This window comes from Calliphora vicina, chromosome 5 (genome assembly GCF_958450345.1).
Source record: "Calliphora vicina chromosome 5, idCalVici1.1, whole genome shotgun sequence".
NCBI classification, from domain to species: Eukaryota; Metazoa; Arthropoda; class Insecta; order Diptera; family Calliphoridae; genus Calliphora; species Calliphora vicina.
In genome coordinates, this window is record NC_088784.1 from 61904293 (window position 1) to 61970712 (window position 66420).

The 66420-nt window shown below is 27.1% G+C and overlaps 3 protein-coding genes across 3 annotated transcripts; all 3 read right to left on the minus strand.

Moving 5' to 3' along the window:
* Window positions 1-12581: 12581 nt before the first annotated feature.
* LOC135961298 (uncharacterized) lies at window positions 12582-13162 on the minus strand. The gene is made up of 3 exons (XM_065512790.1): window positions 13104-13162; window positions 12957-13038; window positions 12582-12884 (listed from the first exon to the last, which is right to left on the minus strand). Exons 1-3 carry the CDS (start codon window positions 13160-13162, stop codon window positions 12582-12584), a joined length of 444 nt encoding a protein of 147 aa, XP_065368862.1.
* Window positions 13163-31755: 18593 nt separating this feature from the next.
* LOC135961300 (uncharacterized) lies at window positions 31756-32336 on the minus strand. The gene is made up of 3 exons (XM_065512791.1): window positions 32278-32336; window positions 32131-32212; window positions 31756-32058 (listed from the first exon to the last, which is right to left on the minus strand). Exons 1-3 carry the CDS (start codon window positions 32334-32336, stop codon window positions 31756-31758), a joined length of 444 nt encoding a protein of 147 aa, XP_065368863.1.
* Window positions 32337-55141: 22805 nt separating this feature from the next.
* LOC135961301 (uncharacterized) lies at window positions 55142-55722 on the minus strand. Its single transcript, XM_065512792.1, has 3 exons — window positions 55664-55722; window positions 55517-55598; window positions 55142-55444 (listed from the first exon to the last, which is right to left on the minus strand). The coding sequence occupies exons 1-3, from the start codon at window positions 55720-55722 to the stop codon at window positions 55142-55144; spliced, it is 444 nt and encodes a 147-aa protein (XP_065368864.1).
* Between the last annotated feature and the right edge of the window lie 10698 nt (window positions 55723-66420).

Genomic DNA, 66420 nt, shown 5'->3' on the forward strand with positions numbered 1-66420 from the left:
AAAAAAAGAAACCAATGTATTTAAGGCAAATGGGATATTATATTTATGAATTCATCTTAAGGCCGGGGGATATACAATGTTTCTTGTTTTTTTATTTGGAGCAAAAATATATAAATACAACTGACTGTGTGAAAAACATGAATTTTCCAAATGTAAACTAGCAATAGTCAACGATTGGCCTTGTGCTTAATCATAGGCAAGGCGAAACGGGAACTAGAGCCGCTTGAATTCAAATGGTAAGGCGTTGGAAATCATCGGTATGAGTGAAATCATCAAATCTGCCACCGATGCACAAGCGGCCAAAAATCAATATCTCCAAAACTAAAAAATATTAACAACTGTAGCCACAGTAGCCATTTGACCTTCTAAGGGGTAATTTTCTTATACATAGATTTATTTAAAGAATATTTGAAATAAAGTTTTTCAATATGAAAATTCTTTTGTTCAGGGACATAACTTTATAACCAATATTGGAAAAAATCCTGAAATAATTGTTTATCAAGAATTTTTGAAAAATGGTCTTTTGGTCTTTGATAACCATTATAAACTATTTTTATTTTATTTGGTCTTCAATAACCATTATAAAAGATTTTTATTTTTTTAGGTCTTTGATAACTATTACACTCTGCTACAAAATGACACTTTTTGTCAGAACTTGAAAAGCCACCTAGTGGAGGTTGTAGGCCTAGGTGAGGACATACTAAAACCGTTTTCAAAGATTTTGAAACACCCTCAAAATTTTTAGTTATTTTGAAAAAACTGTTTTAGGGTAGGTCGTAGTACTTTAATACCTCTAACTAACACATTTTTAGACCGATTTCAAAATTTTAAACAATTATAGTTAGGTAAAGAATTAAGCTTTCATAAAATGTATGTACAAGATCTATATTCCTAGAAATTGTTTAAGTTTTTATAAATAGTTTGGCTTTATTTTTTATTTTTTTCCTAATTTTTCAAATTCAACAATAGTTATTTTAAATTTTGTCTATGAAACACTATTTTCTTTGCACAGTAAATCTGTAAATTATGTCCCGATATATTAACAACTTGTATTTAGCAGTCACAAAAAAAATTGTGATATTAGTTGAAGTGAAAATTTCGCAGAGTTAAGATCGTGATATTTTCGCAGTGCAAAGAATAAAGAATGAAAATTAATTTTGTAATTGAAACTGGGTTCAGAATGACTTTTTTTTAGTTCAGAATGTCAAAAAGTTGGTATTCAATAGTACACGTAAATACAGGAATAAAACTTGCAAGGCAAGAGTAAGTGTGCTAACAGCTGGTAACTGCTTACTTGCAATTATGTTGAGTACAACCACAAGAACGAAGAAGAATTGTATTAGGAGTTAGAGGTTCTTAATATAATTAAGGACGAATGCGAAGATCTTGCAGGAATGTTATGAGGCGATAAAATGTATGTACAAGATCTATATTCCTAGAAATTGTTTAAGTTTTTATAAATAGTTTGGCTTTCTTTTTTATTTTTTTCCTAATTTTTCAAATTCAACAATAGTTATTTTAAATTTTGTCTATGAAACACTATTTTCTTTGCACAGTAATTTATAGACAATTTTATGTATACAAAAACGAGATATTAGTTGTTAAAATCGGTTTATACTTGCAAAAGTTATTAAACTTTTTCGAAAAAAGTTCCACAAAATTTACCTTGTAAATTAAAAATTGTAGACATTTTTTTTTATAGTTTTTTGTTTTTTTTTTATTCATATGGGCTGGGGGCGAAAATACTAAAAAATGTGTTAATGAAAAGTTGAATAACTTTTACAATTTTCATCCGATTTGAATTATTAAAACGATGGTTTGTTTCCTTAATACATTGGTATAAATTTGTATAAGCTTCCATATAAAAATAAGCAACGAAAAGCGATTAAAATCAAAAAAGTTGATAAATTTTGTTTTTATTTTAGATATTCTTAACAAAAACAATACTTATAACCAGGGCAACCAAAAATATGCTCTAAAAAAAGTGTTTTATGCGCATAAAATATGCACTTAAAAACGAAAAATATGCTCTTAAAATATAAAAAATATGCACTTAAAAATAGTTGGTTATTGTTTGATTTCAAAATTTCATTAAAAAAATATATATGAAGTAAATAAAATAAAAATTAAAATTGGTTATTACCAGGGAAATATGCAGTAAAAACTTTAAAATATGCTCTTAAAATTTAAAAATTATGCACTTATAAAAAAAAAAACTTTTACATAATTTTAAACAAAAAAATATACTTTTATTTAAAAAAATCAATACAACTCATTTCTAAAAAGGTAAACTAACATAAAATATACAAAAATAACAAAAACTAAAACAAGTATAACAAAAAATAAATACAACATAAAAACAATAGGAATTTAAGTTATGAAAAGGCCGCGAGAGGTATTTTTTGATGATATTTTATTATTGCAATAAATTACAAAATGCTGACTTAAATTTTCAAATAAAAATCGTTGTCTATTGGATCTGAAAACATTTTTATACATAGAAAATGTTCTTTCGACATCAATTGATGTTAAAGGAGCAAATTTAAAAGATAATATTTCTTTAACACTTAGAACGGTTAAGTTTGAATTAGAACTAAAATTTGATATTTAGATGGCGCTATTATTAAAATAGTGCTTATTTTATATTAAAAAAAAGCAAACAAAGGAAGTAAAACAACAGCGAAAAATAAGTAAGACAAAATTTGTTTTTGATAAAGTCAAAATATGCTATTAAACAGTAAAATATGCTCAAAATCGCAAAAATATGACATAAATATGCTCTTAAAGCAAATATATGCAAAAATATGAATTTAAGGGTAAAATATGCAAAAATATGCTCTAACAAATCGATGCCAAAATTCTTAAATAGTTCTGAATCGTGTAAATATATTATCCATGTGCCATTAGACTCACCAGAAAAAACATGCATTTGCATATTTTAGTTTCCCTGGTTATTACTATATAGGATTAAATATCGATTTTAGGGAATTTGGCACTACATGAAAATTGTTATATTCAATTCATTTTATTATATTTAGAAATAAATTACTATGTGTTTACTTAAGTTCTAAAATTTTTTAACTAAATCTTTGTTTTAGATTTCCGAATTTCTTAGACAATCATAATCAATTGATTTGTCTCATCTTTTAAACTGCTTAATACTTCAAACTTTTTTTAGTAATTAGTGGCATAATATTTTACATTCTCAATCCATGTGTCCCAATGTTTATAGGATCCCTACTGAGGATGTACCCAATAAGTTTCTCCAAATGTTTAAAAGCTTTATCATTTGAATAATGTTTCAAAAACTCTGTGAATAGCGTGTAATTTTTTGGTAAAAAATTGCAAAGGATTTTGGAGCATTCATCATGTATCTAGATTAACATCTGAATTCGGCTTCTAAAATTTAAATAGAATTATAAAAGAGCCTTACAATAGTGGAATGATTAGTTCTATTTAAGACTGCGGCAATTAAAAAAATCTTTTTGTTCAAATTTTATCACTGGGACTCAAAATACCGTGACATTTCCTATGTTTCTTCCTTTCTCATCCATTGTATCGTTTATCGATATCCACGTATATTCTTTATTAACGATTTCTTAATAAATTTTTTTACAAGTTGTGTAAATATATCAACGGGTTTTGAACTCGAGATTTTCGATAGATCTTAATATTCTGAACGTCTGTTGAATACTTGTTTAATTTTACATTAGTGGTAAACTATTAATGCCCAAACAGTCTCAATCTCAAGCTGACTAAAATTCCTTCTTTTAAATGTATCCAACATAATAGCATACAATTTTGGAATTTTCTTTTAATTTTTTACGTATTTTTACTATTTGTTAAATTTTAATATTTGTGTGTATATTTTTAATTTAATTGAAATATATGAAAACTAAGCTCTCTTAAATCAACGAAAACTCTGTGAATATAAGCGATTATGGGTACTCTATTTTTTATTTAAGTAACTTAGGCCAATTATCATTGGACCTTAACAAAATAGTAAAATATAGAAATGAAAAATTACAATACAAACAATAAAATTATATAAGGAAAATAAAATAATGAAAAATAAAAGAAAATATCCAACAAAAATATGCAGTTATGAGTTAAATATGCTATAAAACGCAAAATATGCAGTAAAGGGCAAAATATGCAAAAATATGCGCTAACAAATCGATGCCAAAATTCTTAAAATTGTCTGAAACGGATAAATACTAACTCATATGTTTATACGACGCACAGCAAAAAATATGATATTGCATATTTTTGGTTGCCCAGCTTATAACTAACAAATGTATAAAAAAAATGCACGACATTTTAAAGTGTAATCAGTTTTCTTTTTAAGCCCGTTAAAAAATTTAAAGTCGGACAGAGACTGACTGAGTTACAGATCGATAAGTTCACGGACATAACTGAAAACGGTTTTTCAGAATAACTTCTGAATTTGAGGGTGTTTTTCCAAGTTTTTTTTCCATCGTAGCACCGTGTTATTAAAGATTTTTATTTTTTTTGGTCTTCCGTAAACATTATGAGTACTAACAAAGTTTTTTGGTCGCATGGACCTGGTTTTCTTGTATTTTAAAATAGACAGAATATTTTAAAATCAAGAATATTTATGATTATAAACAGTTTTCTTTTAAAATGTGCAATATGTGGGAGCTATGACGAATTATGGACCAATCGGCATAAAATTAAGTGACATGTCTTCTGTATATATGAAACTTATTTGTGTTAAATTTTATTTGAATACCAACTTTTTTAAGAAATCTATATTCGTTAAAATGGTTTTTCGGAAGTGGGCCTTGTATGGGAGCTATGACTAATTATGGACCAATCGTCACAAAATTTAGTAGTGAGAGTTATATTATAAAACTTATTTGTGCTGAATTTGGTTTGGATATCTATATAACTAAGATATTTATGAGGGATTATCTATTTTCAGATAGGACAATCGTATGGGGGCTAGGACAAATAATAGACCGATTCTAACCAAATTCAATAGACTTCGTCCTTGGGGCACTATACGCTATATCACTATGGTGGTTTGGGTATAAATATTTGTAATGGCTGTAGTCTATCAAAGACCAAAAAACTAAAAAAAATTTATAATGGTTACAAAGACCAAAAAAATAAAAATCATTCATAATGGTTATTGAACACCAAATAAAATAAAAATCTTTCATAATGGTTATCAAAGACCTAAAAAAATTAAAATTTTTCATAATGGTTATCATAGACTAAAATTTGTTTGAGTTATTTATAATTGTTATTACGGGACCTATTTTTTTGCAGTTAGTTTTTCTATAACCAATTGCTTATTCAAAAAAAAAAAAATATTTCGGGTCCCTGGTTTTGTTTTAAAAAATTTTTGTAAATTTTGTATTCCATTTTAATTCATTTAAAACGTACAAGAAAAAAACTAAATTAAAAAGTTATATAATGCAGTATGAGGTATTAAGTAATATATATAAAACGCCATAAACCTCCCTATATAATTACTTATTTTATGTAGAGATTTTTATATTTTCTAGATAGATTTTTATAAAGACCTATGAAGGGAATAACGGAATAAGTATTGGTCATGTGGATAGTCCTAATGGAGCAACATTTTATGTTTCCTGATATTCACTACAATTTCCTACTCTTCAGTTACATATGGGCAATTCCACGAGAATCGCTACCACGACTGAAAAAACAAAAACCCTTGAAATGAAATGAAAATGAAACTTTTTTTCAAGATGATTTGAATAGAAGAAAATAATAAAAAGTTATTATGTGAAAGTATTTATGTAGATCATATTACGACATTTTAAAGACAAAAATAATATTTTAAACTGATTATATTTAATTTTTTTAATGTTTTAGGTATGTTTCAGGCTAAAATTGCGGCGAAAACTAGGCTCCCAATTAGCTTGTAGTATGAAATGAATTTGACTCTGATTATTTTTTTGCTTTTGTCAAATTGTTTATTGAAACCGAATGTATATTTTCTATTCACTTTTTTAGTTTTATATGTACATACTAGCTGATCCGGCAAACGTTTTTCTGCCATACAAATTATTTCTAGTGAATATTTTGGTTGTTAAATAAAAAATAGCGAATGTATTCTAAGTGAAGTTGGCATTATAGGTATTTTTTGGAGAAATACAAACAAAATTTTTTGGCGAAAAATATTTTAAAAAATGGGTGGATAGGGACATCCTAATGTCCTAGCGGTATGATATATTATATTCTCGTACCTACCAAAAATATATACAAAATTTCATAAAAATTGTTAAATATTGATATTTGGATATTGCTCATACAAAGTACTAAAATCTCGGCTAAAAAACGGGTGGGTGAGGGTCTGTTGATGAAAATTTGGGGTTATAGGAATTTTATAATGCCAAATAAATAAAATGCAAAAAAAAAAGCGTTCAGCCAAAAAATGGTAAAAATAAATTCTGGATAGGGTCACCCTAATGACCTAGCGGTATGAAATATACTTTACGACCTATTATCATACCTACCAAACATACACACAAAATTTCATAAAAATCGGTTGAGCCGTTTCGGAGGAGTTCAAACACTATCATTGTGACACGAGATTTTTATATATTAGATATTTACAGAATATATATTGTTTTATAATAAGAGAAAAATCTGTCACGTACGGTATGTCACGTACGATATTAAATTTTATTTATTATAAAATCATCCAAAGATTGTTTTTATTTAAATATGACGGATTGTAAAGAAAAAATATTTCGTTTAGTGTAAGAAATTAAAAGAAAACATAACGCCTCTAACGATTCGAATATTTTCGCATATTTCTACATGTACCTCAAAATTAGTTCCCTTTTATCTCACGTACGATATACCTTTATTTCGCTCAATATTTGGACAAGAATATTTCGAAAGAACTTTTTATTATTTTAAAATATATTACCCTCTGAATGGAACATAAAGACCAAATTATTTTTAAAATACTCTTATGTTTGCAAAATCTATTACACTTTATAAGCGAACAAATGTCACTCACGTACGATGATACATATATAACTTTTAAGTTCCCAGTAATGACACATAAAATCTATTAGTAGTACCACATGTTAAGGGTGACTATTTGAACTGATTACGTGGTTTTAGTAACTTGCACTAATCTAAACATCATGTAGATAAGGTATTAATTAGGGTATTCGAATTATTCGATTTTTCTCTTGTTCGAATAAAACGAATAATTCGAATAAGATAATCGGATAATTCGATCACACGTTTAAAATTAATCAAATTATTCGAACAATTCAAATTTTTTTAAAAAAGTAAAGAATGAAGTTTTGAAGTCGGTTTTTTTATATTTTATTGTTAAAGAAAAACAAAAAATAACGTTAAAGTTAACAATTCAAGTATTGATCATGTTAAAAAACATTCAAAAACAAAGTCCATCATTAAATTTTCAACAGAAATATTCTGATCAGATTTACTCCCGAACAATCTACAAAACAATTGACTAGCAAACACCTTAGATTCCGTTTTGGATCTATGCTTTAAAAAATATGAGCTAGTTATACATGATCCTGAATTCAAATACAATTTAAACGTATTAAGAACATATTTATGTCGTTCATTAATTCGGGTTTTAAATTGAGTAACTAATTCTTTAGTAAATTAATTATTCACTTTTTCTAAACTATTTATAACAAATTGTATTATATATCAAGCTGAATTTTTGCCGAATTTTTGCTTAATAAAGTGGTCTTGGGGAATTACACAATAAAGGGAATCTGTCCAAAGTTTGATATCATTGTCAGTGAACGTGGCTAATTTGAAGTCAGGCAGTGCATGATTGACGCATTTACAAATACGCAAAAAGTTTATTACCATTTTAGACAAAGATGTTCAACGATGATCAAAATCATGTATGAGACGAACTCCATGCTTTTCTTGCAACAAAACGTTAGTTAGCAATATTTGTATTTATCATTCGATTTATTAAATAATTTGCAACACTTACGTACGCGGTTAATAACATCACGTAAATATATTTTAAGATCATGGCCTTCATCTATTTCAATGTAATCATTCATGTAATAAATGTCATCCTCAATATCACTTTCGACGACCATTTCAAAATCACATTCAACTCCACTTTAATCTAAGTTAAAATTTTGATTATTAATTGTGATTCTTCTAATACTTCGCCAGCTAAATAATAAATATTTTATTCCGTACCTTTTATTTTCATTGGTTCAAGTTAAAAATTTTGAAAGATTTGTTTTTAGAATTGTAACTTCTGCTGTAATATTTATATATTTATAGAAGGAGCTATCGGAACACTCATCTACAGTTATCGAAAGTCCCTTTGTTTTTAGTTATTTGTCGAATTTCATAAACAATAAAATGTTTGTGAGTCATTATTACTTATTTAAATTTGAAATTATGAAAAATTTTAAGCAATTTAATAAATTTAAATATATAAGAACATTTATTCGTTTTATTCGATTATTCTACATAAAATTGTTCGAATTATTCGTTATTCGAAAATGGCCATTTTTAAGTTGTTCGAATAATTATTCGTAAGAAATTATTCGATTAATCGAACGATCATTAGTCGAATGAATACCCTATGAATACTCAAAGAAAATATTTCATAACTTCAACACATTTGTGTACTGAAAAATTCATACATACATACATATATTTTAAAGGAAATTGATGTTTGATGTATTACTCTTATATTTTCCAATTTTTGACCATATGATAATTATATGTCAGACTTCCATTCCCCAAGAAAAATTTAACAATTGAAAGTTTATAAGATGTTTAAAATTTCGATATTTGATGAAACACACTTGTGAATGAAATTAAAAATGGTATCTATTGTTCTTTTAATGAAGACACAATCAAATATTGAGTCCTCATGTAAAAAATAGCCTCTATTGGAGTGCTTTCTGATTGCAAGCTGTTCACCGAAAACACCTACATACATTTGAGACAAATAGTTTGGAGAGGAAATATTAATTTCCGTACTTCTTTTTTAATATTTAACATTCCTGTATCAGTATCATACTTAATTTGTTTTGAAAGCAATAACTCTCTCGATTTTGATTTTAATAATCAACTTCTTATTTTCTTCCTGTCACCTTAAAGATCTATACTTTCCCTTGAAGATTATAATCTTTTCCATAATTTAAAATGAAAATATCGTATTAATGAACTTCAGCGGATTATAAGATTATATTTTCACGGGAAAATATAGATAGAGAAGATATTATTGAATCTCCAAATGAAATGATGGTTCAAGACTCAATTGTAAAGAGCATGTTTTGTGAAAAATTTAATTCTTCTACAGTAGAAAAGTATTCAAAATATGCCATTCTTTATCCTAGAAATGATGGCATTTGTCAAATCATCGGGGAGGTGTTAAACCTTTTAGAGGGCGAGCAGGTGACCAAACTTTCGACAAACCTCATATGTGCAAATATCCTGACAGGCACTGAAGAAGGAAGACCCGCATTTATCGTTTTGTTCCCCATAAGGCTGGCATTTTCCATAACAATAAATAAAGCACAAGGTCAGACGTTGGAAAAGGTGGGGAGCTATCTGTTTAAATCAGTTTTTAGAAATGGCCAAGTGTATGTTGCATTTTTTAGAGGAAGATCCCTACATGATGTTAGTGCGAAAGTGATTCATGAAGATGGGAAGCAGGGTATGCTTCGTTAGGGTAGTTCCACAGTATTCTCATAGAATATTGTCTATAAAGAAATTTTTTGGTTCATTATTCATATTTGGTTTAAATCGAAGTAACTAAAGAAAATGTAAGTCAATCTTAATTATTTCTTTATTATTGCCGTTAAAAAAATTAAATTTGTTTGGTTATACCTGCGAATAGGTTAATTTTGATTTTGTTCCTACATTTCTTGTTCTAGTGGCCTGAAAAATGTTAATGGCCTGGCGATTTTTTTAATAACTTTAAAATTTTTTAACCAATTTTTGTGTTTTATATCTTATTATAACGAAAATTACGTACACATTTCGATTCTTTTAAATTAAATTGCAAAAGTAATTATTTAATGGCAAAATGTTTAGAAAAACTGAAAAAATGCATTTTTTCCCCTTGTAAATGACCCTTAAAACTAAATCGCTAAATCGGCACAGGTTGCGCTTCTTAGAACAAGTTAAACAATTTTTTGGTGGTGTTTTAGCTCAATACGAAAGTTTTCAGCGGGAATGCGTCAAAAAATAAACGATATCGAAAAATAAGTTCGTGCAAAAAAAACGCGATCACTAGAGTTGTCAAATATTCGACATATTCTAAAACCCGGTTTTCGAATAATTTGAAAAAGCGTAATTTTTAAAAACCGGTTTTCGGTTTTTTTCTATCAAAAACCGGTTCGAATAACCGGTTTTTAGCCTTTTTTGTCAATTTAAGAATTGAGGTATATTAAATTATTTTTTTATTAAAACAAATTAAAAAGTTGTTCAGTCAAATTACACAGAATTTTAAATCAAAAGAAAGGATGCAATTTAATTTAATGTTAATAGATACTTTTATATAATACTAATAGTTAATTATATTTTGTTCTTTAAATTATTTTTTATTAAAGAAGAGACATTAACTGTGGATTAACTGTTAAAATTGCATTGTTTAAAATATTTAATTCGATATTTCTGAAATTTTGTCCAAAAAAATAAAAAAAAAATTAAAATTTGTTCGTTCTGTCAATATTAGTTCTTTTGTGTAGATTTTGAACTTGTTTTATTGCTAAACTGAGCTGAGCTTCTAAATTTTGCGAGTCACTTTCAATATATTCTAAGTCAGAGCTTGATGAACTTTCATTTAGTTCTGAACAAAAAGACATATTTCAAAGTGTTACTGCATACGGTATAACAAGGCGAATTTATTACAGGTGACGTTAAAAAGCCATCTGATTATTTTTTGCTCGATATGTTTTCTGACTTCTATCTGTTAAATTTTGCTTACATTTGTCGAGACAAAAAAACCGGTTTGTCGAATAACTCGAAAACCGTCCTTTTGTAAAAACCTGTTTTAAAAAACCGGAAAATTGGTGTCATCAGTTTTTGGCCAGCAGCAAATGCAGACATGGTGATACCGCTTAACTTTATATGGCAATAACATAGCTAAGATACCGTTCATTGAACGAACAAGATACGTGAATAGTAAATTACTGGTAAAGGATTTACAAATAAAAACATATTGTAAAATTAATGGTACACAGAAAAAATAAATCCATAATTGGAATAAATTTTGTAATAAATATTATTAATCGAACATCAGTTTTTCTTCCCAAACTTTCTTCATTCAGAATAAGAACTTGTTCATCTATCTATATATATAAATCTATCTATCTTCTATATATATAAAAATGGATGTTTGTATGTGTGTATGTATGTATGTATGTATGTTCCGAATGAACTCAAAAACGGCTGGACCGATTTTGATGAAATTTTCAGGGAATCTTCAGAATAGTCTAGCGGGTAACACTGTAAGGTCAGATTTTTGATTTTCGGTCTGTGGGCGGAGGGGCGTGGCATTATCAAATTTTTACATTATACCGCTAATGCCATCTATATATATAAAAAACGGCTCCACCGATTTTGATGAAATTTTCAGGGAATCTTCAGAATATCCCAGCGGTTAACACTGTATAGTCAGATTTTTGATATTCGGTCTGTGGGCGGAGGGGTGTGTAAAAATCTAATTTTTACATTATACCGCTAATGCCCTATATTTCATAAAAATGGATGTGTGTATATATGTTCCGTATGGACTCAAAAATGGCTGGACCTATTTTGATGATATTTTCACGGTGTCTTCAGAAAAGCCTATTAGGTAACAGTGTAAAGTCAGATTTTAATTTTCTGTCTGTAATAAACAATTTGGTTTGCTTATAGGGTCATGAATAAGATATTTCCATACTGAATTTTTGAATTCATTAGAACCAGCCGAAATGCGACTACATGTATTAACATTGAAGGTTGATTCACCGACACTGTATATTAAAATCGAGATCGATATGCAATATAAAACAGATGGTTTCTAAAGGCCAGCAACGCGGACCGGGTTCAGCTAGTAAATATTATAAAATTGTACATGACGGAAATTTTTGCTTTTTTTACATAAATTGTAAAATATATTTTTTAAAAATTGCGTTATAATTCTATTATCTAATGAATTAGTTAAAACAATTTTGCATTATTGCCATATATTGGCCAATATTTTAAGATGAATTAACAATATCTGAAACTTAAAAAAATGTTATTAATCATAATAAAACATCCATAAACATTAAAGCAGTCATTCTCCTTACAAAATTTAGTTAATTTCGCGCATATTTTCTCATTTTGTAGCTGAAAATCATAAAAAAATAAAAAAATTTCAAAAGAAAATTTCAAACATTTTTGAACAACATAAAAATACTCTGGTTTAATTAAAAACATGTTTATATATATTTTGCATAACTACCACAAGCAATTATGATTATTTATTATGTTTTTTATACTAATTATACATAAGGAATCACAATTTTCAAATATTACAGACTAAATTACAAGCTAAGTTTTATCTGAAGGTGTAATTAGTTACAACCAGTCATTTCCATCAGCCAGCCCTTAACGGATTCCACAATTTCAAACTCATTGTTGAAACAGCAGCGGCAAATATGTGCAGTTAAAGAAAGACGTCCTTCCATATTTATATGCTCGCACATATAGAACATCGAATGTACGGATTCTTTGCCCATTATAAAATACATGTTTTCAAACCGATGACCATTTGCCTTAAATAAATCTTCATTGCCCGAAGTAATATTCCACTCACAATAACGTACCTTTGCGGTGGATGGTATAGTCGATTTCTCTTGAGTCATTATGCGATCAAACTAAAAAGAGAAAGAAAGTTATTTGTAAGTATAAATTTAGAATAAATATTAATCTGTTTCTATAAAACTTACCCAATCATTAACTAGAGGTATGGAGTCACATGGTGAACGCTTCCTGCGTGACACTGTAATTTGAGGACAGGATTGAGGATGCCTGTAAATAAATTGATATTATTAAATACATAGTTTATAAATGATTAATTAAAATTAAATACTTACATTGATATGGAATATGTAAGTTTTAGAACAACATATTCAACTTTAGTTTTAGGTGCCATTTTCAGATTTAAATTTTATAAAATATTTATTTAAATTGCCAACTGAAGTTCTTGATGCTTACTGTGCCAAGATCGTTTAGGTTGTGTATAAGAAATTCGTAAATCTTTAGTCTTTTATACTTTAAAATCTTTAAGCTAAACATATTATCAGATGTCTTGTTTCTAACTTGGGTTCTAGCTCATAAATGACTTAAGCGTTTTATGATATAATGGGACATTTTTAAAATTTGTGTGCGCTTTTAGGTAACAGAAAAATTTGCAGCCGCAGCATTTAAACCTAATTAAAACATCTTACAGTTTTTCTTAGAAATCTACAGGTAAAATTATACACACATGTGTGGAAAATAATCCAAAACAGGAATTTTCTTTTAAAATTTTCAAGATTAAATCGCAGAAAATGTTAAAATATAAATTCTAAAGGGATATTTGTATACAATTCCGAACATATTTCGTATTTTTATGAGTTAATAATTTTCAAAACACCTGTAAATTTTAAATTTTGTACTCACGATATTAAAGATTTATTGATTACTACACCATTTTCACTGAAATTGAGAACATTATACATGATATTGAGAAAATTCCAAATTAAATTGAGAATTTCCATTTTAAATTGAGACTATTCCAACTGAAATTGAGAATTTCAACTTTAAATTGAGAATTTCCATTTTAAATTGAGAAAATTCCAATTGAAATTAAGAATTTCCATTTTAAATTGAGAATTTCAATATGAAATTGAGAATTTGAATACAAAATTGAGAAAATTGTAAATGAAATTGTGAAAATTGTCATCTATCAAGAACTCTTTTGATCCATTCATTTGCACTTTCGGCTGTGAACGAACCACTGCGATTTTACGTTCTGAGTCTGGATAGGAAAATAGGTATATACGATTTTGTAACATAAATTATTACGGTTGATTTTTAAATTTACCTTCAATTTCACCTCTACAATTTTATCTAACTGAAGTTACAAATTTTTCGAGGAAAATGTTACGATAGGGAACTCTCAATTATATTTTAAATCCCTTTTTATTTGAACGAACAATAAAATGTTAACTTCTAATTTCTCATCACATTTGTTAAAAGAATGCTTGGCCAAAATAAATGGCAGGAGATTGAATACTATGCATGTTTCTAATGTTTCCATATTCTTATGGAATTAATTGATTTTTTTTTTAATTTAAAATAATTTATATAATGTTTCTCTATTTTATTTAGAATTTTCTCAATTCCATTTGGAATTTCTCAATTTCATTTAGAATTTTCTTAATTTAATATTGAAATTTCTCGATTTAATATTGAAATTCTCAATACTAAATGGAATTTTCTCAATTTCATACTGAAATTCTCAATTTCAATCGTAATTTTCTCAATTTAAAATTGATATTCTCAATATCAATTGGAATATTCTCAATTTAAAATGAAATTCTCAATTTAAAATGGAAATTCTCAATTTCATTTGGAATTTTCTCAATTTAAAATGGAAATTCTCAATTTCAATTAGAATTTTCTCAAATTTCATTTGGAATTTTCTCAATATCATGTATAATGTTCTCAATTTCAATGAAAAATGGTGTAGTAATCAATAAATCTTTAATATCGTGAGTAAAAAATTTACAGGTGTTTTGAAAATTATTAACTCATAAAACTACGAAATATGTATGTTCGGAATTGTATAAAAATATCCTTTTAAAATTTATATTTTAACATTTATCTGCGATTTAATCTTGAAAAATTTAAAAGAAAATTTGGATTATTTTCTACACATGTGTGCATAATTTTACCTGTATATTCCTAAGAAAAACTGAAAGATGTTTTAATTAGGTTTAAGTGCTGCGGCTGCTAATTTTGTATCAGAAATATGAGAGATCACAGATCGAGCTCCTTTTCTTGATTAGACGCTTATTGGCCAAGTTATTAGCGAATTTAGATATTTTGAGTTTTTATATAAAAAATCTATTTTTGGTCATAAATATGAGTGATCACAGATTGATCTCATTTTCTTGATTAAACGCTTATTGGTCAAGTTATTAGCGAATTTAGATTTTTTGAGTTTTTATATAAAAAATCGATTTTTGTTCAGAATTATGAGTGATCACAGATCGAGGTTTTTTTCTTGCTTAAACGCTTATTGGCCAAGTTATTAGCAAATTTAGATATTTTGATTTTTTGTTAGAAATATAGGTGATCACTGATCGAGCTCCTTTTCTTGATTAAACGCTTATTGGCCAAGTTATTATCGAATTTAGATATTTTGATTTTTTATATAAAAAATCGAGTTTCGGTCAAAAATATGAGTGATCACAGAGCGTGCTCCTTTTCTTGATTAAACGCTTATTGGCCAAGTTATTAGCGAATTTAGAATGTAGACAACACTGAAATACATACTTTTAATTAGATTTTTAAAGTTTATGGGATCCCCTTTTATAATTTTAGTTTTATCTTTATATATAAAAGAGTAACGTTACTGACTGACTGACTGATTCATCATCGCACAGCCCAAACGGCTGAAGCTAGAATCACGAAATTTTAACTGTGGGTTCTTCCCTACCCAAAACGATCCGATAAGAAGGGAAATTCGAAAGTTTAGGGGGTAAAAAAGGGTAAAAACGGGTAAATTCGGTAACCTTATATCTTCAAAACTAATAAAGATACAAAAAAACTTAAAATTGCATGTTACTCTATTTAAAAATTAAGCTGACAGGTGTTTCGTACTTTTTCGAAATTCGAAACATTTAAACGGGTAAAAACTGTATTTTGGTACTTTTTTGCACCCTATGTATCTTTTAAACCAATTAACATAGAAACAAATTTTAAATCGTATTCTTTAATTATCAAAAAATAAAAAATATAAGTTTGGTACTTTTTGGAAATTCGAACCCTTAAGGGATAAAATTTGGGTTTATTTTTGGTACTTTTTCATAAAATATGTTTTTCTATAATTTAACATAGACATACGAATATTTTATTATGAGCTCCCACCACGTTACAGAAATTTATTTGAATAAAATTGTACCACCTCAATGGGGATAAAAAAGGTACCAAAAAGGGGATAAAATCGAGAAAATATATTTTATTTGAAATTATTAAGCCAATTTTGATAATTTTTTTAACATTGGTTCCTGGATTCATACAAAAATTAACTAACAGGGTGTTATTTGGAACTCGAGTGCCAAGGTGTATATTGAGCCAAATCCGGGTAAACAGTTTGGTACTTTTTTTTCATGGGCACATTAACACAAATTTTAATATTTTGAGACATGTCTGTAGCATAAACAATTTTGGCAAAATGGAATATTTTTAAAGTTCGAAGTCTCCTAATGGTACTTTTTTAATATTTTAAATTATTTCACTTATCGACATTAAAGTTAGCTGATTTGTATCTGAGTGAAGTTTGTGTTAGGCATAGGGTACAATATTTAGGTACCAAAATGTGAGAACTGAACTATAGGTACTTTTTTATTCATCTAATGGTACTTTTTGAATTTTATATGACAATGAACTTAGAAACATGAAATTAAGCATATATGGTCCTAAGTGAGTATGAATTTTAGGGGTAGACTTTTTGGTACTTTTTCTTTAATCGAATGGTACTTTTTGTAATTTCTTCACCAATGAACCTAGAAACATGAAATAAAGCTTACATGGGCCCGAGTGTGTGGGAATCCACACGTGGCTGCTTTTTGGTACTTTTTCTATATTATAATGGTACTTTTGAATTTGCTATAATAATGGACCTAGAAACATGAAATTAAGCGTATATGGTCCTATGTGAGTGAAAATTCAAGCGGATGGTACTTTTTCTTTATTATAATGGTACTTTTTTTTAATTTTGTATAACAACGGACTTAGAAACATGAAATTAAGCATACACGGTCCTAAGTCAGTGAGAATTCTAGGGGGAAACTTTTTGGTACTTTTTCTCTATTCGAATGGTACTTTTTTTAATTTCTTCACCAATGAACCTAGAAACATGAAGTAAAGTTTATATGAACCGGAGTGAGTGGGAATCAACAAGTGCCTGATTTTTGGTACTTTTTATATATTGTAGCTGTACTTTTTGAATTTTCTGTAATAATGGACATAAAAATATGAAATTAATCGTATATGTTCTAAAGTGAGTGAGAATTCTAGGGGGATACTTTTTGGTACTTTTTCTTTATTGTAATGGTACTTTTTTGAATTTTCTATAACAATGAACTTAGAAACATGATATTAAGCATATATGGTCCTAAGTGAGTGAAAATTCAAGGAATAGACTTTTTGGTACTTTTTCTTTATTCGAATGGTACTTTTTGTAATTTCTTCACCAATTAACCTAAAACCATGAAATTAAGCTTATATGGCAGTGAGTGGGAAACCACAAGTGGGGGCTTTTTGGTACTTTTTATATATTCTAATTGTACTTTTGTGAATTTACTATAATAATGGACCTAGTGTTTCCAAAAAACCGAAGAATTTCAAAACCGCGGTTTCGTTGATAATATAGGAAAGGCTATACAAATTTAAAACTCAAACTTGACGGGTTATGGTTTAGTGAATGCGAATTCAAAAGTGATAATCAATGGTACTATTTGTTTATTGCAATGGTACTTTTTGAATATTTTATAATAATAAACCTAAAAATTTAAAATTAGGCACACATGATTCTGAATGAATTTGAATTCACGAAATGTGACTTTAGTGGTAACTTTCTTTTGCATTTTCCATAATAATGGACCCAGAAATATGAAATTAGACATTTACAATTAGATTCACAAAGGAAGACTTAATAGTACTATTTCATTCTTCTAATTGGGGTGGCGAAGCGCACCGGGTCAGCTAGTATTTTTATAAATCAGTTAATAATAAAAGAATTTCACGTTCAAGCATGTAAAACACAGGTTTGTATTGTAAAATTTTATATTTCTCTCATGAAATTCGAAATCGCTAATATGAACAATTTCACTTCCGATTTTAGATAAATCGAAAAAAGTGGGCGTGGTCAATTTTTCCTTCAGTAAAAAGATAAATTGGATTACTACGAACATTTAAACAAAAAATTAGGCAGATCGGTGTAGCCGTTTTCCGATTTTAGATAAATCAAAAAAAGTGGGCGTGGCCAATTTTTCATTCCGTAAAAACCTAAGTTGCACTATGACCAACATTTAAAAAAAAAAAAATTGTCTAATCGGTCCGGCCGTTCTCAACTGATGCAATTACCAACGAACGACATTTGATTTTTATTTATATAGATATATGTATGTACGTCATACATAAAAAACAAATTCCGTACGCCCATCTTCTTTATATATAGAGTAACTTCGGGTATTGTGGACTATGCGTCTAATGTGGACCAGTGTCTTTTTTCAGAAACTATTGAAGGTATGATAAAACTGATTTGTCGTACATTTTACAATTTGTTTGAAACAACAATTACACATTTGCTTTCATGAGTTATTGATATGTTGACTTTTTATTCTTGCATTGAAATTAATGCGACAGCTCAACATTTTTTTCGGCTCAAGTAAGAAACAAAATTTGGTACAGTTACTTGGTAGAATTTAATGTTTGGTTGTTTTATATAGTTAAAGTGGAAACGTAGTTTTGCATATATTTGGTAAGAATTTAAGCACATTTAGATTATTAGGTAAAAATAACTTTTTACCACTGTAACCCAAGTTCGTGTAATGTGGACCACTTGAATTACTTGATTATGTACTACTGGTCCATATTACCCGACAATAACTATGTACTTTGTAAGCAATCTATCTAAGCCACGAACGCGACTTTTTAGTTTGTATTAATAAAAATATATTGAAATTAAATTGTTTAATCATTCATGATTAGCTGGTTCATGAATTTTATGTATTAAATACTAGTCCACATTAGCCTCATATAGTGGTCCATATTACCCTCCAATTTTTTTAATGCTGATTTTTGGGTTCCTTACAATATTTTCACATAAATTTTTTATCCTTTAACGGAAAAAATATTCAACTGCAAAAACCATTAGAGAATACATTAGCTAATTTATTGCTTCACAACTCTTTTAATATCCATATATATTGTGGCCAAAATTTAGAAAAAACAAAACGGTAGTCCACATTACCCGAAGTTACTCTATATAATTCTTCTGTACGTGTGTTAGTAACTGAACTCCTCCTCAACGGCTGGGCCGATTTTTGTGTGTGTGTTTGAGTGGTTTCCTGGATGGTTTAGATTCACAATTGACCTATATACACTAAGGGAAAAAAGTGCTAAAATCAAGATTTTAGTCCAAAATCAAAGCATTTCAATCTTAATAGTATGTTAAATGCGAAAATTCTTAATTCAAGAATAAAATCTTATTGTTTTACTATTGCTTATTTTAAGATCGTATTTAAGATTGTGTTCTTATTTACAATCTTAAATTAAGAATACCTTTTGCAAAATTTAAGAATGTAATCTTAACGAAGTTCTTGATTTGAGATCGGTTTTAAGAACATAGTCTTTTTAAAAATCTTAATTTAAGATTGTATTCTTAAATTGTTAAGAATGTAATCTTAATATTTCGACATTCTAACTTAATTTGTTTAAAATGTATTATATTTTTATTTCTATTTAATGTATTGTATTTACATACATACTTAAAATTATATCAACTTTGGTCTTACATATGTTCTTCCATTATTGATTGGATATAAATGTAAAGGAAGGCTAACAAAATCAGAAATTTTAATAATATAAATTTTACTAAGTAAAGAACCAACCGACTTCATACGATTAGAAGTGTTTATAGATCTCTTTTAAGGATTGCGTTGCAAATAACATAAACTTCTTCGTTTTGAATAGGGTATTCATTCGACTAATGATCGTTCGATTAATCGAATAATTTCTTACGAATAATTATTCGAACAATTTAAAAATGGCCATTTTCGAATAACGAATAATTCGAACAATTTTATGTAGAATAATCGAATAAAACGAATAAATGTTCGTATATATTTAAATTTATTAAATTGCTTAAAATTTTTAATAATTTAAAATTTAAACAAGTAAAAATGATTAAAAAAAATTGTATTGTTTCTGAAATTCGACAAATAACTAAAGACAAAGGGACTTTCGATCATTGTAGATGAGTGTTCCGAAAATTTTTCATAATTTAAGATTTAAATAAGTAGAAATGATTAAAAAAAATTGTATTGTTTCTGAAATTCGACAAATAACTAAAGACAAATAGACTTTCGATCATTGTAGATGAGTGTTCCGATAGCTCCTTCTATAAATATTACTGCAAGAAGTTACAATTCTGAAAACAAATTTTTCAAAATTTTTAACTTAGGACTTGAACCAATGAAAATAAAAGGTACGGAATAAAATATTTGTTATTTAGCTGGCGAAATATTAGAATAATCGCAATTAATAATCAAAATATTAACTTACATTAAAGTGGAGTGGACAATGATATCAAACTTTGGACAGATTCCCTTTATTGTGTAATTCCCCAAGACAACTTTATTAAGCAAAGATTCGGCAACGTTGATAGAGCTTGATGTATAATACAATTTGTTATAAATAATTTAGAAATAGTGAATAATTAATTAATTAATTAAAGAATTAGTTACTCAATTTAAAACCCGAATTAATGAACGACATAAGAAAGTTGTTAATACGTTTATGTTGTATTTGAATTAAGGATCATGTCCAACTAGCTCAAATTTTTTAAAGCATAGATCCAAAACGGAAACTAATGGTTTTGCTAGTCAATTGTTTTGTAGATTGTTCGGGAGTTAATCTGATCAGAATATTTCTGTTGAAAAGTTAATGATGAACTTTGTTTTCTAATGTTTTTTAACATTATCAATACTTGAATTGTTAACTTTAACGTTATTTTTTGTTTTTCTATAACAATAAAATATTAAAAAACCGACATCAAAACTTCATTCTTTACTTTTTTAAAAAAATTTAAATTATTCGAATAATTCGATTAATTTTAAACGTGTGATCGAATTATTCGAACTAGTTAAAATCTCTTATTCGAATTATTCGTTTTATTCGAACAAGAAAAAAATCGAATAATTCGAATACCCTAGTTTTGAATCAACAAAATTTATCTTTTCCTGGGTACATAGTTTGAAAGTCAATTTTAATCTGAAATTTGTAAGGGAAAATAACTTAATCTGAAATTAGCAATCGAAAACAACTTTCTTACCAATTCCGGTTCTCTTGAATGACTTATTTTTGGCTACCTTCGTAGTAACTCAAGACTTCATATTTTTGCCAAATCTTTCTGGAGCACACTGTATGTAAGTTTCCATTTATGACAAACTTCCTCACATCATAAGCATCAATTTCAGAACTTTGCATTTTCAGAACTTTGCATTTGATTTGTTGATCCCATTTCAGCAATTTGTACTCCATCCAAACGAGATCAGCTTGTATCTAGGCTATTGTTGTTAAATAATGCAGCTTTAATAATAATTTTGTAATAAAATCTATAACGAAATTACCTAAAGTTCATTCTCAGTGGGAAAAACTTCCCAAATATCGGCCAAGTATGAAAGTGTATCATTTCTTACGGCGTTCTGATCAGATGATATTGTCCATCAGCCAGCGTCAAGAAATCTTCACTCACAGATATACTTATAAGAACTAGTTCGTCTAAGTTCTGATTTTTAATTAAATATTTTGTTCACTTTTTTTAAACACGTCTACTTCGATCAGCGTTTTGCAATTTATAACACAACAAGCTTTCATTATTGTCATATTTCTAAAGAATCAAGAATTCAATCTAAACTTTGAGAATATGTTCTTAAATTCAAAAATACAATCTTAAAATTAAGATTACGTTCTTGATTTTTAGAATGCGTTCTACAAATCAAGAAATTATTCTTAAATTTGAGAACGTAAATCTTACTGACCATAATTTAAGATTAAAACTTGAACATTTTTGCAACCTAAATTCAAGATTTTTTTTTCTTAAATTTAGATCGTCATATTTCTCTTAGTGTAGGTACAATGGGCGTGGCACCTCTCATACGAAATAAAAATTTATTGTTGCATATCTGGAGTACTATTATAGTTGGAGTCTTCCAACTTTATGTGAGCTATGGCAGAACAACGTTTGCCGGGACAACTAGTCTATTTATCTATATACAGTGACGGACATTTCAATAGAATCACTACCAATATTTCATTTAAAACCAGGTGAAAATCATAAGGATTGGTGTGGGCCAGAAAATATAAAAAAGTGGCAAAATGTGTTGTGGACGGACGAAATGACCATTAATTTAATTGGTAGTGATGATAAGACATGGGTTAGACGTCCAAAAAATGGCAAAAACCAAAAACGTTTAAACATGGTTGGGGAAATATTATTATATGGGGAGCTTGTCTTGGTATTGCGTTGGTTCAATTTATTGGATTAAAGAAAATATGGATAAGCACTTGTATGTAAATATTTTGGAGAATGTTATAAAGCCACATGCAGAATGGAATATGCCCTTAAAATGGCTCTTCCAGCAAGATAATGACCCAAAGCACACGTCAGGTCTTGCCAAAAAATGGTTTTTATATAACAAAATTCATGTTATGGAATGGCCGTCTCAATAACCAAACTTAAATCCTATGGAAAATAGTAAAAGACAAACTCGGACCTGAAAAATTGAAAAACAAGGAAGAACTTTGGCAGAAAATTCAGGAAATATGGAATGCAATTTCCCGATCTACATGCGAAAGTTTGTTAAATTCAATCCCCAACAGATTTGATGCTGTTATTAGAAATAATGGATATGCAACAAAATATTAAGAAAACAACGAATTCTTATGATGATTTTTTATTTTTAATCATTTTAAGACTGATTGATTCTATTTGAATGTCGCATATTTTATTTAGTCTTTTAGATATGACATCGTTTTTAACATAAGAATGTGTTATTTTTTTATTTTATTTTTTTCTATTTATTGTTTACGTTAATACAAAATGAACAAATTTTAAATTTTGAAATCAAATTTTGTAGTTTTACCGCTTTAATCGAATTCATATGTAGTGATTCTATTGTATTGTCCGTCACTGTATATAAAAATGAAATGGTCCATGTATGTAATGGCATCATGTGAAAACGGCTGGAGCGATTTGGCTGATTATTTTGTATTCGATTCGAAATTTTCAGGAGATGCTTTGTAAAGAAAAAAAATTCCGGTTAAAACTCGGAAATTTTTGAATGCAGTCAACTGTAATAAAAAAGCTCCCTAAAGTATGCAGTACAAATTTAGATATTTTATTTGCAAATAAGAACAGGCAGGTGTATGTGTATTGTTAAGGTACAAAGTGATCTTTATGTGCTATTTAGGGTGACTAGACACGTTCGGAATGCATTCATATGTGCACAAGAGATATTCAGCTTTACCGTAGATACAACTTTGCTAAATATTGCTAGTGAAAAATTAGGAGTCCCTGGAAGTTATTCTAAAAAAAGTAAAAAAAAATTTTCTTATATTTTTTTTCAAAAAAGTGCACGAAAAAGCAAAAGCAAAAGTGTTTGGCGGACTCTTAGCTATGTTATTGCCATATAAAGTTAAGCGGTATCACCAAGTCTGAATTAGCTGTTGGTAAAAAACTGATGACACCATTTTTTGAGGGCCCACTGATTTTCAGAATTTTTGGAGGCCCATCAAAAAAAATTGGTCACGAAAATGGACAAACTCAGTATAGGGTTTTACTACCCTTTGGTAGTAGAGTCGAATGTATACAGTCATGATTAGAGTTGTCAAACCGGTTTTCGAATTATTCGAAAAACTGTTTTTTTCCAATTTTCCGGTTTTTTTAAACTGGTTTTTACAAAAGGGCGGTTTTCGAGTTATTCGACATGCCGGTTTTTTTGTCTCAAATTATTCGACAAAATCGAATATTTTTTAAAATTTATTTTAAGATTTTATGCGATTACTTTTAATAATTATGTATCTATTCCCCTTTTTAATTTTAAACAAATTTTAATACAAAAATGTTATATTTAAATTAACAAACCAATGCACGTTGGGGCAGACATATGGAAACGGTTGGTGATAATTCAAAAATGAAAACTGATTTGTTCGGGGAAAAAATTATATCGGCGGAAAGCTGACATTTTTCTCTATATGAAACCGTAATCTGATTTTTTCAGTCGGATTTCAATAAACCGCTATGTCTTCTCAAAGTTAAGAAAAATATTGTCATGAAATAGTTTTTATTAATATACTTTTTTCATACACCTAAAATTAATACAAATTTATGTATTAAAACCAGGAAAAAAAATAAAATTTGCTTCTAAATGTATATAGTTTTTGGATTTTTTATTATTATTTAAAGAAGTAAAAAAAATATGAAATTCTCCCGAATTCTCCATAAATTTCTTATACAAAATACTCGGTGAAATGTCTTGAAATAGATTATGTTTTTTTTTAAAGGTTGCCACAAGTTGCCTATTGGGACACAGGTGGACCAAAAAAGATGTCATTGCATACTGAAATTTAATTATATAAAGTTTAATAGTGTATATAAAAAACAAATGGAGGTATTATATCATATAAGAAAGTTCTTTATAAATAAAATCCTTTGCAGTTATTCAGAATAAAGATTAAACATTATTTTTTTTTTAAATAAAAAATCACTTAGTTTTTGGATTTTTGCATTCAATTTGATATATTTTCTTTAAATATTTAAAAAATTATCGAAATATTTCACAAATAGTGCTCAACAAAAATATACAATTCTTGTCGGTTCTTCAAAAATTATACTTTAACATCTGAAATAACAGGTACAGAGAAAAATTTAATACAAAATATTTATATGATCTTAGATGTATTATCATCTAAGTATACCATTGAAAAAGACAATTTTCGGAAGTTTTGCATAGAGACTGCCAAGTCATATGTATCTAAATACCCTAGGTACAACATGTCGCCAACTCTCCACAAAATTCTCATACACGGCCCAGATATAGTTTGTGACTCTAAATTACCTGTTGGCATTTTATCAGAAGAGACTCAAGCTTGTAATAAAATGTTCAAAAAATTCAGAGAAAATAATGCGAGAAGATGTGGGCGAAAAGAAAACTTAGAAGATATTTTCAACTTTTTAATTGTTAACTCGGATCTAATAATTACAAAAACAAGAAAAATACCAAAGAAAAATAAACAGTAAAAGAGTTTTTAGCAATACCAAGTGAAATAACATCTGATTTTGAAATTGTATCGTGTGATTCAGCAAATGATGATAGTAGGTCTGATGAAAATTCCTTCTGAATAATAAACTACAACTTACATCCAAAATTGTTTAATTCATTTTTATATTTACATTATATTAGCAATTTTAATTTTACTTAATATTGGTCATTTGGATAGTCCTAATGGAGCAACATTTTATGTTATCCTGATATTCACTACAATTTTCTACTCTTCAGTTACATAAAACCCTTGAAACTTTTTGTGAAAGTATTTATGTAGATCATATTACGACATTTTAAAGACAAAAATAATAGTTTAAACTGATTATATTTAATTTTTTTAATGTTTTAGGTATGTTTCAGGCTAAAATTGCGGCGAAAACTAGGCTCCCAATTAGCTTGTAGTATGAAATGAATTTGACTCTGATTATTTTTTTGCTATTGTCAAATTGTTTATTGAAACCGAATGTATATTTTCTATTCACTTTTTTAGTTTTTGTATATATATTTACAGAATATATATTGTTTTATAATAAGAGAAAAATCTGTCACGTACGGTATTAAATTTTATTTATTATAAAATCATCCAAAGATTTTTATTTAAATATGACGGATTGTAAAGGAAAAATATTTCGTTTAGTGTAAGAAATTAAAAGAAAACATAACGCCTCTAACGATTCGAATATTTTCGCATATTTCTACATGTACCTCAAAATTAGTTCCCTTTTATCTCACGTACTATACCTTTAATTATATCAATATTTTGGACAAGAATATTTCGAAAGAACTTTTTATTATTTTAAAATATATTACCCTCTGAATGGAACATAAAGACCAAATTATTTTTAAAATACTCTTATTTTTGCAAAATCTATTACACTTTATAAGCGAACAAATGTCACGTACGATGATACATATATAACTTTTAAGTTCCCAGTAATGACACATAAAATCTATTAGTAGTACCACATGTTAAGGGTGACTATTTGAACTGATTACGTGGTTTTAGTAACTTGCACTAATCTAAACATCATGTAGATAAGGTATTAATTAGGGTATTCGAATTATTCGATTTTTCTCTTGTTCGAATAAAACGAATAATTCGAATAAGATAATCGGATAATTCGATCACACGTTTAAAATTAATCAAATTATTCGAACAATTCAAATTTTTTTAAAAAAGTAAAGAATGAAGTTTTGAAGTCGGTTTTTTTATATTTTATTGTTAAAGAAAAACAAAAAATAACGTTAAAGTTAACAATTCAAGTATTGATAATGTTAAAAAACATTCAAAAACAAAGTCCATCATTAAATTTTCAACAGAAATATTCTGATCAGATTTACTCCCGAACAATCTACAAAACAATTGACTAGCAAACATCTTAGTTTCCGTTTTGGATCTATGCTTTAAAAAATTTGAGCTAGTTATACATGATCCTTTTTTATGTCGTTCATTAATTCGGGCTTTAAATTGAGTAACTAATTCTTTAGTAAATTAATTATTCACTTTTTCTAAACTGCTTATAACAAATTATATTATATATCAAGCTGAATTTTTGCTTAATAAAGTGTTCTTGGGGAATTACACAATAAAGGGAATCTGTCCAAAGTTTGATATCATTGTCAGTGAACGTGGCTAATTTGAAGTCAGACAGTGCATGATTGACGCATTTACAAATACGCAAAAAGTTTATTACCATTTTAGACAAAGATGTTCAACGATGATCAAAATCATGTATGAGATGAACTCCATGCTTTTCTTTCAACAAAACGTTAGTTTGCAATATTTGTATTTATCATTCGATTTATTAAATATTTTGCAATACTTATGTACGCGGTTAATAACATCACGTAAATATATTTTAAGATCATGGCCTTCATCTATTTCAATGTAATCATTCATGTAATAAATGTCATCCTCAATATCACTTTCGACGACCATTTCAAAATCACATTCTCCATCACATTCAACTCCACTTTAATCTAAGTTAAAATTTTGATTATTAATTGTGATTCTTCTAATATTTCGCCAGCTAAATAACAAATATTTTATTCCGTACCTTTTATTTTCATTGGTTCAAGTTAAAAATTTTGAAAGATTTGTTTTTAGAATTGTAACTTCTGCTGTAATATTTATATATTTATAGAAGGAGCTATCGGAACACTCATCTACAGTTATCGAAAGTCCCTTTGTTTTTAGTTATTTGTCGAATTTCATAAACAATAAAATGTTTGTGAGTCATTATTACTTATTTAAATTTGAAATTATGAAAAATTTTAAGCAATTTAATAAATTTAAATATATAAGAACATTTATTCGTTTTATTCGATTATTCTACATAAAATTGTTCGAATTATTCGTTATTCGAAAATGGCCATTTTTAAGTTGTTCGAATAATTATTCGTAAGAAATTATTCGATTAATCGAACGATCATTAGTCGAATGAATACCCTATGAATACTCAAAGAAAATATTTCATAACTTCAACACATTTGTGTACTGAAAAATTCATACATACATACATATATTTTAAAGGAAATTGATGTTTGATGTATTACTCTTATATTTTCCAATTTTTGACCATATGATAATTATATGTCAGACTTCCATTCCCCAAGAAAAATTTAACAATTGAAAGTTTATAAGATGTTTAAAATTTCGATATTTGATGAAACACACTTGTGAATGAAATTAAAAATGGTATCTATTGTTCTTTTAATGAAGACACAATCAAATATTGAGTCCTCATGTAAAAAATAGCCTCTATTGGAGTGCTTTCTGATTGCAAGCTGTTCACCGAAAACACCTACATACATTTGAGACAAATAGTTTGGAGAGGAAATATTAATTTCCGTACTTCTTTTTTAATATTTAACATTCCTGTATCAGTATCATACTTAATTTGTTTTGAAAGCAATAACTCTCTCGATTTTGATTTTAATAATCAACTTCTTATTTTCTTCCTGTCACCTTAAAGATCTATACTTTCCCTTGAAGATTATAATCTTTTCCATAATTTAAAATGAAAATATCGTATTAATGAACTTCAGCGGATTATAAGATTATATTTTCACGGGAAAATATAGATAGAGAAGATATTATTGAATCTCCAAATGAAATGATGGTTCAAGACTCAATTGTAAAGAGCATGTTTTGTGAAAAATTTAATTCTTCTACAGTAGAAAAGTATTCAAAATATGCCATTCTTTATCCTAGAAATGATGGCATTTGTCAAATCATCGGGGAGGTGTTAAACCTTTTAGAGGGCGAGCAGGTGACCAAACTTTCGACAAACCTCATATGTGCAAATATCCTGACAGGCACTGAAGAAGGAAGACCCGCATTTATCGTTTTGTTCCCCATAAGGCTGGCATTTTCCATAACAATAAATAAAGCACAAGGTCAGACGTTGGAAAAGGTGGGGAGCTATCTGTTTAAATCAGTTTTTAGAAATGGCCAAGTGTATGTTGCATTTTTTAGAGGAAGATCCCTACATGATGTTAGTGCGAAAGTGATTCATGAAGATGGGAAGCAGGGTATGCTTCGTTAGGGTAGTTCCACAGTATTCTCATAGAATATTGTCTATAAAGAAATTTTTTGGTTCATTATTCATATTTGGTTTAAATCGAAGTAACTAAAGAAAATGTAAGTCAATCTTAATTATTTCTTTATTATTGCCGTTAAAAAAATTAAATTTGTTTGGTTATACCTGCGAATAGGTTAATTTTGATTTTGTTCCTACATTTCTTGTTCTAGTGGCCTGAAAAATGTTAATGGCCTGGCGATTTTTTTAATAACTTTAAAATTTTTTAACCAATTTTTGTGTTTTATATCTTATTATAACGAAAATTACGTACACATTTCGATTCTTTTAAATTAAATTGCAAAAGTAATTATTTAATGGCAAAATGTTTAGAAAAACTGAAAAAATGCATTTTTTCCCCTTGTAAATGACCCTTAAAACTAAATCGCTAAATCGGCACAGGTTGCGCTTCTTAGAACAAGTTAAACAATTTTTTGGTGGTGTTTTAGCTCAATACGAAAGTTTTCAGCGGGAATGCGTCAAAAAATAAACGATATCGAAAAATAAGTTCGTGCAAAAAAAACGCGATCACTAGAGTTGTCAAATATTCGACATATTCTAAAACCCGGTTTTCGAATAATTTGAAAAAGCGTAATTTTTAAAAACCGGTTTTCGGTTTTTTTCTATCAAAAACCGGTTCGAATAACCGGTTTTTAGCCTTTTTTGTCAATTTAAGAATTGAGGTATATTAAATTATTTTTTTATTAAAACAAATTAAAAAGTTGTTCAGTCAAATTACACAGAATTTTAAATCAAAAGAAAGGATGCAATTTAATTTAATGTTAATAGATACTTTTATATAATACTAATAGTTAATTATATTTTGTTCTTTAAATTATTTTTTATTAAAGAAGAGACATTAACTGTGGATTAACTGTTAAAATTGCATTGTTTAAAATATTTAATTCGATATTTCTGAAATTTTGTCCAAAAAAATAAAAAAAAAATTAAAATTTGTTCGTTCTGTCAATATTAGTTCTTTTGTGTAGATTTTGAACTTGTTTTATTGCTAAACTGAGCTGAGCTTCTAAATTTTGCGAGTCACTTTCAATATATTCTAAGTCAGAGCTTGATGAACTTTCATTTAGTTCTGAACAAAAAGACATATTTCAAAGTGTTACTGCATACGGTATAACAAGGCGAATTTATTACAGGTGACGTTAAAAAGCCATCTGATTATTTTTTGCTCGATATGTTTTCTGACTTCTATCTGTTAAATTTTGCTTACATTTGTCGAGACAAAAAAACCGGTTTGTCGAATAACTCGAAAACCGTCCTTTTGTAAAAACCTGTTTTAAAAAACCGGAAAATTGGTGTCATCAGTTTTTGGCCAGCAGCAAATGCAGACATGGTGATACCGCTTAACTTTATATGGCAATAACATAGCTAAGATACCGTTCATTGAACGAACAAGATACGTGAATAGTAAATTACTGGTAAAGGATTTACAAATAAAAACATATTGTAAAATTAATGGTACACAGAAAAAATAAATCCATAATTGGAATAAATTTTGTAATAAATATTATTAATCGAACATCAGTTTTTCTTCCCAAACTTTCTTCATTCAGAATAAGAACTTGTTCATCTATCTATATATATAAATCTATCTATCTTCTATATATATAAAAATGGATGTTTGTATGTGTGTATGTATGTATGTATGTATGTTCCGAATGAACTCAAAAACGGCTGGACCGATTTTGATGAAATTTTCAGGGAATCTTCAGAATAGTCTAGCGGGTAACACTGTAAGGTCAGATTTTTGATTTTCGGTCTGTGGGCGGAGGGGCGTGGCATTATCAAATTTTTACATTATACCGCTAATGCCATCTATATATATAAAAAACGGCTCCACCGATTTTGATGAAATTTTCAGGGAATCTTCAGAATATCCCAGCGGTTAACACTGTATAGTCAGATTTTTGATATTCGGTCTGTGGGCGGAGGGGTGTGTAAAAATCTAATTTTTACATTATACCGCTAATGCCCTATATTTCATAAAAATGGATGTGTGTATATATGTTCCGTATGGACTCAAAAATGGCTGGACCTATTTTGATGATATTTTCACGGTGTCTTCAGAAAAGCCTATTAGGTAACAGTGTAAAGTCAGATTTTAATTTTCTGTCTGTAATAAACAATTTGGTTTGCTTATAGGGTCATGAATAAGATATTTCCATACTGAATTTTTGAATTCATTAGAACCAGCCGAAATGCGACTACATGTATTAACATTGAAGGTTGATTCACCGACACTGTATATTAAAATCGAGATCGATATGCAATATAAAACAGATGGTTTCTAAAGGCCAGCAACGCGGACCGGGTTCAGCTAGTAAATATTATAAAATTGTACATGACGGAAATTTTTGCTTTTTTTACATAAATTGTAAAATATATTTTTTAAAAATTGCGTTATAATTCTATTATCTAATGAATTAGTTAAAACAATTTTGCATTATTGCCATATATTGGCCAATATTTTAAGATGAATTAACAATATCTGAAACTTAAAAAAATGTTATTAATCATAATAAAACATCCATAAACATTAAAGCAGTCATTCTCCTTACAAAATTTAGTTAATTTCGCGCATATTTTCTCATTTTGTAGCTGAAAATCATAAAAAAATAAAAAAAATTCAAAAGAAAATTTCAAACATTTTTGAACAACATAAAAATACTCTGGTTTAATTAAAAACATGTTTATATATATTTTGCATAACTACCACAAGCAATTATGATTATTTATTATGTTTTTTATACTAATTATACATAAGGAATCACAATTTTCAAATATTACAGACTAAATTACAAGCTAAGTTTTATCTGAAGGTGTAATTAGTTACAACCAGTCATTTCCATCAGCCAGCCCTTAACGGATTCCACAATTTCAAACTCATTGTTGAAACAGCAGCGGCAAATATGTGCAGTTAAAGAAAGACGTCCTTCCATATTTATATGCTCGCACATATAGAACATCGAATGTACGGATTCTTTGCCCATTATAAAATACATGTTTTCAAACCGATGACCATTTGCCTTAAATAAATCTTCATTGCCCGAAGTAATATTCCACTCACAATAACGTACCTTTGCGGTGGATGGTATAGTCGATTTCTCTTGAGTCATTATGCGATCAAACTAAAAAGAGAAAGAAAGTTATTTGTAAGTATAAATTTAGAATAAATATTAATCTGTTTCTATAAAACTTACCCAATCATTAACTAGAGGTATGGAGTCACATGGTGAACGCTTCCTGCGTGACACTGTAATTTGAGGACAGGATTGAGGATGCCTGTAAATAAATTGTTATTATTAAATACATAGTTTATAAATGATTAATTAAAATTAAATACTTACATTGATATGGAATATGTAAGTTTTAGAACAACATATTCAACTTTAGTTTTAGGTGCCATTTTCAGATTTAAATTTTATAAAATATTTATTTAAATTGCCAACTGAAGTTCTTGATGCTTACTGTGCCAAGATCGTTTAGGTTGTGTATAAGAAATTCGTAAATCTTTAGTCTTTTATACTTTAAAATCTTTAAGCTAAACATATTATCAGATGTCTTGTTTCTAATTTAGGTTCTAGCTCATAAATGACTTAAGCGTTTTATGATATAATGGGACATTTTTAAAATTTGTGTGCGCTTTTAGGTAACAGAAAAATTTGCATCCGCAACATTTAAACCTAATTAAAACATCTTACAGTTTTTCTTAGGAATCCACAGGTAAAATTATGCACACATGTGTGGAAAATAATCCAAAACAGGAATTTTCTTTTAAATTTTTCAAGATTAAATCGCAAAAAAATGTTAAAATATAAATTTTAAAAGGATATTTTTATACAATTCCGAACATGTTTTGTATTTTTATGAGTTAATAATTTTCAAAACACCTGTAAATTTTGTACTCACGATATTAAAGATTTATTGATTACTTCACCATTTTTCATTGAAATTGAGAACATTATACATGATATTGAGAAAATTCCAAATTAAATTGAGAATTTCCATTTTAAATTGAGAATATTCCAACTGAAATTTATAATTTCAACTTTAAATTGCGAAATTTCTAAATAAAATTGAGAATTTCCATTTTAAATTGAGAAAATTCCAATTGAAATTGAGTATTTCAATATGAAATTGAGAATTTTAATACGAAATTGAGAAAATTCCAATTGAAATTGAGAATTTCAATATGAAATTGAGCATTTTAATACGAAATTGAGAAAATTGTAAATGGAATTGAGAAAATTGTCATCTATCAAGAACTCTGCGATTTTACGTACAATACGTTCTGAGTCTGGATAGGAAAATAGGTATATACGATTTTGTAATATAAATTATTACGGTTGATTTTTAAATTTACCTTCAATTTCACTTCTACAATTTGATCTAACTGAAGTTACACATTTTTCGAGGAAAATGTTACGACAGGGAACTCTCAATTATATTTTAAATCCCTTTTTATTTGAACGAACAATAAAATGATAACTTCTGATTTCTCATCACATTTGTTAAAATAATGCTTGACCAAAATAAATGGCAGGAGATTGAATACTATGTATGTTTCTAAATTGTATGTATATTCTTATGGAATTAATTGATTTTTTTTAATTTAAAATAATTTATATAATGTTTCTCTATTTTATTTAGAATTTTCTCAATTCCATTTGGAATTTCTCAATTTCATTTAGAATTTTCTCAATTTAATATTGAAATTCTCAATACTAATTGGAATTTTCGCAATTTCATACTGAAATTCTCAATTTCAATCGTAATTCTCTCAATTTAAAATTGATATTCTCAATATCAATTGGAATTTTCTCAATTTAAAATGGAAATTCTCAATTTCAATTGGAATTTTCTCAATTTAAAGTTGAAATTCTCAATTTAAAATATAAATTCTCAATTTCATTTGGAATTTTCTCAATTTAAAATGGCAATTCTCAATTTCAATTAGAATTTTCTCAAATTTCATTTGGAATTTTCTCAATATCATGTATAATGTTGTCAATTTCAATGAAAAATGGTGTAGTAATCAATAAATTTTTAATATCGTGAGTACAAAATTTACAGGTATTTTGTTTATTTATTTAAAATTATTAACTCATAAAACTACGAAATATGTATGTTCGGAATTGTAAAAAAATATCCTTTTAAAATTTATATTTTAACATTTATCTGCGATTTAATCTTGAAAAATTTAAAAGAAAATTCCTCTTATGGATTATTTTCTACACTGTAAGATGTTTTAATTAGGTTTAAGTGCTGCGGCTGCTAATTTTGTATCAGAAATATGAGAGATCACAGATCGAGCTCCTTTTCTTGATTAGACGCTTATTGGCCAAGTTATTAGCGAATTTAGATATTTTCAGTTTTTATATAAAAAATCTATTTTTGTTCAGAAATACGAGTGATCACAGATCGAGCTCTTTTTCTTGCTTAAACGCTTATTGGCCAAGTTATTAGCGAATTTAGATATTTTTAGTTTTTATATAAAAAATCGATTTTTTGTCAGAAATATGAGTGATCACAAATCAAGCTCCTTTTATTGATTAGTTTTTGAGTTTTTATGTAAAAAATCGATTCTTTGTTCAGAAATATAAGCGTTGATTAAACGCTTATTTGCCAAGTTATTAGCGAATTTAGATTTTTTGAGTTTTTATATAAAAAATCGATTTTTGTTCAGAATTATGAGTGATCACAGATCGAGGTCTTTTTCTTGCTTAAACGCTTATTGGCCAAGTTATTAGCAAATTTAGATATTTTGAGTTTTTGTTAGAAATATGAGTGATTGTGATCGAGCTCTTTTTCTTGATTAAACGCTTATTGGCCAAGTTAGTAGCGAATTTAGATATTTTGAGTTTTTATATAAAAAATCGATTTTTATTCAGAAATATAGGTGATCACTGATCGAGCTCCTTTTCTTGATTAAACACTTATTGGCCAAGTTATTAGCGAATTTAGATATTTTGATTTTTTATATAAAAAATCGAGTTTTGGTGAAAAATATGAGTGATCACAGAGCGTGCTCCTTTTCTTGATTAAACGCTTATTGGCCAAGTTATTAGCGAATTTAGAATGTAAACACTGAAATACATACTTTTAATTAGATTTTTAAAGTTTAGGGGATCCCCTTTTATAATTTTAGTTTTATCTTTATATATAATAGAGTAACGTTACTGACTGACTGATTCATCATCGCACAGCCCAAACGGCTGAAGCTAGAATCACGAAATTTTAACTGTGGGTTCTTCCCTACCCAAAACGATCCGATAAGAAGGGGGTAAAAAAGGGTAAAAACGGGTAAATTCGGTAACCTTATATCTTCAAAACTAATAAAGATACAAAAAAACTTAAAATTGCATGTTACTCTATTTAAAAAATAAGCTAACAGGTATTTCGTACTTTTTCGAAATTCGAAACATTTAGGGGAGAAAACGGGTAAAAACTGTATTTTGGTACTTTTTTGCACCCGATGTATCTTTTAAACCAATTAACATAGAAACAAATTTTAAATCGTATTCTTTAATTATCAAAAAATAAAAAATATAAGTTTGGTACTTTTTGGAAATTCGAAAAATTGGAAAATCCCTTAAGGAATAAAAATTGTGTTTATTTTTGGTACTTTTTCATAAAATATGTTTTTCTATAATCTGGCATAGACATACGAATATTGTATAATGATCTCCCACCACGAACGGAAATTTATTTGAATTAAATTTTAACAAAGCAATGGGGATAAAAAAGGTACCAAAAAGGGAATAAAATCGGGAAAATATATTTTATTTGAAATTATTAAGCCAATTTTGATAATTTTTTAACATTGGTTCCTGGATTCATACAAAAATTAACTAACAGGGTGTTATTTGGAACTCGAGTGCCAAGGTGTATATTGGGCCAAATCCGGGTAAACAGTTTGGTACTTTTTTTAAAACATATTTTTTCATGGGCACATTAACACAAATTTTAATATTTTGAGACATGTCTGTAGCATAAACAATTTTGGCAAAATGGAATATTTTTAAAGTTCGAAGTCTCCTAATGGTACTTTTTTAATATTTTAAATTATTTCACTTATCGACATTAAAGTTAGCTGATTTGTATCTGAGTGAAGTTTGTGTTAGGCATAGGGTACAATATTTAGGTACCAAAATGTGAGAACTGAACTATAGGTACTTTTTTATTCATCAATGGACTTAGAAACATGAAATTAAGCATATATGGTCCTAAGTGAGTATGAATTTTTCTTTAATCGAATGGTACTTTTTGTAATTTCTTCACCAATGAACCTAGAAACATGAAATAAAGCTTACATGGGCCCGAGTTGGTGGGAATCCACACATGGCTGGTTTTTGGTATTTTTTCTATATTATAATGGTACTTTTTGAATTTTCTATAATAATGGACCTAGAAACATGAAATTAAGCGTATATGGTCATATGTGAGTGAAAATTCAAGCGGATGGTACTTTTTTTATTGTAATGGTACTTTTTTTAATTTTCTATAACAATGGACTTAGAAACATGAAATTAAGCATACACGGTCCTAAGTCGGTGAGAATTCTAGGGGGAGACTTTTTGGAACTTTTTCTCTATTCGAATGGTACTTTTTGTAATTTCTTCACCAATGAACCTAAAACCATGAAATTAAGCTTATATGGACCGGAGTGAGTGGGAATCAACAAGTGCCTGATTTTTGGTACTTTTTATACCCTATACCACCATAGTGGGGAGGGTATTATGCGTTTGTGCAGATGTTTGTAACGCCCAAAAATATTAGTCTAACACCCACCTTAAAGTATCGACTTAGAATCACTTTCTGAGTCGATTAAGCGATGTCCGTCCGTCCGTCCGTCTGCACTATAGGAAATTTTCCCCATTTCTTGGCCAAAATGTAAAATTTAAAATTTTGAAAAATACATTTTTTATGCTTTAGTATAAATAAAAATATAACAAAGTAAACATATACTTTTAAATTTTGCAAAAAAGTTGATTATTTGTCACTTTATCAGTTGTTTTATGTTCGATTTCTAAATAAGTTTTCATATAACGATTGAGTGCAGCAAATTTTGATACAATTTATAATAAAAGTTTTCATAATAAATATATAGAGTTTTTTAAAAATTAAAAAATGGAAAATAATGTTGAAAGTGAGTACTTTATTAATATATAGAGAAATCTTGGTGAACTCGGCTATTAGACCGATTAAATTGGAAAAATTAAAGTGACCTTACGATGAAATAATAAAATTATGAAACTGAATTTTATTTGAACTTACAAAAAAATGTTAGCAGATGTTAGTTATAACATCATAACAGTTCTTTAGGACAGTCAATTACCTACAGAATTTTTCATATTTCAGCTGCATATATTTGCATACTTTTTCAAAAAACGCATTTTTTCAGGTAAATACAGTGTGAAAACTCAGAATTATTTAATGTATGGCATGAGAAATATGGTGAAAATTAAAAAAAGAGCCGCTATATATGCATATTTCTTGTCACATATTGATGAAAGTGATTGTTCAGAAAATCTAAATCAATGTTTAGAGGAGCAGTCACGAATGTTTTGTGCATTCAAGGCAAATTATTGAATCAACTGTGCTTCCCGTTGGATGCTTCGGTGAAGACGCCTCTGAATCGCGTCATAAAATATATAAATCTGATAGATGCAAGAAAAAGCAGCCATGTGAATAATTTGACCGACGTTTTTAATAGAGCATTGGATACATCTGATCCTTTCATTTCCAATATTTCTCTGAACAAACGAATTAAAAAACAGAAGAAATTAAAGCTTCCTACAGAAGTAATCCATATGCTCAAATCTTATCCTATTTCTTTAGAAATTTACCAAACAGATGAAGAGCAATCGGAAAGTGAAGATGAAGAAATAGAATCGAGCGTTCTTTTGAACCCTTGTTATACCCTACACCACCATAGTGGGGAGGGTATTATGCGTTTGTGCAGATGTTTGTAACGCCCAAAAATATTAGTCTAACACCCACCTTAAAGTATACCGATCGACTTAGAATCACTTTCTGAGACAGACAGACAGACAGACAGACAGACAGACAGACAGACAGACAGACAGACAGACAGACAGACAGACAGACAGACAGACAGACAGACAGACAGACAGACAGACAGACAGACAGACAGACAGACAGACAGACAGACAGACAGACAGACAGACAGACAGACAGACAGACAGACAGACAGACAGACAGACAGACAGACAGACAGACAGACAGACAGACAGACAGACAGACAGACAGACAGACAGACAGACAGACAGACAGACAGACGGACATGGCTATATTTCAGATTCGGATCATAAATGGCTTTTTGGCGATGTTTTTTTTAAACGTGAGACTTTGAGGGTCCACCCACCGATCCCCATTCCGAACACCTCAGCCGAGCAAATAATACAGCACAACATAGATGTGTGGACTTGATCAGACTATTTTAACCAAAAAATGTTTGTTTTAGCGTCAAAAAATAGTTAAATCGAAAATTGTTAAGGTATGATCTTTATGTGCTATTTAGGGTGACTAGACACGTTCGGAATGCATTCATATGTGCACAAGAGATATTCAGCTTTACCGTAGATACAACTTTGCTAAATATTGCTAGTGAAAAATTAGGAGTCCCTGGAAGTTATTCTAAAAAAAGTAAAAAAAATGTTCTTATATTTTTTTCAAAAAAATGCACGAAAAAGCAATTTCTTGGGAAAAATGTTAACAAAATGTGTTTGGCGGACTCTTAGCTATGTTATTGCCATATAAAGTTAAGCGGTATCACCAAGTCTGAATTAGCTGTTGGTAAAAAACTGATTACACCATTTTTTGAGGGCCCACTGGTTTTCAGAATTTTTGGAGGCCCATCAATAAAAATTGGTCACGAAAATGGACAAACTGATTATAGGGTTTTACTACCCTTTGGTAGTAGAGTGGAATGTATACAGTCATAATTAGAGTTGTTAAACCGGTTTTCGAATTATTCGAAAAACGGTGCGATTACTTTTAATAATTATGTATCTATTCCCCTTTTTAATTTTAAACAAATTTTAATACAAAAATGTTATATTTAAATTAACAAACCAATGCACGTTGGGGCAGACATATGGAAACGGTTGGTGATAATTCAAAAATGAAAACTGATTTGTTCGGGGAAAAAATTATATCGGCGGAAAGCTGACATTTTATAGAGAAAGATTTTTCTCTATATGAAACCATAATCTGGGTTTTTCAGTCGGATTTCAATGAACCGCTATGTCTTCTCAAAGTTAAGAAAAAAATTGTCATGAAATAGTTTTTATTAATATACTTTTTTCATACACCTAAAATTTATGCAAATTTATGTATTAAAACCAGGAAAAAAATAAAATTTGCTTCTAAATGTATATATTTTTGGATTTTTTATTATTATTTAAAAGTTTAGAAGTAAAAAAAAAATATGAAATTCTCCCGAATTCTCCATAAATTTCTTATACAAAATACTCGGTGAAATGTCTTGAAATAGATTATGGTTTTTTTTAAAGGTTGCCACAAGTTGCCTATTGGGACACAGGCGGACCAAAAAAGATGTCATTGCATACTGAAATTTAATTATATAAAGTTTAATAGTTTATATAAAAAAAACAAATGGATGTATCATATAAGAATGTTCTTTGCAGTTATTGAGAATAAAGACATTATAAAACATTATTTTTTTTTAATAAAAAATATTGAAATATCTAGCAAAATCACTTAGTTTTTGGATTTTTGCATTCAATTTTAAAATTAAACAAAGATACCATGCAGTTTGATATATTTTCTTTAAATATTTAAAAAATTATCGAAATAATGCACAAATAGTGCTGAACAAAAATATACAATTCGTTGGTTCTTCAAAAATTATACTTTAACATCTGAAATAACTGGTACAGAGAAAAATTTAATACAAAATATTTATATGATCTTAGTTGTATTATCATCTTTTTTTTTTTGCATAGAGACTGCCAAGTCATATGTATCTAAATACCCTAGGTACAACATGTCGCCAACTCTCCACAAAATTCTCATACACGGCCCAGATACAGTTTGTGACACTAAATTACCTGTTGGCATTTTATCAGAAGAGACTCAAAAAGCTTGTAATAAAATGTTCAAAAAATTCAGAGAAAATAATGCGTAAAGATGTGACCGAAAAGAAAACTTAGAAGATATTTTCAACTTTTTAATTGTTAACTCGGATCTAATAATTACAAAAACAAGAAAAATACCAAAGAAAAATAAACAGTAAAATAGTTTTTAGCAATACCAAGTGAAATAACATCTGATTTTGAAATTGTATCGTGTGATTCAGCAAATGATGATAGTAGGTCTGATGAAAATTCCTTCTGAATAATAAACTACAACTTACATCCAAAATTGTTTAATTCATTTTTATATTTACATTATATTAGCAATTTTAATTTTACCTAATATTGGTCATGTGGATAGTCCTAATGGAGCAACATTTTATGTTATCCTGATATTCACTACAATTTTCTACTATTCAGTTACATAAAACCCTTGAAACTTTTTGTGAAAGTATTTATGTAGATCATATTACGACATTTTAAAGACAGAAATAATAGTTTAAACTGATTATATTTCATTTTTTTAATGTTTTAGCCTAAAACTTTTAGGTATGTTTCAGTAGTATGAAATGAATTTGACTATTTGATTATTTGAATTTGATTATTTTTTGCTATTGTCAAATTGTTTATTAAAACCGAATGTATATTTTCTATTCACTTTTTTAGTTTTTGTATATATATTTACAGAATATATATTGTTTTATAATAAGAGAAAAATCTGTCACGTACGGTATGTCACGTATGATATTAAATTTTATTTATTATAAAATCATCCAAAGATTGTTTTTATTTAAATATGACGGATTGTAAAGGAAAAATATTTCGTTTAGTGTAAGAAATTAAAAGAAAACATAACGCCTCTAACGATTCGAATATTTTCGCATATTTCTACATGTGCCTCAAAATTAGTTCCGTTTTATGTCACGTACGATATACATTTATTTCGCTCAATATTTTGGACAAGAATATTTCGAAATAACTTTTTATTATTTTAAAATATATTACCCTCTGAATGGAACATAAAGACCAAACCAGTAATGAAACATAAAAACAATTAGTAGTATGTACCACATGTTAAGTGTGACTATTTGAACTGATTACGTGGTTTTAGTAACTTGCACTAATCTAAACATCATGTAGGTAAGGTACTAATTAGGGTATTCGAATTATTCGATTTTTCTCTTGTTCGAATAAAACGAATAATTCGAATAAGAGATTTTAACTTGTTCGGATAATTCGATCACACGTTTAAAATTAATCAAATTATTCAAATAATTACAATTTTTTTTAAAAAAGTAAAGAATGAACTTTTGAAGTCGGTTTTTTTATATTTTATTGTTAAAGAAAAACAAAAAATAACGTTAAAGTTAACAATTCAAGTATTGATAATGTTAAAAAACATTCAAAAACAAAGTCCATCATTAAATTTTCAACAGAAATATTCTGATCAGATTTACTCCCGAACAATCTACAAAACAATTGACTAGCAAACACCTTAGTTTACGTTTTGGATATATGCTTTAAACAATTTGAGCTAGTTATACATGATCCTGAATTCAAATACAATATAAACGTATTAAGAACTTTTTTATGTCGTTCATTAATTCGGGGTTTAAATTGAGTAACTAATTCTTTAGTAAATTAATTATTCACTTTTTCTAAACTGTTTATAACAAATTGTATTATATATCAAGCTGAATTTTTGCTTAATAAAGTGGTCTTGGGGAATTACACAATAAAGGGAATCTGTCTAAAGTTTGATATCATTGTCAGTGAACGTGGCTAATTTGAAGTCAGGCAGTGCATGATTGACGCATTTACAAATACGCAAAAAGATTATTACCATTTTAGACAAAGATGTTCAACGATGATCAAAATCATGTATGAGACGAACTCCATGCTTTTCTTTCAACAAAACGTTAGTTTGCAATATTTGTATTTATCATTCGATTTATTAAATATTTTGCAACACTTACGTACGCGGTTAATAACATCACGTAAATATATTTTAAGATCATGGCCTACATCTATTTCAATGTAATCATTCATGTAATAAATGTCATCCTCAATATCACTTTCGACGACCATTTCAAAATCACATTCAACTCCACTTTAATCTAAGTTAAAATTTTGATTATTAATTGTGATTCGTCTAATATTTCGCCAGCTAAATAACAAATATTTTATTCCGTGCCTTTTATTTTCATTGGTTCAAGTTAAAAATTTTGAAAGATTTGTTTTTAGAATTGTAACTTCTGCTGTAATATTTATATATTTATAGAAGGAGCTATCGGAACACTCATCTACAGTTATCGAAAGTCCCTTTGTTTTTAGTTATTTGTCGAATTTCATAAACAATAAAATGTTTGTGAGTCATTATTACTTATTTAAATTTGAAATTATGAAAAATTTTAAGCAATTTAATAAATTTAAATATATAAGAACATTTATTCGTTTTATTCGATTATTCTACATAAAATTGTTCGAATTATTCGTTATTCGAAAATGGCCATTTTTAAGTTGTTCGAATAATTATTCGTAAGAAATTATTCGATTAATGGAACGATCATTAGTCGAATGAATACCCTATGAATACTCAAACAAAATATGATGAAACACACTTGTTAATGAAATTAAAAATGGTATCTATTGTTCTTTTAATGAAGACAAAATCAAATATTGAGTCCTCATGTAAAAAATAGCCTCTATTGGAGTGCTTTCTGATTGCAAGCTGTTCACCGAAAACACCTACATACATTTGAGACAAATAGTTTGGAGAGGAAATATTAATTTCCGTACTTCTTTTTTAATATTTAACATTCCTGTATCAGTATCATACTTAATTTGTTTTGAAAGCAATAACTCTCTCGATTTTGATTTTAATAATCAACTTCTTATTTTCTTCCTGTCACCTTAAAGATCTATACTTTCCCTTGAAGATTATAATCTTTTCCATAATTTGAAATGAAAATATCGTATTAATGAACTTCAGCGGATTATAAGATTATATTTTCACGGGAAAATATAGATAGAGAAGATATTATTGAATTTCCAAATGAAATGATGGTTCAAGACTCAATTGTAAAGAGCATGTTTTGTGAAAAATTTAATTCTTCTACAGTAGAAAAGTATTCAAAATATGTCATTCTTTATCCTAGAAATGATGGCATTTGTCAAATCATCGGGGAGGTGTTAAAACTTTTAGAGGGCGGGCGTTCCACATACTTTAGTATTGGCATAGTAGAATGTGATAGGATAGCCGAAAGAGAAAACTATCCTGTCGAGTTATTGAACAGCTTCACCATCTGGTATGCCGGCTCATAAATTAAACTTCAAGATCGGTGCTTGTAATGCTTCTGCGGAATTTAAATACGAGGTGAGGACTCTGTAATAGCACAAGATTGCAGGTGGCCAAACTTTCGACAAACCTCATATGTGAAAATATCCAGACAGGCACTGAAGAAGGAAGACCCGCATTTATCGTTTTGTTCCCCATAAGGCTGGCATTTTCCATAACAATAAATAAAGCACAAGGTCAGACGTTGGAAAAGGTGGGGAGCTATCTGTTTAAATCAGTTTTTAGCAATGGCCAAGTGTATGTTGCATTTTTTAGAGGAAGATCCCTACATGATGTTAGTGCGAAAGTGATTCATGAAGATGGGAAGCAGGGTATGCTTCGTTAGGGCAGTTCCACAGTATTCTCATAGAATATTGTCTATAAAGAAATTTTTTGATTATTTTTTTTTGGTTCATTATTCATATTTGGTTTAAATCGAAGTAACTAAAGAAAATGTAAGTCAATCTTAGTTATTTCTTTATTATTGCCGTTAAAAAAATTAAATTTGTTTGGTTATACCTGCGAATATGTTAATTTTGATTTTGTTCCTACATTTCTTGTTCTAGTGGCCTGAAACATGTTAATGGCCTGGCGATTTTTTAATAATTTTAACATTTGTATACCCTTCACCTTCGTGAGAAGGGTATATATAAGTTTGTCATTATACCCTTCACCATGAGTGGCAAGGGTATATATAAGTTTGTCATTCCGTTTGTAATTTCCACATTTTTCATTTGCGACCCCATAAAGTATATATATTCTGGATCGTTATAGATAGCGGAATCGATATAGCCATGTCCGTCTGTCCGTCTGTCCGTCTGTGTGTTGAAATCAACTTTCCGAAGCCCCCAAATAACATACATACATGATTCATATATCAATATCTCCGGAATTCTTCCGGCTCGGTTGCTATTTAAAATCGAGAAAATCGGTCCACAAATGGCTGAGATATAAGGAAAAAACCAGGACAACCTCGATTTTTTACCTATTTTTGACCTATATCTGGATTACTAAGTCATTAATATAGACAATATGGATATCTAATGATAGATATTTCAGAGACCTTTGCATCGACGTATATAAGACCATAGTAAGTTGGACCTGGGCTGAGATATAACCAAAAAAACCAAAACACAATGTAATTTGTTATTGTTTTCCATGACGTCATGCAAATATATGTATAATAACAAACAAATCTTTATTTGTATGTATGTATGTATGTATGTGTTTTTTTGTCAATCTTCAGCAATGCGAATTTATATACCAGGTGGTGTCGATTCTACAACAAGTACAACATTTACAAAAACCACTTGCAATTTGTTTTTGTTTATGTGGTTTAAGCTGTCAAAGTTTGCCTGTTGTTTGTGTTACTTTTACGTTTGTTGTAGCATTCGCCGCAACAATCACAGGATAATTGACAGCTCAAACAGCATTAATCAGCTGTGCTATCAACACCACCTAGTATATAAATTCGCATTGAGAGAGAGCTTTTTATAATGTGTTCTCAAAAGAGCAACTCTCTCACGCGTACACAGAACCAGTGTTGCTATATGTTTTTTGAAGAAAACTTTTTATTTCTAAGTACATACTAAAATTACAAAACCCAATTCGTACATATATGTAATCAAACTGAGATAATTTATGTGAATTTAGTGCTGGAGACACTTTCAATATATTCAAATCAATCTCCCCATTTAGTGAATGAATTTGGGGACTATCATTTTGAAATCATCGGTTCAACTTATTGATATCAATATTCCAAAAAAAATATTTTTTTAAAAATAAAACTTTTTGCGTCTCAAAAACCTTGCTAAAAAGGGAAAACTTGACATATGGTAACACTGCACAGAACACATATTGTACAAAAACAACAACCACGTTGTTTGAGCACGTTGCTTTTGCGCTTATTTCATTTTTGTTGTTGTTTGTTGCTATTGTCAACAAATAATTGAGCAACGCAACCACTCCCAGCAAGGCGAATCTATAGAAGGTGACGACAGAACTACAACATGTACAAAAACAACAGGTACTTTGTTTTTGTTAAAAGATAGTCAAACTGTCAAAGTTGCCTGTTGTTGTTTTTGCTTTTGGGATTGTTGTATTTTTCGCCACAACAATCACAAGTGAATTGACAGTTCACTTGTCTAAACAATTCGCCTTGACTCCCATATTGTTATTCTATTTTTTTAGCCGTTTTTAAACATGAAAGTAAATAACAAACATTTCAGAAAAAGCTTTTTGTTCGATTGTTGTGTTTAATTCTTTTAATACCCTTCATCATAAGTGGCATGGCTATATACATATGTATATGTAAGTTTGTCATTCCGTTTGCAATTTCTATAAAATTTTATGAAATTTCAACAGATTATGTAAACGATTCTATATTTGATTTGCTGTTACGGTTCCATATGTGTTCTCCTATTTTAAGATTTACTTTTAATCTTATATACAGGGATGGAAAATTATATTTTTGTTCCGTATTAAAATAGTATTAAAAAATTACTTCCTTCATCACCAGAGTACTTAAAATTTTAATATTACTATATCTTTATGTTGTAAACAGTCGTCTGTTATCACAAAATTGTCTATAGAAAGTGCTGTTGAATACGAGATTTTCTATAGAAAATGCTTTATAATAGACAAGATTTTTAAAGAAAATGCTGTTTTTCATACGATTTTCTATAGAAAATACTGTTATACACAACATGTCCAAAAAATATAGTTATACACAAGATTTTCTATAGAAAATTATTTTATTTTCTATAGAAAAATGTTACACTCAAGATTTTCAACAGAAAATATCGTTATACTTAAGATTTTCTACAGCAAATATTGTTATACACAAGATTGTTTATAGAAAATATTGGTCTACGCAAGACTTGCTATAGAAAATATTGTTCTACGCAAGACTTGCTATAGAAAATATTGTTCTACGCAAGATTTGCTATAGAAATTATTGTTCTACACAAGATTTTCTATAGAAATTATTGTTCTACACAAGATTTTCTATAGAAAATATTGTTCTACACAAGATTTTCTATAGAAAATATTGTTCTACACAAGATTTTCTATAGAAAATATTGTTCTACACAAGATTTTCTATAGAAAATATTGTTCTACACAAGATTTTCTATAGAAAATATTGTTCTACACAAGATTTTCTATAGAAAATATTGTTCTACACAAGATTTTCTATAGAAAATATTGTTCTACACAAGATTTTCTATAGAAAATATTGTTCTACACAAGATTTTCTATAGAAAATATTGTTCTACACAAGATTTTCTATAGAAAATATTGTTCTACACAAGATTTTCTATAGAAAATATTGTTCTACACAAGATTTCCTATAGAAAATATTGTTCTACACAAGATTTCCTATAGAAAATATTGTTCTACACAAGATTTTCTATAGAAAATATTGTTCTACACAAGATTTTCTATAGAAAATATTGTTCTATACAAGATTTTCTATAGAAAATATTGTTCTACACAAGATTTTCTATAGAAAATGTTGTTCTACACAAGATTTTCTACAGCAAATGTTGTTCTACACAAGATTTTCTACAGCAAATGTTGTTCTACACAAGATTTTCTACAGAAAATGTTGTTCTATACAAGATTTTCTACAGAAAATGTTGTTCTACACAAGATTTTCTACAGAAAATATTGTTCTTCACAAGATTTTCTACAGAAAATGTTGTTCTACACAAGATTTTCTACAGAAAATGTTGTTCTACACAAGATTTTCTACAGAAAATGTTGTTCTACACAAGATTTTCTACAGAAAATGTTGTTCTACACAAGATTTTCTTTTTATACCCTTCACCATGAGTGGCAAGGGTATATATAAGTTTGTCATTCCGTTTGTAATTTCCACATTTTTCATTTGCGACCCCATAAAGTATATATATTCTGGATCGTTATAGATAGCGGAATCGATATAGCCATGTCCGTCTGTCCGTCTGTGTGTTGAAATCAACTTTCCGAAGCCCCCAAATAACATACATACATGATTCATATATCAATATCTCCGGAATTCTTCCGGCTCGGTTGCTATTTAAAATCGAGAAAATCGGTCCACAAATGGCTGAGATATAAGGAAAAAACCAGGACAACCTCGATTTTTTACCTATTTTTGACCTATATCTGGATTACTAAGTCATTAATATAGACAATATGGATATCTAATGATAGATATTTCAGAGACCTTTGCATCGACGTATATAAGACCATAGTAAGTTGGACCTGGGCTGAGATATAACCAAAAAAACCAAAACACAATGTAATTTGTTATTGTTTTCCATGACGTCATGCAAATATATGTATAATAACAAACAAATCTTTATTTGTATGTATGTATGTATGTATGTGTTTTTTTGTCAATCTTCAGCAATGCGAATTTATATACCAGGTGGTGTCGATTCTACAACAAGTACAACATTTACAAAAACCACTTGCAATTTGTTTTTGTTTATGTGGTTTAAGCTGTCAAAGTTTGCCTGTTGTTTGTGTTACTTTTACGTTTGTTGTAGCATTCGCCGCAACAATCACAGGATAATTGACAGCTCAAACAGCATTAATCAGCTGTGCTATCAACACCACCTAGTATATAAATTCGCATTGAGAGAGAGCTTTTTATAATGTGTTCTCAAAAGAGCAACTCTCTCACGCGTACACAGAACCAGTGTTGCTATATGTTTTTTGAAGAAAACTTTTTATTTCTAAGTACATACTAAAATTACAAAACCCAATTCGTACATATATGTAATCAAACTGAGATAATTTATGTGAATTTAGTGCTGGAGACACTTTCAATATATTCAAATCAATCTCCCCATTTAGTGAATGAATTTGGGGACTATCATTTTGAAATCATCGGTTCAACTTATTGATATCAATATTCCAAAAAAAATATTTTTTTAAAAATAAAACTTTTTGCGTCTCAAAAACCTTGCTAAAAAGGGAAAACTTGACATATGGTAACACTGCACAGAACACATATTGTACAAAAACAACAACCACGTTGTTTGAGCACGTTGCTTTTGCGCTTATTTCATTTTTGTTGTTGTTTGTTGCTATTGTCAACAAATAATTGAGCAACGCAACCACTCCCAGCAAGGCGAATCTATAGAAGGTGACGACAGAACTACAACATGTACAAAAACAACAGGTACTTTGTTTTTGTTAAAAGATAGTCAAACTGTCAAAGTTGCCTGTTGTTGTTTTTGCTTTTGGGATTGTTGTATTTTTCGCCACAACAATCACAAGTGAATTGACAGTTCACTTGTCTAAACAATTCGCCTTGACTCCCATATTGTTATTCTATTTTTTTAGCCGTTTTTAAACATGAAAGTAAATAACAAACATTTCAGAAAAAGCTTTTTGTTCGATTGTTGTGTTTAATTCTTTTAATACCCTTCATCATAAGTGGCATGGCTATATACATATGTATATGTAAGTTTGTCATTCCGTTTGCAATTTCTATAAAATTTTATGAAATTTCAACAGATTATGTAAACGATTCTATATTTGATTTGCTGTTACGGTTCCATATGTGTTCTCCTATTTTAAGATTTACTTTTAATCTTATATACAGGGATGGAAAATTATATTTTTGTTCCGTATTAAAATAGTATTAAAAAATTACTTCCTTCATCACCAGAGTACTTAAAATTTTAATATTACTATATCTTTATGTTGTAAACAGTCGTCTGTTATCACAAAATTGTCTATAGAAAGTGCTGTTGAATACGAGATTTTCTATAGAAAATGCTTTATAATAGACAAGATTTTTAAAGAAAATGCTGTTTTTCATACGATTTTCTATAGAAAATACTGTTATACACAACATGTCCAAAAAATATAGTTATACACAAGATTTTCTATAGAAAATTATTTTATTTTCTATAGAAAAATGTTACACTCAAGATTTTCAACAGAAAATATCGTTATACTTAAGATTTTCTACAGCAAATATTGTTATACACAAGATTGTTTATAGAAAATATTGGTCTACGCAAGACTTGCTATAGAAAATATTGTTCTACGCAAGACTTGCTATAGAAAATATTGTTCTACGCAAGATTTGCTATAGAAATTATTGTTCTACACAAGATTTTCTATAGAAATTATTGTTCTACACAAGATTTTCTATAGAAAATATTGTTCTACATAAGATTTTCTATAGAAAATATTGTTCTACACAAGATTTTCTATAGAAAATATTGTTCTACACAAGATTTTCTATAGAAAATATTGTTCTACACAAGATTTTCTATAGAAAATATTGTTCTACACAAGATTTTCTATAGAAAATATTGTTCTACACAAGATTTTCTATAGAAAATATTGTTCTACACAAGATTTTCTATAGAAAATATTGTTCTACACAAGATTTTCTATAGAAAATATTGTTCTACACAAGATTTTCTATAGAAAATATTGTTCTACACAAGATTTTCTATAGAAAATATTGTTCTACACAAGATTTTCTATAGAAAATATTGTTCTACACAAGATTTCCTATAGAAAATATTGTTCTACACAAGATTTTCTATAGAAAATATTGTTCTACACAAGATTTTCTATAGAAAATATTGTTCTATACAAGATTTTCTATAGAAAATATTGTTCTACACAAGATTTTCTATAGAAAATGTTGTTCTACACAAGATTTTCTACAGCAAATGTTGTTCTACACAAGATTTTCTACAGCAAATGTTGTTCTACACAAGATTTTCTACAGAAAATGTTGTTCTATACAAGATTTTCTACAGAAAATGTTGTTCTACACAAGATTTTCTACAGAAAATATTGTTCTTCACAAGATTTTCTACAGAAAATGTTGTTCTACACAAGATTTTCTACAGAAAATGTTGTTCTACACAAGATTTTCTACAGAAAATGTTGTTCTACACAAGATTTTCTACAGAAAATGTTGTTCTACACAAGATTTTCTTTTTATACCCTTCACCATGAGTGGCAAGGGTATATATAAGTTTGTCATTCCGTTTGTAATTTCCACATTTTTCATTTGCGACCCCATAAAGTATATATATTCTGGATCGTTATAGATAGCGGAATCGATATAGCCATGTCCGTCTGTGTGTTGAAATCAACTTTCCGAAGCCCCCAAATAACATACATACATGATTCATATATCAATATCTCCGGAATTCTTCCGGCTCGGTTGCTATTTAAAATCGAGAAAATCGGTCCACAAATGGCTGAGATATAAGGAAAAAACCAGGACAACCTCGATTTTTTACCTATTTTTGACCTATATCTGGATTACTAAGTCATTAATATAGACAATATGGATATCTAATGATAGATATTTCAGAGACCTTTGCATCGACGTATATAAGACCATAGTATGTTGGACCTGGGCTGAGATATAACCAAAAAAACCAAAACACAATGTAATTTGTTATTGTTTTCCATGACGTCATGCAAATATATGTATAATAACAAACAAATCTTTATTTGTATGTATGTATGTGTTTTTTTGTCAATCTTCAGCAATGCGAATTTATATACCAGGTGGTGTCGATTCTACAACAAGTACAACATTTACAAAAACCACTTGCAATTTGTTTTTGTTTATGTGGTTTAAGCTGTCAAAGTTTGCCTGTTGTTTGTGTTACTTTTACGTTTGTTGTAGCATTCGCCGCAACAATCACAGGATAATTGACAGCTCAAACAGCATTAATCAGCTGTGCTATCAACACCACCTAGTATATAAATTCGCATTGAGAGAGAGCTTTTTATAATGTGTTCTCAAAAGAGCAACTCTCTCACGCGTACACAGAACCAGTGTTGCTATATGTTTTTTGAAGAAAACTTTTTATTTCTAAGTACATACTAAAATTACAAAACCCAATTCGTACCTACATATATGTAATCAAACTGAGATAATTTATGTGAATTAGTGCTGGAGACACTTTCAATATATTCAAATCAATCTCCCCATTTAGTGAATGAATTTGGGGACTATCATTTTGAAATCATCGGTTCAACTTATTGATATCAATATTCCAAAAAAAATATTTTTTTTAAATTAAATCTTTTTGCGTCTCAAAAACCTTATGGTAACACTGCACAGAACACATATTGTACAAAAACAACAACCACGTTGTTTGAGCACGTTGCTTTTGCGCTTATTTCATTTTTGTTGTTGTTTGTTGCTATTGTCAACAAATAATTGAGCAACGCAACCACTCCCAGCAAGGCGAATCTATAGAAGGTGACGACAGAACTACAACATGTACAAAAACAACAGGTACTTTGTTTTTGTTAAAAGATAGTCAAACTGTCAAAGTTGCCTGTTGTTGTTTTTGTTGTATTTTTCGCCACAACAATCACAAGTGAATTGACAGTTCACTTGTCTAAACAATTCGCCTTGACTCCCATATTGTTATTCTATTTTTTTAGCCGTTTTTAAACATGAAAGTAAATAACAAACATTTCAGAAAAAGCTTTTTGTTCGATTGTTGTGTTTAATTCTTTTAATACCCTTCATCATAAGTGGCATGGCTATATACATATGTATATGTAAGTTTGTCATTCCGTTTGCAATTTCTATAAAATTTTATGAAATTTCAACAGATTATGTAAACGATTCTATATTTGATTTGCTGTTACGGTTCCATATGTGTTCTCCTATTTTAAGATTTACTTTTAATCTTATATACAGGGATGGAAAATTATATTTTTGTTCCGTATTAAAATAGTATTAAAAAATTACTTTCTTCATCACCAGAGTACTTAAAATTTTAATATTACTGTAGCTTTATGTTGTAAACAGTCGTCTGTTATCACAAAATTGTCTATAGAAAGTGCTGTTGAATACGAGATTTTCTATAGAAACTGCTTTATAATAGACAAGATTTTTAAAGAAAATGCTGTTTTTCATACGATTTTCTATAGAAAATACTGTTATACACAACATGTCCAAAAAATATAGTTATACACAAGATTTTCTATAGAAAATTATTTTATTTTCTATAGAAAAATGTTACACTCAAGATTTTCAACAGAAAATATCGTTATACTTAAGATTTTCTACAGCAAATATTGTTATACACAAGATTGTTTATAGAAAATATTGGTCTACGCAAGACTTGCTATAGAAAATATTGTTCTACGCAAGACTTGCTATAGAAAATATTGTTCTACGCAAGATTTGCTATAGAAATTATTGTTCTACACAAGATTTTCTATAGAAATTATTGTTCTACACAAGATTTTCTATAGAAAATATTGTTCTACACAAGATTTTCTATAGAAAATATTGTTCTACACAAGATTTTCTATAGAAAATATTGTTCTACACAAGATTTTCTATAGAAAATATTGTTCTACACAAGATTTTCTATAGAAAATGTTGTTCTACACAAGATTTTCTATAGAAAATGTTGTTCTACACAAGATTTTCTACAGCAAATGTTGTTCTACACAAGATTTTCTACAGCAAATGTTGTTCTACACAAGATTTTCTACAGAAAATGTTGTTCTATACAAGATTTTCTACAGAAAATGTTGTTCTTCACAAGATTTTCTACAGAAAATGTTGTTCTACACAAGATTTTCTACAGAAAATGTTGTTCTACACAAGATTTTCTTTTTTATACTCTGTTTATTCACTTGAGGTTAAAAAGGAAAAATTAGTCTTACTAACAATTGTTATATTATTTCAGTTGTTATACCATCATATTTGGGTGGAGGGTATTTAAGATTCGGCACGGCCGAATATAGTACTCTTACTTGTTCCGTTTGTAATTTCTACATTTTTCATTTCCGACCCTATAAAGTATATATATTCTAAAAAGAAAAATTTTTAATAAAAATTTGCAAAAAACTTTTTTAAAAAAAAATTTGAAAAACAATTAAAAAAAATTAAATTTTGTTTACTTAAAAATATTTTAAAGTATAATTTCGTGAAGGGTATATAAGATCCGGCACAGCCGAATATAGCTCCATTACTTGTTTAACCAATTTTTGTGTTTTATATCTTATTAGTACGAAAATTACGTACACATTTCGATTCTTTTAAATTAAATTGCAAAAGTAATTATTTAATGGCAAAATGTTTACAAAAACTGAAAAAATGCATTTTTCCCCCTTGTAAATGCACATCAAAACTAAATCGCTAAGTCGGCACGGGTTACAAGTTAAACAATTTTAAGGTGGTATTTTAGGTCAATACGAAAGTTTTCAGCGGGTATGCGTCAAAAAAAAACGATATCGAAAAATAAGTTCGTGCAAAAAACACGCGAGTTGTCAAATATTCGATTTAAAAACCGGTTTTCGGTTTTTTCTATCAAAAACTGGTTCGAATAACCGGTTTTTAGCCTTTTTTTGTCAATTTAAGAATTGAGGTATATTAAATTATTTTTTTATTGAAACAAATTAAAAAATTGTTCAGTCAAATTACACAGAATTTGAAATCAAAAGAAAGGATGCAATTTAATTTTATATTAATAAATACTTTTATTTAATACTAATAGTTAATTATATTTTGATCTTTAAATTATTTTTTATTAATGAAGAGACATGGATTAACTGTTAAAATTGCATTGTATAAAATATTTAATTCGATATTTCTGAAAATTTGTCCAAATAATTAAAATTTTGGATTTTGTAGATTTTGAACTTATTTTATTGCTAAACTGAGCTAAGCTTCTAAATTTTGCGAGTCACTTTCAATATATTCTAAATCAGAGCTTGATGAACTTTAATTTAGTTCTGAACAAAAAGTCATATTTGAAAGTGTTACTGCATACGGTATAACAAGGCGAATTTATTACAGGTGACGTTAAAAAGCCATCTGATTATTTTTTGCTCGATATGTTTTCTGACTTCTATCTGTTAAATTTTGCTTACATTTGTCGAGACAAAAAAAACCGGTTTGTCGAATAACTCGAAAACCGTCCTTTTGTAAAAACCGGTTTAAAAAACCCCGAAAATTGGTGTCATCAGTTTTTGGCCAACAGCAAATTCAGACATGGTGATACCGCTTAACTTTATATGGCAATAACATAGCTAAGATACCGTTCATTGAACGAACAAGATACGTGAATAGTAAATTACTGGTAAAGGATTTACAAATAAAAACATATTGTAAAATTAATGGTACACAGAAAAAATAAATTCATAATTGGAATAAATTTTGTAATAAATATTATTAATCGAACATCAGTTTTTCTTCCCAAACTTTCTTCATTCAGAATAAGAACTTGTTCATAAATATTATAAAATTGTACATGACAGAAATGTTTGCTTTTTTTACATAAATTGTAAAATATTTTTTTTAAAAATTACGTTATAATTCTATTATCTAATGAATTAGTTAAAACAATTTTGCATTATTGCCATATATTGGCCAATATTTTAAGACGAGTTAACAATTTCTGAAACTTAAAAAATGTTATTAATCATAATAAAACATCCATAAACATTAAAGCAGTACATTCTCCTTACAAAATTAAGTTAATTTCGCGCATATTTTCTCATTTTGTAGCTGAAAATCATAAAAAAAATAAAAAATGTTCAAAAGAAAATTTCAAACATTTTTGAACAACATAAAAATACTCTGGTTTAATTAAAAACACTTGTTTATATATATTTTACATAACTACCACAAGCAATTATGATTATTTATTATGTTTTTCATACTAATTATACATAAGGAATCACAATTTTCAAATATTACAGACTAAATTATAAGCTAAGTTTTATCTAAAGGTGTAATTAGTTACAACCAGTCCCTTCCATCAGCCAGCCCTTAAAGGATTCCACAATTTCAAACTCGTTGTTGAAACAGCAGCGGCAAATATGTGCAGTTAAAGAAAGACGTCCTTCCATATTTATATGCTCGCACATATAGAACATCGAATGTACGGATTCTTTGCCCATTATAAAAAACATATTTTCAAATCGATAACCATTTGCCTTAAATAAATCTTCATTGCCCGAAGTAATATTCCACTCACAATAGCGTACCTTTGCGGTGGATGGTATACTCGACTTCTCTTGAGTCATTATGCGATCAAACTAAAAAGAGAAAGAAAGTTATTTGTAAGTATAAATTTAGAATAAATATTAATCTGTTTCTATAAAACTTACCCAATCATTAACTAGAGGTATGGAGTCACATGGTGAACGCTTCCTGCGTGACACTGTAATTTGAGGACAGGATTGAGGATGACTGTAAATAAATTGTTATTATTAAATACATAGTTTATAAATGATTAATTAAAATTAAATACATACATTGATATGGAATATGTAAGTTTTAGAACAACATATTCAACTTTAGTTTTAGGTGCCATTTTCAGATTTAAATTTTATAAAATATTTATTTAAATTGCCAACTGAAGTTATTAATGCTTACTGTGCCAAGATCGTTTAGGTTGTGTATAAGAAATTCTTAAATCTTTAGTCTTTTATACTTTAAAATCTTTAAGCTAAACATATTATCAGATGTCTTGTTTCTAATTTAGGTTCTAGCTCATAAATGACTTAAGCGTTTTATGATATAATGGGACATTTTTAAAATTTGTGTGCGCTTTTAGGTAACAGAAAAATTTTCAGCCGCAGCATTTAAACCTAATTAAAACATCTTACAGTTTTTCTTAGGAATCTATAGGTAAAATTATGCACACATGTGTGGAAAATAATCCAAAACAGGAATTTTCTTTTAAATTTTTCAAGATTAAATCGCAGAAAAATGTTAAAATATAAATTCTAAAGGGATATTTTTATACAATTCCGAACATACATATTTCGTAGTTTTATGAGTTAATAATTTTCAAAACACCTGTAAATTTTGTACTCACGATATTAAAGATTTATTGATTACTACACCATTTTTCATTGAAATTGAGAACATTATACATTATATTGAGAAAATTCCAAATTAAATTGAGAATTTCTATTTTAAATTGAGAATATTCCAACTGAAATTGAGAATTTCAACTTTAAATAGAGAAATTTCTAAATAAAATTGAGAATTTCCATTTTAAATTGTGAAAATTCCAATTGAAATTAAGAATTTCCATTTTAAATTGAGAAAATTCCAATTGAAATTGAGAATTTCAATGTGAAATTGAGAATTTGAATACAAAATTGAAAAAATTGTAAATGAAATTATGAAAATTGTCATCTATCAAGAACTCTTTTGATCCATTCGTTTGCACTTTTGGCTGTGAACGAACCACTGCGATTTTACGTACAATACGTTCTGAGTCTGGATAGGAAAATAGGTATATACGATTTTGTAACATAAATTATTACGGTTGATTTTGAAGGTAAATTTACCTTCAATTTCACCTCTACAATTTGATCTAACTGAAGTTACACATTTTTCGAGGAAAATGTTACGATGGGGAACTCTCAATTATATTTTAAATCCCTTTTTATTTGAACGAACAATAAAATGATAACTTCTGATTTCTCAGCACATTTGTTAAAATAATGCTTGACCAAAATAAATGGCATGAGATTGAATACTATGTATGTTTCTTTCGTGAGAAGGGTATATATAAGTTTGTCATTCCGTTTGTAATTTCTACATTTTTCATTTCCGACCCTATAAAGTATATATATTCTGGATCCTTATAGATAGCGGAGTCGATTAAGCCATGTCCGTCTGTCTGTCTGTCTGTCTGTCTGTCTGTCTGTCTGTTGAAATCAATTTTCTGAAGGTCCCAGATATCTCCGGGATCCAAATCTTCAACAATTCTGTCAGACATACTTTCGAGAATTTTGCTATTTAAAATCAGCAAAATCCGTCCATAAATAACGGAGATATGAGCAAAAATCCGAGACAACCTCTGAAAATTTCATCAAAAAACACAATGTATTGCATGCTTTGTGTTTTTGTGTTTTGTTTCTTTTGGCGTTGTTGTTGTTTTTTATACAACTAAACGTTTGTTTGGTTGTGTGTTGGTTTTTTTGACAAAAAAACAACAAAACGTATGTATGGATGTGCAAGCTTTGCGTATTTTGTTTTTTTTTTGTGTTTTGTTTCTTTTGGCGTTGTTGTTGTTGTTTATACAACTAAACTTTTGTTTGGTTGTGTGTTGGTTTTTTTGACAAAAAATCAACAAATCGTATGTTTGAATGTGCATGCTTTGCGTATTTTGTTTTTCTTTTGTGTTTTGTTTCTTTTGGCGTTGTTGTTGTTTTTTATACAATTAAACGTACGTTTGGATGTGTGTTGGTTTCATTGCCTTGCGTATTTTGTTTTTTCTTTTGGTGTTCTGTTTCGTTTGGCGTTGTTGTTGTTTTTTGTTTTCTTGATATATTTATGCTGTACGCTGAAAGTGGGCAATGTACATACATATATACTAATTATAAAAAATAATAATGCATCCACAACAAAGGTGAAGGGTATATAAGATTCGGCATAGCCGAATATAGCACTCTTACTTGTTGTTTATTCTAATTGTACTTTTTTGAATTTTCTATAACAATGAACTTAGAAACATGAAATTAAGCATATATGGTCCTAAGCAAGTGAGAATTCTAGAGGGAGACTTTTTGGTACTTTTTCTTTATTCGATTGGTACTTTTTGTAATTTCTTCACCAATGAACCTAGAAACATGAAATAAAGCTTATATGGAACCGAGTGAGTGGGAAACTACAAGTGGGTGCTTTTTGGTACTTTTTCTATATTCTAATGGTACTTTTTGAATTTTCTATAATATAATGGACCTAGAAATATGAAATTAAGCGTATATGGTCCTAAGTGATTGAAAATTCAAGCGGATACCTCATGGTACTTTTTGTTTATTCTAATGGTACTTTTTTTTAATTTTCTATAACAATGGACTTAAAAACAAGAAATTAAGCATACATGGTGCTAAGTGAGTTCGAATTCTAGGGGAAGACTTTTTGGTACTTTTTCTTTATTCGAATGGTATTTTTTTTAATTTTGTATAACAATGGACTTAGACACATGAAATTAAGCATACACGGTGCTAAGTCAGTGAGAATTCTAAGGGGAGACTTTTTGGTACTTTTTCTTTATTCGAATGGTACTCTTTGAAATTTCTTCACCAATGAACCCAGAAACTGTAATGTCGCTTGCTATGATAAGATGATTTCTATAAAATGTATATATTTTCTACTAAATATGATCAAAATGTACTATATTTTGATTATAATAAATAATAAATAATAAATAATAAATAATAAATAATAAATAATAAATAATAAATAATAAATAATAAATAATAAATAATAAATAATAAATAATAAATAATAAATAATAAATAATAAATAATAAATAATAAATAATAAATAATAAATAATAAATAATAAATAATAAATAATAAATAATAAATAATAAATAATAAATAATAAATAATAAATAATAAATAATAAATAATAAATAATAAATAATAAATAATAAATAATAAATAATAAATAATAAATAATAAATAATAAATAATAAATAATAAATAATAAATAATAAATAATAAATAATAAATAATAAATAATAAATAATAAATAATAAATAATAAATAATAAATAATAAATAATAAATAATAAATAATAAATAATAAATAATAAATAATAAATAATAAATAATAAATAATAAATAATAAATAATAAATAATAAATAATAAATAATAAATAATAAATAATAAATAATAAATAATAAATAATAAATAATAAATAATAAATAATAAATAATAAATAATAAATAATAAATAATAAATAATAAATAATAAATAATAAATAATAAATAATAAATAATAAATAATAAATAATAAATAATAAATAATAAATAATAAATAATAAATAATAAATAATAAATAATAAATAATAAATAATAAATAATAAATAATAAATAATAAATAATAAATAATAAATAATAAATAATAAATAATAAATAATAAATAATAAATAATAAATAATAAATAATAAATAATAAATAATAAATAATAAATAATAAATAATAAATAATAAATAATAAATAATAAATAATAAATAATAAATAATAAATAATAAATAATAAATAATAAATAATAAATAATAAATAATAAATAATAAATAATAAATAATAAATAATAAATAATAAATAATAAATAATAAATAATAAATAATAAATAATAAATAATAAATAATAAATAATAAATAATAAATAATAAATAATAAATAATAAATAATAAATAATAAATAATAAATAATAAATAATAAATAATAAATAATAAATAATAAATAATAAATAATAAATAATAAATAATAAATAATAAATAATAAATAATAAATAATAAATAATAAATAATAAATAATAAATAATAAATAATAAATAATAAATAATAAATAATAAATAATAAATAATAAATAATAAATAATAAATAATAAATAATAAATAATAAATAATAAATAATAAATAATAAATAATAAATAATAAATAATAAATAATAAATAATAAATAATAAATAATAAATAATAAATAATAAATAATAAATAATAAATAATAAATAATAAATAATAAATAATAAATAATAAATAATAAATAATAAATAATAAATAATAAATAATAAATAATAAATAATAAATAATAAATAATAAATAATAAATAATAAATAATAAATAATAAATAATAAATAATAAATAATAAATAATAAATAATAAATAATAAATAATAAATAATAAATAATAAATAATAAATAATAAATAATAAATAATAAATAATAAATAATAAATAATAAATAATAAATAATAAATAATAAATAATAAATAATAAATAATAAATAATAAATAATAAATAATAAATAATAAATAATAAATAATAAATAATAAATAATAAATAATAAATAATAAATAATAAATAATAAATAATAAATAATAAATAATAAATAATAAATAATAAATAATAAATAATAAATAATAAATAATAAATAATAAATAATAAATAATAAATAATAAATAATAAATAATAAATAATAAATAATAAATAATAAATAATAAATAATAAATAATAAATAATAAATAATAAATAATAAATAATAAATAATAAATAATAAATAATAAATAATAAATAATAAATAATAAATAATAAATAATAAATAATAAATAATAAATAATAAATAATAAATAATAAATAATAAATAATAAATAATAAATAATAAATAATAAATAATAAATAATAAATAATAAATAATAAATAATAAATAATAAATAATAAATAATAAATAATAAATAATAAATAATAAATAATAAATAATAAATAATAAATAATAAATAATAAATAATAAATAATAAATAATAAATAATAAATAATAAATAATAAATAATAAATAATAAATAATAAATAATAAATAATAAATAATAAATAATAAATAATAAATAATAAATAATAAATAATAAATAATAAATAATAAATAATAAATAATAAATAATAAATAATAAATAATAAATAATAAATAATAAATAATAAATAATAAATAATAAATAATAAATAATAAATAATAAATAATAAATAATAAATAATAAATAATAAATAATAAATAATAAATAATAAATAATAAATAATAAATAATAAATAATAAATAATAAATAATAAATAATAAATAATAAATAATAAATAATAAATAATAAATAATAAATAATAAATAATAAATAATAAATAATAAATAATAAATAATAAATAATAAATAATAAATAATAAATAATAAATAATAAATAATAAATAATAAATAATAAATAATAAATAATAAATAATAAATAATAAATAATAAATAATAAATAATAAATAATAAATAATAAATAATAAATAATAAATAATAAATAATAAATAATAAATAATAAATAATAAATAATAAATAATAAATAATAAATAATAAATAATAAATAATAAATAATAAATAATAAATAATAAATAATAAATAATAAATAATAAATAATAAATAATAAATAATGATCTTGTTTGCTATTTTTCGTTTTTCAAATTTTGACTTATTTCATTTCCGTTATTAGAACTTAACAGATTTGTTTACATTACTTACAACGTCATCTGTTAGTGCAGGGCAAAAACAATGTAATACTCCTATCGTTGAATTGACGTTTGTATTGATTTTTGTTTATGAAAATCTAACTTTAGTTAGGGAATAGAAGTGTTATTCTTCCAAACCGCTAATTTATGAACGCCAACCAAGATTTCGTTAGGGCTTTAGAGGGAAAATTCTGCCATTTTCCTGAAGGATCGCCTAGAGCCAGCATTAAAAGTTTCCTTACACAGTTTTTTTGATTATTTGAATTTTTGCCAAAGTTGCATTATTGTGAGTATTTATTTCAAACAAATCTTATTTTATGCAATTTAACTTATTCTGTACAAATAATAACAAGCCATAACATTCTGTTTTTCTTTTATATGTTTCTGTTAAATTTTATTTTGTTTGAAGAGATAAAACCAAAATCATTGTTCTTTGATAGGACAGAACTGGCCCAAATCAAGAATATTTTTCAATTTGATGAAAATCAAAATTAAATGGTGAGATTTTTTCTCTAAAACAAGATTTTTATTAGAATTCAACAAATACTTTTGGTTTTCTAAAATTTTAGGTTGAAATCTTGGTTGGTTATTTACATCTGGTTGTGTTTTTTTTTATATAAAAGGTGCCAATTTTAATGATTGGCACCAAATTAGTGGTTTAGCTGCTGTTTTGCACATATTTGTCCCAAAATTGATACATGAAGCTCAGTAAATTTCTTGGGGAGAGGACAAAATCAGTGATTATCGGCTTTTTACATCGTTCGGAAGTGTTGTGTAGTGGGAAAAAAAGGAAAAATTTTAACAAGCAATTTGAAATAGGAAAGAATTTAGAAAAATGCGAACAAAATCTAAAAAAAGATAATAAATATTAAATATAAAATTGAAACCCAAAACTTAAAAGTGTGAAAATATATAAATTTTAAAAGAAATTATAAAAAAAAAACAAAAGAACAAAATTGTAGAAAAGAGCAAGTGATCAGCTAAAAACACAAACAAAATGTTAATCGCACAAACCAGTTTGCTCTAACACGGTTAAGCAAAATTCCGAAAAAAAATAAATTCAAACTAAAATAAAAGAAAAATTCAATAATACATTAAAAATATTAATAAAAAGTGACAATTGTTAAAAACAGTATTGAAATATAGAAAAATTTAATTTTATCTTAATTCTGAAAAAAGTAATTTTGTCTAGAAAAGAAAAATAAAACCTAAATTAATTAAAATTTGAGAAAAAAAAAACAAGTACATTTAAAAACTAAAAAAAAAAACTAAAAGCTAGAAAAATTATATAAAAAAGTATTAAAAATAAGTTAAAATTTGAAATTGTTTAGTTTATTAAGTGTTAAGTGTTTTTTTGTATATCGCCGTCGGTTAGTGTATCAAAAGAATTTAGTTAATTTTGACAAAGTAAACAAGCTTGCCTATAATGTAATTGCATTTGCATTAAAGCCTAATTTACACATATATAAATATATTTATGTTATTACAAACAAACGCTCTCAGCATTAATTTAACATTTTTTTTTGATTTGGCAATGCTGTTAAAAATTGTTATTTTATTTATATATGTGTATAAAAGTGTTTGCTTAATATTTTCCTAAATGCAATTTATTATAGGTTTATGCTAAAATATTATTAAATTAAAAATATATTTATTAAATTTTAAAACAATAAGTGTTTGATAAGTGTCTGTAAAAGTTAAACAAACTAAAGTTACAGAGAACTTTATAAGCAAAAATATCTCTCTCTTAAATAAGCCAACAACATACATACCTACATTCATGCTGTACTCTTCGAAACATCTTTCGTCGTGGGAGCTACAATAACATTACATCAGTGATGTTCATAAATAAAAATGAAGATGTATTGGTGAGAGAGCTACCCAGCAAACATAATGTCAAACATTTAAAATAAGAACAAAATAATGAAAGTTTAGATTTAGAATTTTTGTCACATATAACCAATTTATTTAATGAATGTAATTTAAATTTTAAGGAAAAGAAAAAATATGCATTATACGGCCTAAATTCTATTTAATTTTGTATTTATTTTTGACTTTGTTATTGTGTGTTCAATTGCAATTGATACGCTTGTGTTTGCTATGCTTCGTCCAAAAACAACCAACAACAATGCTTAGTAAATGTCTGAAAAAAATGACGATAGTCCGTCGCATGTGTTTTCATCGAGAGCTAAACGATGAATGAACAAAAGTTTTTAAAAGAGCGTAACAAATGTGTGTAAATTTTTCAAACAATTGTTGTATGGCGTGAACATTACTGATTTATATTTCTTTTAGTTATTTGGGGTGACCATATTAAAATTTAATTTTTGTTTAAACAATGAAATTGATTAAAATTCAAGAAAATATGAACATGTAATCTAAAAAAATAATTAAAAATTGTCTAAAAATTTATTATATTTATAAATATTCATATAATGATTAAATGTTAATATGGTTCCAAATTTTTTTGTATTCATTATTTTTAGTCCTACTGTATAGGGTTAATGACCACATAGCTAAATATTAAGTCAGCTTTGTTACAATTAAGAGTTTTTTTTTTTTGTTGCTAAATTTTTTTTTAAACATAATTTTCATCAAGTTTTTTTTTGATATTTGTAAGTTTTTTTTTTAATCAAAAAAATAATGTTTAGATTTTTAATTTGAAATTTAATTTAAATAAATCAAAATGATTTTTGGCTAAATTTTTGAATTTTAACTGTTTGATTTAAAACTTTTTGGATGTAATTTTGCTGTAGTTTGTAAGGGATTACTAATTGGGTTTTTTTAAGGATACATTGTTAGTAATCATGGTAGGGTGGGCAAATTATTGGGTCAAAACATCTGATTCAAATGACAGTAAGGTTTTAGAGAGTTTTCTTTTTTATATATTCATTTTCCTCAGACTTTTTTTTATGTATTGCATGCAAAATTTAAAATTTTATAGTGGCAAGATTCACACGAAGCAGCAGGCAACGAACCTCCCCTCCGACGTGCAATAAGGCTGGATAAATGCATGCAACTCGCTTGTTTATGCTTCCACAGACATTTTCGAAACTTTAACACGTTATATGCTACAAAACATGAAATAAAGCTTAAATAGGCCCGAGTAAGTGTTAATCCACAAGTGGCTGCTTTTTGCTACTTTTTCTATATTCTAATGGTACTTTTAAAATTTTTTTTTTTGGACTTAGAAATATGAAATAAAGCGTATATGGTCCTATGTGAGTGAAAATTCGTGCGGATACTTCATGGTACTTTTTTTTAATTTTCTGTAACATTGGACTAAGAATCATGAAATTAAGCATACAAGGTCCTAAGTCAGTGAGAATTCTAGGGGGAGACTTTTTGGTACTTTTTCTTTATTCTAATGGTACTTTTTGTAATTTCTTCACCAATGAACCTAGAAACATGAAGTAAAGCTTATATGGACCGGAGTGACCACAAGTGCCTGATTTTTGGTACTTTTTATATATTGTAGCGGTACTTTTTGAATTTTCTGTAATAATGGTCATAGAAATATGATATTAATCGTATATGTTCTAAAGTGAGTGAGAATTCTAGGGGGAGACTTTTTGGTACTTTTTACTTTTTGTAATTTCTTCACCGATGAACCTAGAAACATGCAATAAAGCTTATATGGACTCGAGTGAGTGGAAATCCACAAGGGGCTGCTTTTTGGTAGGGTGGTGGGGGATTTTTGGTACTTTTTATATATTCTAATGGTACTTTTTTAATTTTGTTTAATAATGGACATAGAAATATGAAATTAGGCGTATATGGTCCCAAGTGAGTGAAAATTCAAGGCCATACTTCTTGGTAGTTTTTCTTTGATCTCATATGTACTTTTGTGAATTTACTATAATAATGGACCTAGCGTTTCCAAGAAACCGAAGAATTTCAAAACCGCGGTTTCGGTTTTGTGATAATTTATTAAATATTATGTATTATAGAAACAAAATTAGTTGATAATATAGGAAATGATATACAAATCTAAAATTCAAACTTGATGGGTTATGGTTTAGTGAATGCGAATTTTAAAGTGATAATCAATAGTACTATTTCCTTATTACAATGCTACTTTTTGAATATTTTATAATAATAAACCTAAAAATTTTAAATTAGGAACACATTTTGCATTTTCTATAATAATGGACCCAAAAATATGAAATTAGACATTTTCAATTAGATTCACAAAGTGAGACTTGATAGTACTATTTCTTTCTTCTAATTGGGGTGGCGAAGCGCACCGGGTCAGCTAGTTATTATATAAAACTATCTATTAATATTAAATTAAATTGCATCCTTTCTTTTGATTTCAAATTCTGAGTAATTTGACTAAACAATTTTTTAATTTGTTTTAATAAAAAAAATATTTTAATATAGCTCAATTCTTAAATTGACAAAAAAGGCTAAAAATCGGTTATTCTAACCGGTTTTTGAAAGAAAAAACCGAAAACCGGTTTTTGAAAGAAAAAACCGAAAACCGGTTTTTTAAAAATTACACTTTTCGAATTATTCGAAAACCGGGTTTTAGAATATGTCGAATATTTGACAACTCTAGTCATGATCGTGTGTTTTTTGCACTGTGTTATTTATAGCAAGTTTCCTTAAATCATGGAAAAACTCAGATGATTTTCTATCTCCAATTTCTAATTCGTTGAGAAGTTTTTCAAAACGAAAATCCTCACTCATAGAAAAACGCTCAAGTATAATTTTTTTAATATATGGATATTTATTAGAGTGCCCAAAAAACCGGAAAATTTAAAAAACTGGTTTCCGGTTTAACCGAAAAAGTGTGTTTTTGAAAAAACCGGTTTCGATTATTATATTTTAAAAAAACCGGTTAAGCGGTTTATATTAAATTTGTATTTAATGGAAATTTATCATTTTTGAATTCTTTATGCATTTATTTTATATCTTTTACGAAATGTTGTCAAAAGCAACAATTTTCTATAAAATAAATCAATATTTTTAAAAATGGTATAAACATTTTTCATAAATATGTTTGAATGAGCTTTA

Coding starts and splice junctions, on each gene's coding strand:
- LOC135961301 (XM_065512792.1), bottom strand. CDS start 55,722: ATGGCACCTAAAACTAAAGTTGAATATGTTGTTCTAAAACTTACATAT. Junction 55,599..55,663: donor CTTACATATTCCATATCAAT/GTATGTATTTAA, acceptor ATTTATTTACAG/TCATCCTCAATCCTGTCCTC. Junction 55,445..55,516: donor TACCTCTAGTTAATGATTGG/GTAAGTTTTATA, acceptor TTCTCTTTTTAG/TTTGATCGCATAATGACTCA.
- LOC135961300 (XM_065512791.1), bottom strand. CDS start 32,336: ATGGCACCTAAAACTAAAGTTGAATATGTTGTTCTAAAACTTACATAT. Junction 32,213..32,277: donor CTTACATATTCCATATCAAT/GTAAGTATTTAA, acceptor ATTTATTTACAG/GCATCCTCAATCCTGTCCTC. Junction 32,059..32,130: donor TACCTCTAGTTAATGATTGG/GTAAGTTTTATA, acceptor TTCTCTTTTTAG/TTTGATCGCATAATGACTCA.
- LOC135961298 (XM_065512790.1), bottom strand. CDS start 13,162: ATGGCACCTAAAACTAAAGTTGAATATGTTGTTCTAAAACTTACATAT. Junction 13,039..13,103: donor CTTACATATTCCATATCAAT/GTAAGTATTTAA, acceptor ATTTATTTACAG/GCATCCTCAATCCTGTCCTC. Junction 12,885..12,956: donor TACCTCTAGTTAATGATTGG/GTAAGTTTTATA, acceptor TTCTCTTTTTAG/TTTGATCGCATAATGACTCA.